General features: G+C 35.5%; 5 protein-coding genes and 1 long non-coding RNA gene across 10 annotated transcripts in view; 4 read left to right on the plus strand and 2 right to left on the minus strand.

Moving 5' to 3' along the window:
- Window positions 1-8,055: 8,055 nt before the first annotated feature.
- LOC133868634 (nucleobase-ascorbate transporter 2) lies at window positions 8,056-14,456 on the plus strand. Its single transcript, XM_062305562.1, has 13 exons — window positions 8,056-8,525; window positions 8,623-8,720; window positions 9,002-9,178; window positions 9,948-10,048; window positions 10,138-10,213; window positions 10,338-10,397; window positions 10,845-11,029; window positions 11,791-11,887; window positions 11,979-12,124; window positions 12,203-12,294; window positions 12,419-12,496; window positions 12,609-12,769; window positions 13,946-14,456. The coding sequence occupies exons 1-13, from the start codon at window positions 8,435-8,437 to the stop codon at window positions 14,156-14,158; spliced, it is 1,575 nt and encodes a 524-aa protein (XP_062161546.1). The 5' UTR covers window positions 8,056-8,434; the 3' UTR covers window positions 14,159-14,456.
- Window positions 14,457-15,124: 668 nt separating this feature from the next.
- LOC133868177 (O-fucosyltransferase 8) lies at window positions 15,125-22,010 on the minus strand. 2 transcript variants are annotated; one of them, XM_062305000.1, is made up of 10 exons: window positions 21,503-22,010; window positions 20,725-20,817; window positions 20,519-20,618; window positions 20,226-20,296; window positions 19,220-19,308; window positions 18,148-18,268; window positions 17,912-18,055; window positions 17,090-17,424; window positions 16,745-16,985; window positions 15,125-15,629 (listed from the first exon to the last, which is right to left on the minus strand). In XM_062305000.1, the coding sequence occupies exons 1-10, from the start codon at window positions 21,887-21,889 to the stop codon at window positions 15,321-15,323; spliced, it is 1,890 nt and encodes a 629-aa protein (XP_062160984.1). In that variant the 5' UTR covers window positions 21,890-22,010; the 3' UTR covers window positions 15,125-15,320. The 2 variants fall into 2 exon arrangements, with proteins under 2 accessions (XP_062160984.1, XP_062160983.1); XM_062304999.1 differs by having other exon boundaries at window positions 17,891-18,055.
- A 3,396-nt stretch (window positions 22,011-25,406) lies between these two features.
- Window positions 25,407-26,059, plus strand: LOC133868178 (uncharacterized). The gene is made up of 2 exons (XR_009900300.1): window positions 25,407-25,546; window positions 25,707-26,059. It is a non-coding gene; the product is annotated as an uncharacterized LOC133868178 (long non-coding RNA).
- LOC133868176 (probable LRR receptor-like serine/threonine-protein kinase At3g47570) lies at window positions 25,540-31,787 on the minus strand. The gene is made up of 3 exons (XM_062304998.1): window positions 30,371-31,787; window positions 26,116-28,116; window positions 25,540-25,967 (listed from the first exon to the last, which is right to left on the minus strand). The coding sequence occupies exons 1-3, from the start codon at window positions 31,290-31,292 to the stop codon at window positions 25,621-25,623; spliced, it is 3,270 nt and encodes a 1,089-aa protein (XP_062160982.1). The 5' UTR covers window positions 31,293-31,787; the 3' UTR covers window positions 25,540-25,620.
- A 27,155-nt stretch (window positions 31,788-58,942) lies between these two features.
- On the plus strand, window positions 58,943-63,710 carry LOC133868078 (shaggy-related protein kinase eta). 2 transcript variants are annotated; one of them, XR_009900283.1, is made up of 13 exons: window positions 58,943-59,158; window positions 60,186-60,275; window positions 60,443-60,502; window positions 60,590-60,862; window positions 60,937-61,011; window positions 61,106-61,162; window positions 61,389-61,529; window positions 61,636-61,686; window positions 61,764-61,859; window positions 62,116-62,199; window positions 62,444-62,545; window positions 62,958-63,014; window positions 63,097-63,710. XR_009900283.1 is itself a non-coding variant. In XM_062304890.1 (12 exons), exons 1-12 carry the CDS (start codon window positions 59,144-59,146, stop codon window positions 63,190-63,192), a joined length of 1,140 nt encoding a protein of 379 aa, XP_062160874.1. In that variant the 5' UTR covers window positions 58,945-59,143; the 3' UTR covers window positions 63,193-63,710. The 2 variants fall into 2 exon arrangements, 1 of the variants encoding a protein (XP_062160874.1); XM_062304890.1 differs by lacking the exon at window positions 62,958-63,014 and having other exon boundaries at window positions 58,945-59,158.
- A 4,525-nt stretch (window positions 63,711-68,235) lies between these two features.
- LOC133869830 (probable LRR receptor-like serine/threonine-protein kinase At5g45780) overlaps window positions 68,236-71,453 on the plus strand; it is a 6,987-nt gene continuing 3,769 nt past the window's right edge. Inside the window, exons 1-3 of one of the 3 annotated variants that reach the window (XM_062306912.1) lie at window positions 68,236-68,522; window positions 68,674-68,788; window positions 71,030-71,101. In XM_062306912.1, coding sequence (XP_062162896.1) covers window positions 68,402-68,522; window positions 68,674-68,788; window positions 71,030-71,101 — 308 coding nt within the window. In that variant the 5' untranslated portion in view covers window positions 68,236-68,401. Of the gene's footprint in view, window positions 68,523-68,655; window positions 68,789-71,029; window positions 71,102-71,453 lie in introns of all 3 variants that reach the window. The other 2 variants (XM_062306910.1, XM_062306911.1) reach the window with 2 other exon arrangements.

Raw genomic sequence — 71,453 nt, forward strand, 5'->3', positions numbered from 1 at the left:
TCTGGAAATACTTAGTGATAGAGTTATTTCCCTTCTTGACCGTGGCTAGTTGGAAGTAGATTTGCATAACACGAGCCCGGGCTTGAGAAGCAAACATAGTGACCAAAGTGGTCCACAAAGATGGTTCTAGCACATCCTATAGCATGAACAACATACGGTTTAGTGAGCGTGGAAATGAGGACGCTAAGGATCATTTGATCCCTTTGACAACACGCAAGGTACTCCAGATTGACCATGGTGGCAGGAGCATCAGCATCTATGCTAGTATTTGGAACAATTTGGGCACGAGGCTAAGATGAACCATCTAGGAACCTGAATGCATCTTGACCTCTGATGTAGGCAAGAATCTGCGCTCTCCAAGTCATAAAATTCCCTTTGGAGAGCTTTATAGTCAGGTTGTGGTTTATGTTAGGGACGGTAAATACAGCAGACGGGGAAGTGGTTGGGTGGAGTAGGGAAGCCATGGAAGCTACATAAGAGGTAGATTCAGAGTCAGATATAGATCAAGACGTTGATCTATATGCTGGATTTGATACCATAATAGAACACCTAGACAACCTTGCTGTACGGTATTTCAATCGTGCTCATCTAAGTGAGCTTGTATTGATATTTATAGCTTTTACATTGAAGTATATCTCTATCTTATACATTTTAATTTCTATCTTTATCTCTCTATCTCTGCATGCTGTTTACATTGAAGTCTAAGTCTAGTATAACTCTATCTTATCTCTCTATCACTAGAGTTCCGTATAGTATGATTATCCCTAGACTTACGTATAGGATGTGAGTCTTTAGGTGATAAGTCATGTCCGTTAATACTGTAAAACCATTGGTTACAATGACCTTTATCTTGGTCGAGGAGCCAAGATTCACCGAGATTCCTTTGGTTCAGGTTATGGCCCATTTTCAATTTTTATTTTATTTTTTTTTTTAATCTAAGAAACAAGGAAAAAAAGGGATTACAAGGGGATCTTTCCTACTATTGATTCTAATTGAAGAGATAAAAGGGGATGAACTAGGATTAATGCTTCCAAAAAATTTATTGGAAGCAGCCTACTTTCCAACCTAATGTACTCGGTGATTAGCACTCCTAGAGATTTTGATGGCAGCCCATTTTTGGAGAAGGTGGAGTTGCTGATGGATATCTTCTATGATAGGGGAAAAAGCTCAATCAGATAAGAGGTTTGCTTTGTTGATGGCTAGTGTGATGATGAGACAGACCGACACCTTTAAGAATGAGAGACTGCAGCCACTTGAAACTGCATTTTTAAATGCTAAAATGGCAACTTGTGCTTTTCCTGCATTAACATCCAAAAGAGGCAGCCGATCGACTAGTGACATCTGAGGTAATTTGGTTGTTAGAATCAATGAGGACAACTACAACTACCACAAAATTATGTCTAACAGCTACATCAAAATTTGATTTTAAGAAATCTCGGTGTGAGGGTCCAGACCTTATTGAAGATTGTATTCTTCCAAGCCAAAGAATGAGATCTGGCAGTTTGAGAAATCAATTTCATTGAAGAGCTTTGGCTTGATGGCATTATGAAAGAGCTGATTTCTTGAGGAATTTGGTCCATAGTAAAAGCAACCATAAGTTGGAATTCCATAGTCTCATTTCTAGAAATAACTAACCTTTGATTTGGCCATAAAATGACCTTAATCCATGTTTCAGTGGGTTAGCTACTCAAGGAAGAAGTATCCAAGGGACAATTTGAGCTTCTCCATATTTTAGCAAAATGACAATCTAATGGTCCGTTTGTTTCGGTGTAAAATGTTTTCTGAAAAATGCTTTCTGCATTTTTCGGTGTTTGGTGGGGGCGAAAATAATAGTCAACGGAAATTATTTTCAATTTGACCGTAAAATCGTCTTTAATTTTTAGAAAACGATTTACAGTTTTGAAAACCGTAAATTATTTTTTGGATTTAATTTCTTTATTTTTGCATGCATGTTTGTGAGAATCTGTCACCAGCCGAGCATTGGAGTTTGTTGGTACCCCAACTCTACCGCTGAAGATCCTCGAATTTTGGTATCCGATTGCCGGAATCTAGTGGCATTGGCTGGATTCTGGCGGACTAGATTCCAGCCAAACTGGTAGGAATCTGACTAGTACGGCTGGAATCTTGAAATTTCTATTGGATTCCGGCGAAATTGGTCAGAATCTGGCTAAACTAGCCTGATTTCGGCAATACTGGTCAGATTCCAGCGACGGCGGCCGGATTCCGGCAGCAATTACCGTATTCTGTTTTACGCTGTTGATATTTTTTTCGTACGAACCAAACGCAGGAAAATATTTTTAGGATTTTTATTATTATTTTTTCTGAAAAATGATTTGTTGAAAATATTTTACAACCAAAAACATTATACATCGAAACAAATGGAGCATAATAGGATGTTGGATTGTTTAAGGTGGTCCTTTACAGATGGGACAGTTCCACTCTTCCATATCCCTAAAATGGATGAAACTGTTAATGATAGCTCTAACAGGCAGAATATTCCATACAATTTTCAAGAGTAGATGTTTCAAACTGTGTTGGATTTTTAAGCCTCATAAGCGGTTCCAATCAACTAGACCAAGAGGATAGGTTTTTTCGGGTCGGTCTTAGATAACAAGATCATGTGTAGGGGAAATTTCACTCGTAAGTGGTTGCGCTAGTCACAATAACTTCTAATTCAGGGTATAAGCCACACACACATCATCTTTAGCCATAAGGTCTAGTTTGCCCATCAAATCATGAATTCTCAACACATGAACAAATTAAGAAAGCCATAGAAGTTAATTGTTGCTATCTAACCTCCTTCTGTTTTTTATTTTTTTAAAGCAAATTGGGAAACGGTTACTGGGCGTCAAAAAACTTTTAAAAAAAAAAAAAAGAAGAAGAAAATAAAAAAGTAAGTGAATTCCCCAACAATAGACCCAAAATAAGAATAAAATATAAAAAGTACAACCAAATAATAGAAAATGGGCCAAAGAAATAACTTGGTCATCTGTATCAAGAAGTGAGCCGCAAAATGCGATAACTAAAGCATTAGGGACACAGGAAAGAGCAAGAATCTTAAAGAGTTGTATGAGAGAGAAAGGGGTTTATACTTTCTCTTGGATTTGAGCTTGGTTATGGCTTGCCTGGACTTCCTCGTGTAGGAATCTAGTGGCTCCACGCACTAAAGTGGAAGGGTTTTGCTTGCGAAAAAGAGAGATGGGAGACGACCACATCGTCTCTACCGATGCGGATACCACAAAGCATGCCTTTTATTCTTCTCTACTAAAAGTAGGTGGGAAAGGACCTTAGAAATTAGAATCTCTGACGAAAAAGAAAGGAAGAAAGAGGACCGTCTTTGTTTTGTTTTTTTTTTTTTTTTTTTCACTATCTCTTCTGGGTTTAAAGTGGACGAAAAAGATATCTTTGATGAGAATTGAGAAAGAAATCCATGGTGGAGAATGGGGATGCATTCCTCAATACAATTTTCCAAGTTCTATTAAATGGAGATGCATTTTTCAATACAATTTTGTCCAAATTTTATTGAAAAACCATTCATTCCCTTTTGTTAAACGATTTTTTCATGTCGACTTTGAATTTGATTTCCATCAATTCTCTCTCTCTCTCTCTCTCTCTCTCTCTCTCTAAGTTAGAATATTTAATGGGTTATAATGAAATTATACTGAATAAGGGAGCGTTTGGTATTGCGATTTCTTTGACAAAATGTGTAATTTAAAATTGAATCACAGAAAATGGATCGTTTGAGATTGGGTGTTTAAAAAATTGCGATTTGAAATCATAGAAAATATGAGTTTTCAAATCGCAGGTAATGAGATGCTTTTACGAAAACACACAATTTTAAATGATAAACTGTAATTTTGCTAAATGCTTAAATGCGTTTATAAAAATCACGTTTTCAAATAACAAATTTTTAAACCGCTAACTCATTAAAATCGTGGGACTTAACTCTAATAGGGAGAAATTAAGACGGATGACATTCGAGTATGAATAATGAAATTATCTGAATATGCATGCCTTTTATAAAAGCCCAAATATTAGTGATGCTAGCTTTTTATAAAGGATGTTTTATAGAGGTTGGAAGGGTAGAAAAGAATGTGCAGGATATCCTCAAAGAAAGAGCTTCCTCAAACTTCTCCTAAACCACTAAATCACATGCACACATTTTTGTTTTATGGGTCATGAATCGGAATCCTACTCTCTTTTGCAGATTTTTTAGTTGAATCTTAGAACACCCACTATTTATTTACTAACAACTGTCCTTTAAAGGCAAACATCTTTTCTATTTTATTTCTTTCCATCATATTCTAGTAAAATGTTTTCTTTTCCCTCATTGTTGACATGGAATACCAATCAGTATCTTCAATTCTGGCAGAATCTACCTTATATAAGTTGTAATAAATTGTATATATTGCATGCAATACAAATAGTCTCCCGGAAAAAATAGGTGCAAAGCCCATTTATCCCGAACAGTCTTAAATTTATATTCTATTTGCCCGAAGCAACTTAGCGTACTCTATAATTAGAGTATGTTTGAGATTGCATTAAAAAGTTTAAAATACCTGAAGAGTTATGCCAAACAAAAATCTTGTATGTTTGGGTAAAAAAATTTCAAAAGTACTTCTTTAACTTTTTTTTTTTTCCTCTAAAAATGGTTAAAAAGTACTTTTTGAAAAATTTTAAAAATAAAACTCTTTCTAAAAAGTTATTTTTAACTTTAAAAACTCTATGTCCTAACCTAATCCCAAACATGCTTTTTTTTTTTTTTTTTTTTTCTATGCGTAGAATTGCCCACATTGAATGTAATAACATGCTACTTTCTAAAATAAGTAGTAAAACATTTTTTGTTTGCCAGAACTAGTACAAAATGATTAGAGGAGTATTGATGTATATAAGGAATTTCTCAAAGGTCGGCTAATCAATAGGATTGGTAATTTTTGACACGACATGTAAGTTCGGCACAAATTTAAAGAATTAGGATTGAAAAGTCTGACCCGTTTATTTAAATTGGTCGGGTTAAGGTTTACTTATATAATCTTATTATACATATACTTCGACACTATCCGAACCCGACACGCAACAAAATGGTAAAAAAAATTTAATATGACCCGCGAACCGGCTACAAATTTAACACAAAATTAATAAATTTATCTCATTTAATTAAATTGAACGAATATGGGCGGCAGTGCAGGGATACAAAAAGCCAAAGTGTCACCCCTGCTAAATTACTAATCAGTTGGGTGTGGGCAGGTGGACAGAGCGGTAAATGTGATGAATTACTGAACATGGGTGGCAGTGCAGGGATAAAGGGTAAATTTGTGCTATATTCATATCATATGTACAGAGGAGCTCCGATTTCGATGCTGCTTGCAGCTTGCTTGTCTCGGCATCAAAATAGAGACGTTAGAGATTCGTACACTGTTCAGTCACACGTTGGGGCCTAGTCACCCCTTCCTTTATTTAAGCACAAAATTAACTGCATGAGAGGTACAGTACAGATGCACCAGTGATTATTTTTTATTTAAAAATAAATAAAATAACAAAAAAAAAAGAAAATAAGATATTGTTTTCAGAGCTGTCTATTTGGTGGTGCTTTCGACTTTTAAGATTTTCTTTTGACTTATATATTAAAGTTACCTTTTTCATTTGGGTTAGCAAATATTATATATCCCCAAAGATAATGTTATTTTTTATAGTCATTTATCCCATTTATTTTATATTAAATGGGCATATCGTGTTTTAAATAGTTAAAATGATGAAAAACCACTTAAAATAGTGAAGAATAACATTACTCTTCCATACCCTCTATTAGCCTCCCTTTAAGATGACATTGGATGTGAATAATCAATCTATTCGGTGCCGTTGTTTCAAAAATAATGGATTTATTTTTTAAAATAAATAATCAATTTATTTTATTTTTTAAAATGTCAGTTGCTTTCTTTTATGAGTTTCGGATTTCCTTATTATTCCAACAAAAATATTATTTTAATGTAGGTTAGAGAGTTCTAAAACAAAAATGTGAATAGGGGTTAAAAAAGTTGGTAAAAGAAATAGCATTATCATTATAAACAAGATTAGCTCTTGGAATTAATAAGAGGGGTAGAGAACAACACCATTTCATTTTGTACTTAAAAAAGAAGAAGAAAATAAAAACGAAAGGAGAAAATAGAACCCTAGTTTCTCAGTGAGAAACAAGAGCAGAGCATCCACTCTTTTTGTACGATAGGAGTAATATTTTCAGGATGGAATCAGGATGTTTATTGAGGAATCAAGTATAATTTTAAATAAAATATAAAAAAAAAATATTTTCTTTTAACAAAAATATGCTTTATGTAAATTATAAAATGTAACAAAAACATGCTTTAATATATGAGATAATTAAAGAGATAGATTATAAAAAAGAAAAGAAAAAAGAGAAGATGATTATTATTTCAAATATGTATAATTGTACAAAAAATTCTTCAAAAATTTAATGACATCTATGCTAAGAAATAGGTTGCATCCACAAAATTACTTTTAATAATAAAAAAAAATTATAAAATATATTTCAAACCTTAAACTACTTTGAAAAGAAACCTGAAGAAGGTAGTGAATCAAATAAAAGTACTAAAAGGAAGATGAAACTAACCATGATTTTGCTCAAAAAAAAAAAAAACTATGATTTCATTGTTTATGAGAAAAATGGAAAATATTACAAAAAAAAATACTAATAATAAAAGTGATCATGATTACATGATTTTTGAGCAAATATTAGTCTCGATTTTGCTAGAGACAGCAGTATCCACCATAAATAATTTCATTGAATTTAAATGAAATGAAAACTGTATAGTTTTATGGAGAATAATAAAATATGGAGAAAAAGTGGAAGCAATAAAATAAAAGACAAGAAATTTTGGGTAGTTCGGTATTAGACATTTACCTCAATCATTATGAATTGCCTCGAGGCTTAATTACATTGTGCTCAATCTTTTTGATTAACTTTATTGATGTTTATAATACAAATGTCCATTTTTATAAGAAAGGTGAGAAAAAACAAGTATAATAATTTAGTATCAATCTAATATGAAAAATAACATTTATTTTTGCATGTTAGTAGAAAACTACCAACAATATATATAATAAAAGCCTCCTAATCTTTATTTTCAATGACAATCTAGGAAACAAAATCTAAGAAGAGTTGACATCACACACCAAAATTTTTATTTTAGTAATTAAGTAGCTTCCACCATTCTATAGCTTTCACCAACCTATCAAAAGTCATATTCTAACTTGAGGTAACGATCAAAATTTTGGCTCCATCATGAAAAGGGCATGGACCATGTTATAATCATGCACCAAGTTGAGATGAACATGCAATGGTGATGGCCTCTTTGTTTTGATTATTTATTACATCTATTTTATATTGATTAAAATGATGTGTTTTAAGTAGTTTTTCTTGTTAGCTACTTTAAAAAAAAAAAAAAAAAAAAAAATTACATAAAACACTTCACGTTAACTAATTGTGAGTAGTGATATTATTGCATCAACCAAATCAAATCTTAACAACACACATCACACACCAAACACACTGCAAAGAAAAGAAAACATAATACTAATAAAAAAAAAGTCTGATTTTTTCTTTCGTTTTTAAGTGTTTTTCGACTATATCAGCAATTTTGATTCCTTCGTTATGCTCGTGATATTTGATCAGTGAAATACTCAAATTTTTTGTTAAAATAAAAAATGGTACATACATAAAGTGGCTGAAGAGTTAAAAAAATATTAATCTCTTTTCTTCTTTTTTGTTTCTCTACTTTTAAGGTACAAATTTAATATTTGTAAAGATTGAAGCACCAAACTCGCCCCTTTTATTTATTGTGTTTCCCCTGCTTTTGTAGGATGACAAATTTTACAAGCCAAGTATTAAAGAGGTTCAGTTGTAAAATTTAATGGGAAACAGTGAGACAACCAACGGTAACATTCAGTTTGGAAGTTCCTTAAGGGGTAGTTTAGGAAAATAAGAAAAGTTAACGGAACTTTTATATAATCGAAAAAGCAGAGCAAGAGAGATAGAGATGAAACTACAGAGAGTGTGTGAGAGCTAACTAGTGGGAGGCAAGTGCCATTTTTTCTCACCGGCTTCTTCTCACTCTATTTGTAGTCTATGTCTATCTCTCTTCGACTGTGAACTCCTCTTTCTCTCTAAACTTTTTTCTTCAGTCTCTTACTTTTGCTTCCATCAGCCATTAGCTTTCTCTCTTTCTGCTTTACACCACCAGTGGGCAGCGACTCTTTCCCTCTTTTCGCATTGAATTCGCTAAGTTCCTTAAAACTCCCAGAGGATCTCTCTCTCTCTCTCTCTCTCTCTCTCTCTCTGTGTCTATCCATTTTTTGATTCCTTTTGTGGATACCCATTTGGATTTGGAGGCAAAATAAGAGCTACAAGTGGGTGTCAGCCATGGCAGCTCCAAAACCAGAGGAGATAAGCCACCCACCAATGGACCAACTTCAAGGCCTAGAGTACTGTATTGATTCAAACCCATCATGGGGTATGGCCGATTTTATTCTTTTTCTCAACTCCCCACGTTCTCCATTCCATTGATTTATTCATCTTCTGATCCTTCTCGTTTTTGCGTGTGAAAGCAGGGGAGGCAATAGCTCTGGGGTTCCAGCACTACATTTTGGCCTTAGGAACTGCAGTTATGATTCCATCATTCCTTGTTCCTTTGATGGGTGGCGATGATGTGAGCCAATGCGATATTCAGTCATCTATGCTTTAGATTATTTCCCGTTATCATTGATTGTGATATCTCATAGCTATTTCCTATAATTGGAAATTAGAGAATCAACCGTTCTATGTTTTTTTTTCTTCACTTTGTGCAGGAATATGATCTTTTTTAATAAAAATATTCATGATCAGCTACAATAACTCACACGTTGTTTGTTCTTTTTCTTTGAACTTTTGGCTTTTCCACATGAGTTTGTATAATTGATATGGCTTTTTGTCCATTTCACCATTCATCAGGATGATAAAGTGAGGGTGGTACAGACTCTGCTTTTTGTTGAAGGAATTAATACACTTCTGCAAACACTATTTGGGACCCGATTGCCAACCGTGATTGGAGGGTCCTATGCCTTCATGGTTCCCATAATCTCCATAATTCACGATTCCTCCTTGACGCGCATCGAGGATCCTCATATGGTTAGTCCAATTCTCTGCAACATATTTCAGTCTTTACTTGTTTATTTTTCTTAAAGTTGGACTTCACCGTCTCCCAAAAAGACCTTCTTTCGGTGGACAATTTATATGTCTGCCCCACCCACTTGCCCAATTGACTTTATCGTATCAAACGTCGTCAAGAGAAGCACATATGATTAAGGAGCTTAAAAAACTATTCAAATGTGAGTCACATCAATGAATAAAAATCCTATAAAGTTAGGGGGTGATAATTCGTATTTATGTTTCGGATTTGGACTTCAAAAATTCTTTAATTTTGTGTTGGGTTCGTGTCGAATTTTTGGACACTTATGTCGCATGTTGAGTTCGAATCATTTCGAAGCATGGGTAAAAAAAAAGACTATATATATCAACTATAACTTGAATCATTTAATTAAACGGTCATAATTTCTTAATTTCGTGTCGGATTCGCACGCTGTGAAAAAATTTGAAAGCCCTACACAAAGCACACAGGAGTGCATTTGTTTCCCCCATTTTGTTTGCCCTAGTGTTATGAATTATTAGTTTGACAATTAATGTTAACCCCGTCTTCGTATCTTGGCTATGATACCTTGTTAAGTCATGTATTATACCAAAAGCTTAAATTAATAAAAAAATAATAAATTTCGTTATTACTTTAACCACCCTTGTTAGCGGAGTGTTGTGATAACTAATAATAATTTTGAAGACCGTGGGAGTGACTTACTTGTGGTTTCCATACAGCAAAAACTAATGGTCTTGGATTTATTTCTAGAGATTTCTCAACACCATGAGAGCAGTACAAGGTGCACTTATAGTAGCATCAAGCATACAAATTATTTTGGGATTTAGTCAAATGTGGGCCATCTGTTCCAGGTACTTTTTTTCATCTCTAATTGATTTTTTCACTCTAAAGTCAAAGCAATAATTCCTATTAAATGGCTACATTGTTTTTTATATTTCAGGTTCTTCAGCCCTCTTGGAATGGCTCCGGTAATTGCGCTAGTGGGTTTTGGCCTCTTTGATAGAGGATTCCCTGTGGTATGTACAAAAAATATTACTGCCATTGTTTTTAATCCTTAATTTAATACCTTCCAAATGAAAATATATACCTCCTGTGATGTTACTCATACTGTTTAACATTGATTCACTGGACTTCTATAAGGTTGGACGGTGCGTGGAAATTGGCATTCCCATGCTTATCCTGTTTATAGCCTTCTCCCAGGTACTACTGCTATTTTTTCTTTTAACCAGTCCCGTATTGAAAAGATGACGAGTAGTCCACGTAGAGTTTTTGGTTTATAAATGTAGTCCTGGGTGCTAAGTCTCATATTGCTTAGTTACTAGATGAAATTGACTAATCATTTTGAAATGATAGCGTAGTCATGGCTAACGTTTTTTCTTGTCACTCTCAATGTTAAGAAAGATTCTCAAGGACGTGATTTTAATTGTACAATCGTTGAAACAAAGAACACATTAATTATCTAAAAGGTAATGGTTCAGATGGATAATTTAAATAGGGGAAAGTCTGGCTATTTGCAAAATGATATATGTCCTTGGGATTTCTCTAACAGACCACTGTTTCAAAATGTGTTTTGTGTAGCAAAAAGCAGATGCTTGTTATAGAAAAGCAGTCTAAATGTGTGTTTTTTGTTCTGTTTTTGGTATGCAGTACTTAAAAAGTTTTCAGCTCAGGAAACTGCCAGTCCTGGAGCGGTTTGCTCTCCTCATATCAGTTACTGTGATATGGGCATATGCACACCTCTTGACAGCCAGTGGTGCATACAGACATCGACCAAATTTAACCCAAGAAAACTGCCGAACTGACCGAGCCAATCTGATTTCTTCTGCTCCATGGTTGGTAGCTAAAGCAGCCCTTTATCAGTTTAATCTTCATAAAATCTATGTGACAAACTAAAACACTCATTGATAGATGACTAAACTTAGTTCCCCATGCTGAAGATCAGGATAGTTTCTGAATGACCATAGGACTTAAATCAAGCCAATGTATGCCTTCTGAACTGCAATGCTATGAGGAGAGATAGTCTGCTTCTTCCGAGGTTAATGTTAGGAACTAGAATCTTCCATCAAAATAGTAAAAAGAAAAAAATATATATGAAGAACAAAAGGTTCAATATAGTAGTATGTCCTCTTTGTTGGAAACTGCTCAAGCAGAATGTAGAAATATATGATGGGAAAATAATATGAAAGAGAGAGCACAAGCAGAGAGAAGTTGATGAAGCGTTAGGGGGCTACATCTTGTATTAAAGTATATGTTTAAACTGTAATATAATGATTTCTGTTTATAAAGAGGCTAGAGTAGTGAACAAGTAAAACCTAGACTAAATAAGGAAGGGAATAAACCCTAAAATGAAACATAATATAAAATATTCTAACACAGAGGAAAATAGCCGCCACCCAAATGCAGCTGGAAGCTAGAAAAGTTTGGTTGCACCCCCCTCTCCTCCATCTAGATGTATATACGGCACTAAAATGTGATACTATTAGGATAACCATTTGATTTGGAATATTCACAAATATCTCTCTCCTCCCAGACATGGTCGAAAGATTGTGAAAAGATTGGCTCATTTTTTTACCATGAAATTGATTGTTTTCAGGATAAAAATCCCATACCCTCTTCAATGGGGTGCTCCTACCTTTGACGCTGGTCATGCTTTTGGAATGATGGCTGCCGTTCTAGTTTCATTGATTGAGGTATTACTTGGATAAAAAACTTAGAGAGTAAGTAAAAACCCAATGAGATATTTTCATCAGTAAAATTAAAAGCTATTGTTTGCTTTTACAGTCAACTGGAGCTTACAAGGCTGCATCACGTCTAGCAAGTGCCACACCACCTCCAGCGCATGTTCTTAGCCGTGGTATTGGCTGGCAAGGAATTGGGATCCTGCTGAGTGGACTCTTTGGAACATTGACTGGCTCAACAGTCTCTATGTAAATGTTATTTCTTCTTGCTCTTAACTTCCTCACTCATACACTACAAAGAGACTAATCATCTATGAAAAAACACAGCGAAAATGTCGGGCTTCTTGGAAGTACTCGTGTTGGAAGCCGCAGGGTTATCCAAATCTCAGCTGGTTTTATGATATTCTTCTCCATGTTAGGTGAGTGACAAATTATTACCTATATTGTTTGAATTTAATCATTTAATTTATATTCTAACGTATATATTTCTCTGCATAATTTCACTTCGTGAGACTCACAGTATACCACGTTAAACTTCCGCAGGAAAATTTGGAGCTTTGTTTGCATCAATACCCTTCACTGTATTTGCTGCTGTATATTGTGTATTGTTTGGTCTTGTCGGTGGGTATCATTCATGATTCATCATTTCATTTTCTAATGGCATTGAATAGTTCCTCTTCTCTTTCCCTGAAGTGAAGTCTGTACATGAGTATTAATGTGTTTTTGTTTTCAGCTTCGGTGGGGCTGTCATTTTTGCAGTTCACGAACATGAACTCAATGAGGAACCTGTTCATCACTGGCGTTGCCTTCTTCTTGGGTTTGTCTGTTCCCGAGTATTTCAGGGAATACACAGCCAAGGCTCTTCATGGTCCTGCTCATACCAGTGCTGTATGGGTGAGTTTTTTTGGTCTTTTCATCTGTACTCCATCTTATTTCCGACACAGAAAGAGAAATAACAACCTGCATATATTGGCAACCTTATTGGACCCCGTAATTTGACGTTGAAACGCTACCCCACGAGCAATCGGTCTATCTGAAAATAGACAGACAGGTCCCCTCCTTAAAGTTGCTGACAATTCACGTGGGATACGAGTCTTCAGCAATTTGGATAATAGATTCACCTGTTTTGTTCTCTAAAACGATTTTGGATTCTAGATAAGGATAGATGACAATTACCTCCCTGAACGGCTAACAATTTAGGCACTTAATGTGAGATATGAGAGAGTGACTCACTTGTTCAAGTAGGTGGCCGGACAGCTCAAAATTTATGGAGAAATGATTCATTTTCTTCTCTTGTCCTTCTCTCATCCTCTCACTTTTAAAAATTATCATGGGATCTGTAGAGTCCCCTCATATGAATCCCACGTATCCAATATCAATGAAACATTGAGGCGGGGTGGGTTGGTTGGGGAGAGTAGATAGCCTACATCGTAAATTAGCCCAATAAAGGTGGTGATATTGGTCATGTTGGTTTCATGTAGCTACTCTCCTCTCGCCTTCCAGCAGAAGCTTTTTGAGCTAAAGCTTGCTTAAGGTTAAGGGATAAAAACCTCCTCTACTTATGTTGTGGAGGTGGTCGTGGTGCCGCCCCCTATCACAGATCCAATAGTAACTTTCAAAAGTGAAAGGATGAGAGGAGGATGTATAGCACATCTCTCACATTACCGGTCAATTTGAGTAAGAAATTGACAAATAATTGTTGTAGATCTCGATCTTTGAATCGTATATGAGCTCTTTCACATCATACTGTACAAATAGGTGGCCGCTTTTAGGTTGGAATTTTTTTTAAATAATAAATACTAAAATGGAATATAGCCTTTTTTTTTTTTTTTTTTTTTTACTAGGCAAGTTTAGAAAGAGAAGGGAAAGGGGAAAAGATCAACTACAACAAAAAATGGGTAGTCAACCCAAAGAAACCACAACAAAAAAAACCATAACAGTGCAATAGAAATTTCCTAAAAACTAGTGGGGCATTGGACCAAGGCTTGAGTGTTTGTATGCACACATGCACGTGTTTTGATCCGACCAGAACCATTGACATGAACTTTGTTGTTGTCTCTTGATGTGCAGTTCAATGATTTCCTGAACACTATCTTCTTCTCATCCCCGACTGTTGCATTGATTGTTGCAATCTTTCTGGACAACACACTCGACTACAAGGATAGTGCCAGAGACAGGGGAATGCCATGGTGGGTTAAGTTTCGGGCATTTAAGGGGGACAGCCGAAATGAGGAGTTCTACACCCTCCCTTTCAATCTCAACCGTTTCTTCCCCCCATCTTGAACAAGTTTACTGCCATTGAGAAGAGAAAGATGTTAGAGGAAAAGCATCATTTCCAGAAAGGGTTCGTTCCAGTGAAGAAAGAGTGAAACCGAAGGTCCATTGATTAATGCAGAGCAATGACACCTTTGCTTTCCCTCCTCCACTCTTTTTTCATTGCTATATATATATATATATATATATATATATATAGCGTTTTTTGACTTGGATTATTTTGGTATAGTATAAAACTAGTTGATATGTATTCCCTTTAAGTTTGATTCAATGTGAAAGTCACCGAATTTTCGGTGTAATTTTGAGAGATTTTGAGTCTGTATTTATGTCTGGCAGAAATGACGGTTTCAGCTCAATCTAATTAATTGGCATGCATTATTATCTCCCAAATGCTGCTTCAAAATATGTGTAATCTAAGCGTTTAAAAGAAAGCTTCTTAACCAACCAAATTCTGATAAGAAGGGGGAAAATGGAAAGAGTTCAGACCGAGAGGTTACGTGTCAAGAGACTCAATCGCACCGAGTTGAATATTCCGAGATGCACAAAATCAATCTTAAAGAACAACACTCTTTCATGATTCTATAGTATTGTGAGATATTTCTTTACTTTAATTTTAATTTCTTGCATTCTATTTATCTTACTATTTTTAATAAGATTGAATTATTATCAAATAAATTTATCTTATTGTTAATTTTCGGATTAATATTATATAGTATCAACAAGATAGTCCTTTTGCACGGCACCATCATAATAATTTTAAAGAGTAATGCTACATATCATCCCTTTTGTCTCCCTAAAATTGATGTGGCTCTTAAAATCACCATTGAATTTATGATAGATCATTATAGGATTTTGATCCAATGGTGATTTTAAGAGCCACATCAATTTTGGGAGGACAAAAGGAGGATAAAAGGATGATATGTAGCATTACTCAATTTTAAAACATAATTTTTCTACGATCCAATTTATACGAAATTTATATCCAATTATTTTTATCATAAAATGAACAATTTGTATCATAACCTTATCTACAATCTTCAACAATTCAATCTCAAGTCTATACATAACAAATGAAAAGAATATAGGGGAAAAGAGAAGAATTTACAACAAAAAATTAGTGTCAAAAAGGCAAGAGAGCCTCCCTCAAAAGAGTTGTGAGCATGAGGACATGCTATCGGGGTTTGCACATACACTCCGGGCACCTTGGCAGTCGATAAATGCTTCGACCAAAGCCCCTCACGCGCACTCTTTGACCTTCCTCGACCATCTTTTTCACTCTGTCTTCAAAACTGTTCCATCCAATGCTGCTATTCTCGGACAAAATTGCTGCCAGCCTCTTCTTGTTGGGCCGCAAGGTAGGTGCATGGCCACCGCCATAGTAAGTTCGGAATCCAGACACAAGGGATGAAAGTTGGCTTCCGGAGTCAGTCATGGCAAAGACATCGGCAGTTGCACATGCAATGAAGTCCAATGCAGCTAGCTGCATCCACACCAACTCTTTATTTTGACTAGTTACAATTAAAAAGAGTTGAGGATTAAAGAGCCACAGGATGCCACATGATATTCCTATTCCAATCACCTTCACTAATCCTATCAGGTGAAGAGCCACAACCGCTAATCAAACCTGCATTTTGACGGTGAGTAATGCTATTTCGTAGACTGCATAAGATTACCATACAACTTGATGATGTGGCAGTGAAAATTAGTCATTTGGATCAACACTTTGATAAAAAAAAAAAAAAAAAAAAAAAATTATTTTCACTGTCACGTTATCCCAGTTGAGTGGCAATAGTATAACAGTTTACTAAATAGCATTACTCTTTGATAGATGCTCTTGAAAATTGGCCCTAAATTGTTTTCTAACATCTTATGCAATTGTCTTTGGAATTAGAAGTACAGAATCTCAAGTGAGGAAATTCACTGCAAATCGCTTCCATTGCATATACCATAGGTACCCATCTTATGGGTAGCATTTGTTTGATTTATGACATATAACTAAAGGGGGTGCACTGTGATTACTAATAACTCATAGGAGATCACTCAAGTACATGGTGTTCTTTAGAGAAGACTAATTCTTTACCTGACATTAGAACTAACCTAACTTGAATCATCAAAATACTGTTCCTTTGGAACTACAACTGAGCACTTTCAAGTATTAGCACCAGAAAGGATCAACAAAGGACGAGGGCATGCTTGTTGAACATCAATAATTTTTGTAGAATAGAAGTACTCTAGTTTGCAACAGTAATTATTTAGTCAATAAGATGAAAATGTACCAAAATTTTAGAACTCTGAAATTCAGCTATCACTCTTTTAGTAGATGTAAAAATGAGAAGGAACATAAAATACTGTAAAATGCTTAAGACATCCTCTTTAATTATGCAGTTGTCCTTTTATTGATTTTCTCTAATTGCCCCGTTGGAGCCCAAATGAACCTAGAAACTGATTTAAAATTATACCCACACCATGAGTTCATAATCAAATGAATGTTGGCAAGAGAACAGTCAGATACAGAGAGATCTAAAATAAAGTTTGATACATTGTAAGATATGTTTATAAGTAAAAAAAAAAATGACAGAGCTACTACTCATTTACCTGAGAGGAGAAATTTCTAAAAGGTGCAAGTTCATCCGGAGTGAGGAGGGTTTCCTTTGTGACCAAATTGGGATAGAGGCTGGTGAGTGAATCCATCCGGGATTTTCCTCCATAAATTTGAGAACCAGCCAAATAAAAGTAAGTTCCACGCTTAAAACCAAGTCCAGCTAGAACAAGTGCCGCTTCTTCTGGTGTCAATGGACATCTTCCCAACTTTCTTAACGCTCCTGGAGAAATAGGGCTGCAAACATCAATATAGCAACAGAGATAGATCAGTCAACTAAAAGATGTTCATAAAAACAGTACTAGAGAAAAGCATAGCTTGAAAAACCTCAAGAGCCATACCTTGAGTTCTTTAATCGCTCAATAAGCAGAGGAAAATGGATTTCTCTATAGGCTTGAAGTTCCTTTCTCTCATTTTCTCCACCTCCAAATTCACACAGGGAGTAGGCCACCATATCTACTTCAAATCTCAAATGTAAAGCAAGGTATTTGGTTGGGCCTTTAGCAGCATCATGCTTGTTCGAGGGATTGTCAAGCATGAAGTTTCCAAGCAATTGTTTGTCCAACATACTTCGTGCAGCGCCATATTTTCTTATCCTTCTAACCAATAATGAACCAACTTGTTGGATTTTTGGCACAAACTTCAAAGCGTGGAAGTTACATTTGCATCTTAATCTCTGCCACAAAGTGAAGTAGTTTTAACTGAATTGTAAAGGCATTGCGAGAATGCATGAGAGTTATCTGACCTTGCCATATACTAGATAACTATGCAGGACTAGTATAAGCTATTAAATGTAGTCAGGGTGAATTAGGAATGGAGTGGTGAATAAAAGTGAGGCAGACTGAGATGAAAGCTGCTTCTGAACTATTGTATGATTAATATATGCATAGACAAAATTTTGGACGACATCAGAACATTTAGGGTACTAAGCAACTAAGAACAAAGTTCACCTAGGGAGCATAAAAGAGTTGACATGGCATAAAAGAGTTCGCATGATATAGCTTTCAATCAACACCCAATCAAGTGCTCAACAGGATATTACTGTATTCAATAAGAACACATGTAGGATGTGTATTTGTTAGCTAGTAAAAATAGCAGGTTTAGCTTTCATTGCACTAACATCTACTCTGAAATATTCAAACCTTTAGGGGAAGTTTTATAACCTGAAGCTTGGAAGGCAATGGATCAAAGCCTAGTCGATTTCCAAATCCAAGGAAGTGGACAACTCCATTTCGTAATAGGAGGGGAAGTATATGTCTGATGTAATCAATAGGCTTTGCCTCCTTCACAAGATCTGCGTCAGTAATCTGAGAAGCAAGGTTAAAGCTTTAAGATGCCCTCAAAAAATGAGTGATACTTATTCTTATAGTATGTTATCCAAATTAATAAGACAACATACCAGACTACCTATTGCTTCAATGTCAAGTGATCTCAGATGAGGAGGGAGTTCATTGACAATGTTGATTTCACCCTTCAAGATATTCATAAAATACTCCTCTTGGTAAATATCACCAAACTGGCTGCATGTTTGTCAAACTAAATGTGTCAACAACAATTGAGGCACTTGCACCAAAATTTAAAATTTACAAATAACCACTAATTGGATTATGTATTTAATTGAATCAGGGATGTCATGAAAGACCCATCAACTGATCAACCAGAAGTTCTAGGAATGCGTATACAGTTCATTATAGTTAGAATATGTTGTTCTTTGGTTTATGTCATTCAGATACTCAGAAGCTATTGTTCATTTAAGCTAAATGCTATCCATATAATTCATATTATTTATAGACAAGAAAAAGATATAAATATGTAATTTGATTTCTCCTTATGTCACATCATCAACTCCATCCTCAGTTCACGAGGGTGGTAGTGACTTGCAAGCTTAAAATGCAACTTTTTTTGGGGGGCTTTTGAAGAGAAGAACACTATGGTTTTAACAAACAATATTTAGGTAAAAGGATAATGATAACTATAAGTAGTATGATATCAGTTGGTTCAAAAATCAAAATCACTAAATGGCTTGGTTTAACTAAACACTGAAGCACCATCCGCATCCCACTGTCCTGTAGTTATGATAACCAAAGCAAGACTATGGAAGTATTCAAGTAAAAGAGAACTGTTGTTTCACAGCATGGCAGTAACTGAAGCAAGCACTTGGCTCTAGAGCCACTCCTTTTAAAGTTAACAGGAATTAATTGAAGTAAGATGACATAATAAGATAACTAAGGTTGAACGGAGGATTTGTACTATAAAAAAATCAAAGTAAATTAGATAGCAGGAAAAAAACTCACACAGGAAGAGCAATTCATGAAGCAAACCATACAACTGAAAAAACTAGTTAAGTTGATTTTTTAGAATGCTAGACCAACATTGACCCACAAAGCTACAGCAACGCAATACTGATGGTGTACAAGTAACCAATCTGAAACAAACTATTTTCACAAGTAATCTCAGATATGATCTCAAACCTGGGATCATTCCAAACATTGCTATATAGAAATCTTGGAAGAACCAGAGTTGCATTAAGAAGAGATGCGACAGCAACAGCATTGCAAATCTGTACACATTAACAATAGCTGAGTCAGTTTGACTAGTGAAGGGTGACTGAAGAAAAGATCACAAGAAGCGACGACAAACTAAGCTCCACCAAAACACATCAGCAAAGAAACTAGCATTAATTGAAATAAATTTTTTTTTTTAAAAAAAAAAAACCACTTCAACTAAAAAGAAACACAAATCTGACATTGTCAAAGTGTTCTTCGCTTATTTTCAAGTAGATCTTATTACAATTCATATTTTGTATGGCAAACGAAGTACCCAATTAAACATACATAATTGAGACAGTAAGACATAGTCTATCAGAGCAAAAGCTTAAACACTTGGCCTCAACTTTATATTAAAGCACTACGTTTACATAATCATCCTAAAGGTTTTTCATGACTCAACTTCTGGGCATATTCTCCTCTACAATGGATGAAACCTATAGATCCGTGTTTCAGTATCAGGAACCCATTTCCTGAGAGAGCTCAGAGAGAACCCATATCAGTTGCTGGAAAAATTAGCATAGGTGATAATAGTAAGCACACAATAAGCTAAGACTAAAATAGTTCAACATAATTACTCCTTGCTCCATAAAGGACTCTTCAGCTTCAACTCTATGCACGTTTCTCCTTTAACAAGTATCGGATAATGACGATTGGGTAAGTCTTTTACCAAAGCTTTCCCCTCCTATTCAAAGCCCTCATTCTCAACAAGCATGTAGGATCGATGGCCATTGTATGGGGTAAGAGTCTTCGAAAAAGAGCTCTGTAATGTAACAAGGTTGGAGGTGTCCTAAGTATTTCTTTTTCCCACTAGGTGGAATAGCAAGGTTGTCCTAGGCTACTTTATTTTTCCAACTCCAAAAATTTATCCAGCAATCAGACTGTTGTTGTATAAGGATACTTATGAACTCAAGGCAGCTAAGGTACTTACAGCAACTCTTTGTTGATTGAGACCGCCATTTGCACTGATCAATATGTAGCCATTATTTTTGTCAAATTTCCCTGTCCAAAAACATGGCGAATTTCAGAGTAACATATGCAATCAAGAATTCAATTATAGTAACTAGCTATCATTTGACCTAATAAAAAGAAACTAGTCATCATCTGAAATTTATAGGACAATATGATTACCGGTAATGTAACATTTAAAAGATATTTTTACAAAATAAATTTATCAAGCATATTTCTAATCCATCAAATCAAAGTGGATGAAAGATCAAATACCTAGATTTGTTGGAACCTTTCTGTCTGCACATGGTTTCCATGCAGATGCCTGCCGATATGGTTCCTCCCAGAACCTTGACGAATCTGGCTTAAACTCTTTCTAAAGCATAGTTAAGATTTCAGATATTTGGATAAAATAAATCCAATCAACCTAATTTGACGAGCTAATCAGAAAATCTGTACCAAACATAAAGTTAGTGACTAACCTCTGCAAGAGCATTGGATGCCAAATTTAGAAGCCGGTCATACATCTGTACTGACGATTTTTCTTCATTGATGGAGGCACCTCTATCTTCCTCCTATGGAAAATAGATGCAGCAGATATTATGCAGAATGAAATAAGAATATTATCCTAATTTTAAGAATTGATTATTTACAACTTGCACATTTGGTAGAGAAAAATCTTGCCAAAGGACTAAAGAAACTTTACAGACAAAATGATTAACATAAAGCACACCCAAAATGCACAATGCCCACAACCACTAGCAGCTAAAATCCTAAGCCTGCAGAGTAAAAACGCAGATGCAGACATGCATACATCAGTTTTGACTCTTACACCCCATACCAACTCGGCAACAAAAGGGTAGGTGTTACATTAGTGGACTTCAGTTATAAACGCAATAAGAATCCATCAATAATGCACACAGATCACCTGCTACAGAATTTAAGTAGGAAAATGAGTTCTAAGATGATGCTAAATTGCATCTGAATGGAACATTCACCAACAGGAGAGTACATACTCAAAAGAATTAGACACTTGACTGAGTCACCCAAAATGGCTTCAGAATAACAATGAAAAAAAGTGAGATTCTTCAATAGGCACCAATTAGGATAAATTATGATGAGTGTCACCGAAACTCAGATAGAAACACTCTGGCCAATGCAACGCCCATTTCTTGAGTTCCAACTTAGTTATAGACCAGTACTAACATCAGTAGCTAGTTCAAGAATAGGACATCTAGTATTGCCTCAGGAAACATTTACCTGCCCACTTGATTCTATTTGGGTTGAAGGAGGCAGAAGGTTTCTCACATCAAAAATGGACACCATGAGAGAATCAATAAGGAGAATGAAACCCATCAACCCGAACATAAAAGCAATTGACCTCACGTACTTTCGAAGCCACAAATGCCTTTTCCCCACATAGACTCCCTTAAAAGCACTATATTTTGCAGAATCATTCTTCAACCCATGAAATAAGACAGTTTTGGGATTCCAGTGGTTATCACCCCATGACATTCTCCTTCCTAGAGAGGGATCACTACCTGGTAAAGTTTCTGGACATCTAAACTGATAGTCCTTCATCCCTAATGCTAAGTCAGCATTCTGAACTCCAGGACGCGGACGTCTTGGGGAACCTTGCTTCCCCATTAGAACATTATCTCTCGGTAAAGCTTCAAGTGTCCCAAATTTTAAGACAAAACCACAACCACCATCTCTTATTCCAACATGACAAAAGAAAATTTGGCCATTAGTTAAGCCTATAACAGATACGCACCTTTAAAACAAAGATTAGAAAGAAAACCTTTAAGCCAGCACCACCTTCTATTGCTATGAGTCCTTTCTCCCTCTATTTCTGAAACCGATCGCGACCCGCCAACCCATTGGACCCTATGAGGCAAATTCAGGGTTTGGTGGCACATATTGACATCAGGAAAACGAAAGAGAATTCATAAATTAAGAACACACAAGAATGAAATTCAAAGCGAAGCTAAGAAGTTGTTGATAGTATTATACATAAATAGATGAGTGAAAAACAAGCGAGAAGCGAAACGCCAACAATGCTTTTAGGAGCTAACCTTTTGAAACAAGGATCATACCTGGAACAGCTCCTGGTCACCAACCAGAACAAACGTCGGTTCTGGGTTTCCATTCGTTGAACAGGGGCATAGAAGAAGGAAATTCAAGAAAATGCCATGAGAGTTTTGTGCAAAAATATGAGAGTTTTATGATTTGGTATTGGCGGGTCCTTCGAACCAACCGTATAACGTACATATGCAGTAAATATTTTAAAAATTAAAAGGGTGCTTTTGAGATTAAGTTTGATAAATAAAAAGTGTGATTTTAAATTAAATTACAAAAAAATAAATTGTTTGAAAATTTTATTTTTAAATAATTACGATTTAAAAATGTAAAAAATGTACTTTTTCAAATTGTAGTTAAGGGGTGTTTTTTTGAAAACCCATAATTTTAAAGGTTAACATGAAATTTTAAAGGTCAAATTATGATTTTGTCAAACGCTTACTGCGTTTTTAAAAATTACTTTTTCAAATCGCACGTTTTAAAATATTATTTTAAAATTATATTTTTTGAAATTGCAAATCCAAACAGTCTAAGGTCAGGGTTCATCATTTTGAAAAGTGCGACTAAAAACCAACAATTTTACATTGTGTGATTTCAGTTTCAACAAAAAAAAAAATGGTGTGATTTCAAGCGTAAATTTTTAAAATACAGTTAAATATTTAGTAAAATCATGATTTGATCTTTAAAATAATACATTTTAAAAAATACATCATTGCCTGGATTTGAAAATATAGTTTGTTTTACATTTTTAAACTGCAATTATGGATTTGAAACTTGATTGCATATAAATAAATAAGAAATGATTAAGGAATTTACGATTTCAAAAAGTATGATTTTAAAATGTGTAGTTAAGCGTTTAGTAAAATTGCATGTTAACCTTTAAAATTCTGTGTTTTCAAAAAAACACATCATTGCCTGTTATTTGAAAAAGTAGTTTTCTTCATTTTTAAATCGCAATTTTTTAAAAACGCAATTGCCAAATGTTCATTTTCTGGGATTTTGTTTAAGATCGTACTTTTTATCTACGAAATTGCAATTTCAAATGCACCCTTACCCCTCAACTAATTTTAACCTCAACTAAGGGTGCGTTTGGGATTGCGATTTCGTAGAGAAAAAATGCGATTTTAAACCAAATCGCAGAAAATGAACCGTTTGAAAACTGCGTTTTTAAAAAATTGCGATTTGAAAACTCAGAAAAGTGCTTATTCAAATCGCAGGCAATATAGTGCTTTTTTGAAAACACAGTATTTTAAAAGGTTAATCTGCGATTTTAACGGTCAAACTGCGATTATGCCAAATGCATAACTGCGTTTTTAAAAATCACTTTTTTAAATCGCACTTTTTAAAATCGCAAACTCAAACAGACCCTAAATTCAAATTCAAACAGTTATAATTAAAAAATTGCCAAGGGATGTTAAATGAAGTTTTTAAACTTTTGAAGGGAGATTGTAAAAAAATGACTCAGGGTCAAGTGAAGTTTTCTTAATTTTATTTGGAGATTTTAAATGCACATAGGGATATTTAAAATAAAACTAAAATAATAGGGTTAAGAGAACAATCAACACGCTCAACTTCGTACCAAACGATTGTTAACATGCCAAAATTAAAGAAATCCTTTTTTAGGTTAGCATAGTTAAAGTCAAGGTGTACAAGCGATTATAACCGGTAGTTATTGGTTAAAACCGCTAACTGTCTAAGTGGTTATTACATTTTACCAACTACAACCGCAAACAGCCTAGGCGGAGGCGGTTATTTTTATAACCGTTGGTTAGTGGTTGTTGACTAAATAACCGGTGGTTATATAACTGCTTTTAATTTGGGCTTTCGACCTATTTTGGACCCGATTTTTGGGTCGGTTTTTGTCACTTTTGGGCTAATTTTAAATCCAAAATCTAAAACAAATCCAAATCGAAAAATTCAAATACAAATACAAATCCAAAACCTAAATATTACAACCAAAACATAACAAATCTAAATAACCAAATACAATTAAATCTAAAACCCAAACATTACAAAAATGCTTCGATTTCAAAGAAAACACTTTTCTTTTCCTTTTCCAAATAAATCGAAATGAAGCGTTCGAGAGAAAGCTAATTCTTCGAGAAAGATCCACCAAAGAACTTGAGCACACAAAAAGAAAAGTCATATTTTCCTGAAATGCCTTGACGTTCTTCCTTGAGTCTTAGTCTGAGAGATCACCAAGAAAACTCCATCTCTTGAGAAGCAAAACCAAAACCTAGAAGATTCGCTAGAATTTGAAATTCAGTTCATATTTTTAACCCTAATTGCTATCGGAGCTAGTGAGAGAGCGAGAGCGAGAGAGAGAGAGAGAGAGAGAGAGAGAGAGAGAATGGGAAAAACGAATTGAAAGAGAGAGGACAAAAGTGAGACCTAGCCAACCTTTTGCAGTTTGAAGCGCTCGCTGACCTGAGGGTGAAACGTGAAAGCTTGAAAGGTGAGAGGTTAGAGGTGAACGAAAATGAAGAAAAAAGTTTGGGTTAAGAAGCGCAGGGAGAGAGGGACTCTGGGGTTAAGCGGTGCAGTGAGGGAACGAAAATGAAGAAAGAAGTGAGGGCTGGGAAAGGAGGGAACGTGTGCGGCCAAGGTGAGGGGTGAGGCTGAGCGATAGCGAGAGGAGACGAGAGGTGAGGAAATGAAACCTAAACCAAAAAGATAGTTATATATATTGTCAAAAACCGCTTATATATATATATATAAGCAGTTAGCGGTTATTAACTGCCTTTTCCAAATCCTATAACCGCTATTAAAAGCGGTTAGTGCTTATAAGCGGTTAACAGTTATAAACGGTTAACGGTTTTAAAGTGGTTATAATCATTTCGTTTGTACATCCCTAGTTAAAGAGTTGGGCAAATTAATAGAAATTGGATAATGTGTTTGGCAGATCAATGATGTGTTTATTTTTAGTATTTGATTTACACAAACAATTTCTAATTTGATGTAAAAAAACAAACTTACCAAACTCGACCTTAGCCGATTCCCTTTGGTTTAGCTAGGGTTTGCGAAGATGCCTCCCACCATAGCCCACAGTACTCGATTGATTCAAGCCAAGAGAGAAATCTGAGAAGCTCTCGGGATTGACCATTGATACTCGGCCATGGCTGCCAGCGACCGCTGTACTCGGTCAAATCAACGCCCTCTCCACCATGGCCCAGCCCTCCACCCGGCTTGTACACCTTTCTCCATCACCATCGCTGTAAAAGCTAGGTGAGCCTTCAATATCTATCAACAGTTTGAAAGGCACAAACATGAAAGAGCTGAACAAACTTCACGCTCTCACGTTAAACTCCTTTAACATCTTGTAGAAACTTCAATTTGATCTTGTTGAGTGTGACTGAAACATTTTTCATATCAATCCTCTGCCCAGGGGACTCTGCACAACACTGCAAAGCTAATCGCATGATGGATGATATGAAGTCCATAGCAGCATGTCCTTCGATTCTTTGCAAATTGGCATCAACGAGTTCAATTACTGAAAGAGGTAACAAATCCTCTACCCAACGCTTGAAGCTCATTTCTCCAGCAAACATGTCATCTGTCGGCTTCTTTCTTGTGAAAGTTTCCATCAGTAAAATACCGTAACTATACACATCACTTCTTGTAGAAACAATTCCTTCCAATCCATACTCTACGTGTGCATTACAATTTGTTATAAGAATATGCGTTTATATTCGACAATAGTGAAAAAGAACAACCAAAGAAAAAAATTGTTAAGATCAACATTCTACAAAAAGACCACAATTTGTGTCTAGGTACAATAAAAACTAAAAGCTCACCTGGTGCCATGTATCCAATGGTAGCGAGAGTCATAGTTTGCTTCATGGAGTCTCCATCACCTAAGAGTTTGGCTGTGCCAAAATCAGTGACATGTGCAACCATATCTTCATCCAACAAGATATTGCTAGGCTTCAAATCACAATGAACAACAGGTGTTGAATAACCATAATGAAGGTATTCTAATGCTGACGCTACATCGATCATTATATTTAGCCTTTGTAAGATACTCAAATAGTGCTTGTGAGAATACAACCACTTCTCTAGGTTTCCATTAGGTATGTATTCCAATACAAGGGCTTTGAAGTTGATGCTACTACAAACACTAATGAATTTGATTAGATTTCGATGACGAATATTGCATAGTACTTGACACTCTGCATCAAAACTCTTGAATGCCCCTTCTACTTGCAAGTTTAAAACTTTTATTGCAACATTTGTCCCATCTGATAATGTTCCTTTGTATACTGACCCAAAACTCCCTTTACCAACTAAGTTGTTTGCATTGAATCCTTCTGTTGCTTGTCGAAGTTCTTGGTGAGAAATTCTTCTCCATGTTGTTGCAAGTAACGACTCTTCCTCAACTGGAAATTCAACATTCCTTTTTTGGCATCTTATCCAAACTAATACGTAGGCCACCACAAGTATTGTTAACACAATTGCCAATAATACATACTTTAGTACATGCATTGTTGTAGCCTTTTTTGGTTGAGGACTACCTTCTTTACATGGGGGAACTTGCAGTCTGGGAGCACCACAAAGTGCCTCGTTTGACATAAATGATGCAGCCGAGAAGTTTACAAATGTTCCTCCTGAAGGAATTTCTCCTCGTAGTCTGTTAAAAGATACGTTGAAATATTTGAGATATTGGAGTCCTTCTAAGGCCTTTGGAATCTCTCCAAATAAATTATTACCGGAAAGATCCAAGAATTCCAAGCTTACTAATTCACCAAATGATTCAGGAATTGAGCCTTCGAATCGATTGTTTGCAAAGGAGAGGTAAACTAGATCTGTAAGGCCATTAAGCGATATTGGAATACCACCTGACAACTGATTTCTTGAGAAATCCAGTTTTATCAAGACCTTCATATTTCCAATATTCATTGATGTGAGAGAGCCACTTAGAGAATTTGACGACAGGTTGACCACCAAGAGGTATGTTAGACTCCACAAGCTCAAGGGAACAGTAGAAGTTAATTGGTTTAAGCCCATGTAGAGATATCTTAGAGAAGTTAGATTATCCATGCATGTAGGAATATGTCCAGAAAGCTCATTACCATCCAAATCTAATACAACCAAGCTCTCTAAATGACAAAGATCGGATGGGATGTGACCTTCTAGTCTATTACTTCGAAGGTACAAACCTTCGAGCATGTGCAACCTTCCCACTGTACTTGGAATTGGTCCAGCCAATTCATTTGTTTGTAGGTTCAAAGTTGTCAAGCTACTTAAATTGCCAATATCACTAGGAATGCTACCCTTAATATTGCAATTAAACATTGAAAACCTTCGAAGAGAAGTAGAGAGGTTTCCAACGGAACTAGGCATGATGCCATTCAGTGGATTGTCTGATAAAATTAATGCTTTGAGATATATGCAATTCGACAAAGAAGAGAAAAAGCTCAATTCTGGTGATCCAACGGTCAAATTATTTTGTCCTAGGTTGAGTCTCTCGAGAAGTCTTAAATTCCCAAGTGTTTTAGGAATTAAGCCTGAGAATGAGTTTTGAACCAATTCTATGTCAATGAGTTGTGAAGCATTGGAGATAGAGCTGGGAAGTGTTCCACTTAATTCATTTGCCCCGATATAAAGCTTTTGAAGATTTGGAAGGAAAAGGCCTATATTTGATGGAAGATGGCCTGAGAGGTTATTCAAAGTTATTGCAATGTCTTGCAATGTAGAGATATTGAAGATTTCAAATGGAATTGGGCCAGCAAAGTTGTTGTTCTCGATATTAAATAGCTCTAGGTTTTGTAAATTACCAATTTCACTTGGAATTTCACCTGCCACAATATGAACAATTATGTATTATTATTCAGAAAAATAATGTTCTTTAAATGAATTGTAAATACAAGTGAGCAGAGTGTAAAAAGTTAATACTTCAAAGAGCTAATTAGTTTGGTTTAATAAATAAGCCACTCGGAGCAATAATTTTTTTTTTCAGAACGGACAATATTTGTTATTTTGTGATTGCCATGAACCATAGAGATGGCATCAGTGGTGGCCACAGGCCAACTGTTGTTGGTGCTCTTGGTGCATTTTATCTTCGTCAATTTATGGTTGTAGGAGACAACCATGAGAGTTAAAGACACAAGTTCTTGAGGTCACTATAAACAATGATGGTGACATTTGTTGTCGTCTGAAGCAGATGGCTATAAGAAAGCCAATTAATTGAGTTAAGGATCCTTAATCACATATATTTAGATCCCTTTGTAGCTTTTAGATATGGGATCAGCATAGACGAATAGAGAACAATTCTTTGGAGTAATTCTTGTAAGCAAACACAAAATTCCTAGAAGGGATTATGACGGAAAAATGATAAACCTACACCTCTTTTAAAACTTGTTGACATGTGTCAACATGTGGTTGGAGGATGTTAAAAATTGTTTTAGGGTTTGATGTGGCTCCAATCATATGCTGAACATATTAGAAAGTTGTAAAAGAGTCGTAGGCATAATAGTATGAAATGCAATTTTCTGCTAACTAAAGTGATCATTAATGGTTCATGGTTGATAATTTCAATTTTTTAGTACGGACAAAAGACTGAATTAACTATACTGAGGAAGATTAATGTTAGATACTATATTTTTATCCTACAATTGTCCAATAAATCTGACACTACACTTCCGATTAACTATTTGATTAATCCTTGTTAAATAAAAAATAAAAGATTCAATGGTTGGGTAGAAGCATCAAGTCAATATTGTTGGATGAATATCAGATAAAATTATAGTATCTCGCATTTTTCATTGGGTAATGATAATATTGACCTTTTGAGTTCTTAAGAAAAAGAAAGAAAACAAAAAAGGCAATCACGTTGTCACATATGGTTTATCCTAAATAATAATCTTTTGAAAGGTAAATCGAATATTTTAGTTCATCATTTACTGACTTAACATTATTACTTTCAAAAAAGGAGAAACTACAAAAAAGTCTCTCAAACTACAAGCTATTTTTAAAGTAACTCCTTAAACTATCATCTGTACTAATATGACTCACAAACTACCAAACAGTGTTAAAAAGACTCATTTTGTCGAAATATTTTTAATACCCTTGCCTTGTGTCATATATTTAATTTAAAAATAATAAAAATTAAAACAATTTTAAAATTAAATTCTAAAAAAAAAAATTAAAAAAAAAGGGGTGGCTGAAGCATCCCCAAAAAACAAAATGGGGGTGACCCAAACCACCCTTAAAGGCCAAACCTTAAACTTTTTTTTGGCCTTATGAGGGTGGCCGAATCACTCTCATGGGCCACGAGGTTAGTTCGGCCACCCCAAAACCAGTTTGGGGTGGTTGAACCCACCCCATAGCCGAGCCACTCCCAAGGCTCTTGGGGTAGTTTCGGCCACCCCCATTTTGCTCTTTGGGGGGTGGCCAAACCACCCCCAAGGGCCATGGGAGTGGTTCGGCCACCCCACCCATTCATTTTTTTTTTTCCTTTTTTTTTTTTTTTTTTTTTTAATTGAATATACGACACATGACAAGGGTATTAAAAGAATATTTCGACAAAATAGGTCTTTTTGATAGTTTGGATAGTTATATTAGTACACTTAGTAGTTTAAGGGGTTACTTTTAAAAATGGCTTCTAATTTGAGGAGCTTTTTTTTTTTTTTTTTTTTTTTTTTTTTGTAGTTTTTCTAACAATATTAAAAAAAAAATTGATCAATCAAATTTCGAGCCTTAATTTGCCCTTCCACTGGTGCCATTGCATGTTTAAATTAATTATAGTTAGCAATTTGATGTACTATCAAAGAAAAATATCTTGCTTTTTTATTAAATAATATATTATCTACTACCGAAAAAAGAAAAAGAAAAAAGAAAGAAATATTGAAAGAAAGAAGGCGGCAGTAGACAAATTTTTATGCTCTGCAATTTTCTTGTTTTCCTAGACTCTCTTAAATCTTCTAGTTTTCTTGTATGGTGCAGACAAATTATTTCTGCATCCGATTGAATCATAAAGTGCAATAAGAAAGCAAAATGTTTTGCATCAAGCACAAAATTTCATATAATTGACTAAAACAAGATTAAACATACCTTGAAAGTTGTTGCCGGCGAGATCTAAATTTATAAGCATGGTTAAGTTTCCAATTTTTGGAGATACTCTTCCTGTAAAATTGTTAGCGTGCAATGACAAATTTTGCAGTTGTTTGCACTTGAACAGAGTAAATGGGAGTTTGCCATAAAACTTATTGTGAGACACATCAAGCCACTGTAAGTTGGGAAGATGATCAAACAAATCCATTGAGAATTCACCAGACAACATATTAGATTCGAGGTCCATGACTTGTAGTGAGGGCATGTTGAAAATAATGGAGGGCAACGGACCTGAAAGCATGTTCTCCATTAGAGAAATTCTTTGCAAGGACGATATGTTGAATAGGGAGGAAGATATGGAGCCCGAAAGCTGGTTATATCCAAGATGAATTATTTCCAACGAAGATGCATTAGATAGAGATGATGGGAAAGTACCATTGAAACTGTTATCATGTAGAAACAAATATTGAAGTTTGGATAACGACCCCATTGATGATGGGATTTCTCCACTCAAATCATTGAATCCAAAGTCTAAGAGTTCCAACCGGTAAAGTCTTGCCAGCTCGTTGGGCATAGAGCCATGAAAGCTGTTGTTTGTGACACTTAGTTTAACAAGAAATGAAAGATTTCCTATATGTGGAGGAATGGTGCCTACAAGGCCCATGTAAGAAAGGTTCAAAACTGTGATTCGATGATATTTAGAACTACAAGTGATACCGATCCAATTACATACAGAAATACTAGTAGACCAATTGCTTGTCAAAATATTATGAGGATCATAAGAAATACCACCCTTTAAGGCAAGAAGAGTGGATTGATCAGTGGTAATGTCGAGAGCCGTTGCATTAGCTAAACTTCCAATGTAATAATGTACCAGAAACACCGTCGCACGAAGGAGGAATAGGAAACAACTTCGATCCATGAATGACTGACGCGTGGTGGTTGAGGTGCTTGGGTTAGTGTGGCACTCAAGGATAGACAGGCGAAACTAACGAACAAGGAGATCGCAGTGTCTGTGAAGATTAAGAGAAGAAACAGATGGCCGTTTTGGGAAAAAGGAAGGTGAGTTGGTTTAGGCGTTGACTTCAATTTTTCTTGCAGAGAAAAGGACGAGAAAATCAAAATTCGGTGAAGAAGAATGACGTCTCATCATACCTGCCCCACTTGTCTTGTGGTTCTAGTTGTTTGCTCATATCGATTGATTGAAAATAAATAGTCCTACCTCCACGACTCCTTTAAGAAGTAGGCTCTAGACCATCCTGGGCCCTCTATATATTGAAAGAATAGGAAGAAGGCACCAAGTTAGACTGGGATCTCTGTGTTTTTCAAAGGATCTCAATCCTTGTTCTCCGGGTTTTCTGATAACAGAGGGTCTGGCTAGGATTTCACAAAGAGAGAGTGCTAGAGTGTGATTTTCCAACCAAAAAAAAAAATACACTTCGATTTGGAGGAGAAAGACTAAAATGAGGTGCTGCGGACTCCAAAAGAGAAGGCTTCGGCGTCTCAAATTTTGTTTCTTTTTCTTTTTCTCGATCATGGGCTTTCCCCACCGTGACTGATCTTCCGGTTCTTGTACACTTGATATGAGCCCGCCCAAACGCTTCAGATAGTTTATGATTTGGATTAAGCCTCCTAAACTATAGTCTTTTAAAATAAAAGCCATACATATTGAATTGCGATTTTGTAGACCAAAAATGTGATTTTAAATCAAATCGTAAAAAATAAATCGTTTTGAAGTTTTCAAAAAATTGTGATTTGAAAACGTAGAAAAATATGCTTTTTAAATCACATGCAAGTGGTGCTTTTTTGAAAACGCACAATTTGAAAGGCTAAACTATGATTTTAAATGTCATATTACGATTTTGCCAAACGTTTAACTATGCTTCTAAAAATCACGTTATTAAATCGCACTTTTGAAAATCGTAAACTCAAACGGACCCTTAGATACATCAAACTACAATTTTGTTGCAATTAAGTCACTATTCTATCATTCTTCCAAAAATACCCATGTTTTCTTTAAAAATAAAAAAATAAAATAAAATCAAAAATCAAAATTTTATGCAAACTTTTCTTTCTATATTAATCAAACCTTACTCTTGCCCAATAAATAAATCAAACCTTACTTCATATGCTATCCCCCGATGACACGTGTCACTCTTAATAAAAAAAAAAAATATAAATATATAAACTTATAAAAATAAAAAAGAAAAAAAAAATAAAAAAATAAAAAGAGAAAAAAAGAAAAAAGAAAAGAAAAGGTAAGAAAAGAAAAAAGAAAGATGAAGAAAAAGAAGAAGAAGAATGAAGAGAGGAGGTGGCCAACGAACCACCTCTGGAATAAGTTTGGGGTGGCTCGCAGGCCATCCCTACCTTTGGACCACCGTAGGTGGGGCCGGGGGTGGCTTGTGAGCCACCCTTTTCTTTCTTTTTCAAAAAAATTAATTTTTTTAATTTTTCAAGTTTTATTTTTTTATAAAAAAGAGTTATACGTATCATCATTTTATTGGTGATAACATAACACACTAATAGAACTCATCAAATGTTTTGACGAAATTTGATTGCAGAGACAAAATTGTTATTTTGGCCTCCCTCGAGAACCTCTGAATTATTTTTTATACTTCATGGAGCGATTTGTAATTTAGACTAACCACATAAACTGATTTTGCCTTTATTTAAAAAAAAAAAAAATTGTTTTTAGTTTTAATTTTTTATTTGGTTTTTGAATTTTGGTTTTTGATTTTTTTTTTTATTGGAACTGTTGTTGATACATTAATATTTTTTTAATCGTTTAATTTTAAGGGTATTGTGTGTAAATTTTGTTTACAAATTTAAGGTATTTGTGTCATGTCAAATATTTTAACGAGATTGATTAACAGAAATGGGGTTTGAGTAAATAAATGGTAGTTCGAGGTAGTCGGGTGGTGAGAATGTCAGTTCATGGAGCCATATTGATGGTGGGTAGTACTTCATGGAGAAAAATGTAATTACCCTTTATTAAAAAAAAAAAAAAAAAAAAAAGGAATATTTTTAGATGAATGAAAATATTATCTTTTGTGGGATAAAATAATGAAAAGATTGGTATTTGGTTGACTTGCTTGTTGGAGGGTTGCCTTATTTTAGTTTAGCATCTACTCTGCTTTGCCTCTATAGGATAAAATGGATGAAGGAAGTGCATAAAAATCAGAATGCCAATGATGCTGGAGAAAGTGTTACGTAGTTCTACATGTGGATATGGTTATCTCAATAATCGTATTCATATTTTACGGTTATTACTTTTAAGTAACCGCATCTGCATCCACATATATAAATAGTGATTAGTAATGGTTAGCTGTTTGCTTGTATAGTCCTAGTGTTATTGTCACGATAAATAGTTTAAATATACGGGATTGAGATTAAGTTTGTTTGATTGAGGGTGCTGAATTGACATTAGTTAGTGTAGTGGATGGCGGGTCAAGAATTAGAGAAATGATCCCTACATTCATTTCTCACAACAGCCCCACAACAAGCTGACGTGGCTGGTAGTATTTTATTATTTTTTTACAAAAAGAAAACAAAACAAAACAAAAAAAGTAATAAAATATTACCAGCCACATCAGCTTGTTGTGAGAAATGAGTGTAGGGATCATTTCTCCAAGAATTATGTGAGAGAACCAATGGGACAGAATAAGATCATCTCTATTTCATTTAATAAAATGAAAATTATATATTTTATAGTCAGGATTTAAAGTTAATGCATTTAATGGTGTATATAATTTCACATTATTTAAATTTTTAAAAGACGTAACAATATTAACTTTATATACATCGTTAGATGCATCAACTTTAAATTTTGATCTTTCATTTAAAATTAATAATATCAACTTTATTAAATAAAATAAAGAGAATTCTATTCCGAACGAATGACTATATTTGTAGGTCACCAGAGCAGCTATAATGACCTTGGTGCTTGAGAATTATTATAGAACATCTTTGTGTAGATAATTGTAGTGATCTTGATATTTGTAGTTCACTTTGCCCAATATTCATAAGTCATATTCTTTGGAGTGGGGATATTGTAACGACCCACCCCCAATGACACAATATTGTCCGCTTTTGGCTCCCCATACCAGACTTCTCAGGAGGTCACCCATCCTGAGATTGCTCTCGCAGAAGCACGCTTAACTGCGGAATTCTGATAGGTTCATGACCATCACGGCTTTAAAACGCGTTGTGTCATATAGGGTGCATTTATACATATAAGCACATCTTCATTCCCAGGCGATGTGGGACATCACAATCACCCTCCCTTGGGACCCAGCGTCCTCGCTGGCGACCCTCATGGGATCACCACATTCTTGGCATCCCAGCGAGTGCCCGCCGGCAACCCTCTTGGGCTTGTGCACGCTCCCACCATCTCAGGCTGGGCAATGGCTCTGATATCATTTGTAACGACCCACCCCCAATGACACAATATTGTCCGCTTTTGGCTCCCCATACCAGACTTCCCAGGAGGTCACCCATCCTGGGATTGCTCTCGCAGAAGCACGCTTAACTGCGGAGTTCTGATAGGTTCATGACCATTACGGCTTTAAAACGCGTTGTGTCATATAATGTGCATTTATACATATAAGCACATCCTCATTCCCAGGCGATGTGGGACATCACAGATATCCAACACCAGTTCGTTTGAAGTCATATTGTTTGGAACATCTTTGTGTAGAGTCATATTCTTTTATAATGGAGAATGAAAGGATCCCGCTGTTGGTGTTCTTGTTATGTTCTCTATTGTAAGGAAGCGAGATCTCTTTTCTTGGCATTGTTGTGTCCCGTTGAATAAGGGTTGTACATGCGGGTGAATATTAACCGTCTGCATCTGTTATTAGCAACTATCTATTATTTATTATCCGCACATGTGAATGCAATTAATAAAATTACTATTCACATATGCAAATGCGAATAGCAATTTTAGGGTATGTTTTACACATAATATATATTTTATATATATTAGATTTAATAAATTCACCAAAACAATTAGTTTGGTATAGGTTGTGTTTACATTAGTTTGGTTAACTAATGTAAAATGACATTGTTTTGGGTTAGGTATAGGTTGTGTTTACATTAGTTTGGTTAACTGTATTGCTTTCTCGTTGAACACTTGGGAAAAAATAAAAAGTAATGTGTAATCAATATATTTTCAAAAGATTAGGCTTAAAAAAAACTAATAAAACAAGTCCAAAACACTAAAAATCGGCTTAAATTATTTTCAAAATCATTTAAAATAAGCCCTAATAGAGACCCAAAAAAGGTCTAAAAGACTAAATATGCCCAAAATGTCCAATACCTAATATGCAAATAGCGGATAATAACTGCATTTAATAATCTGTAATAACCGTGTGGATGCAGTTAATAAAAATATGATGTGAACGCAGATGTCTAAAAGTAATATCTGTATTTTGCGAATGCGGCTACGTATATTGCAAATAACATCATCCACATGTACACCCATACCCTTAAATATTTAGAGCTTGGCCCACATAACTTGGCAGCTCAAAAAATTCCCAAATTATGTCCTATGATTGAAGATACTTATAAGACTGATTTGAGGGGCCTATGCTTTTTCTTGATGGTTGGAACAAGAAAAATGGTTGGAAACTATCCATATTTATAAATTAATATACAAATTGTCTACCTAAATTATACTAATCACTAAGATGCGGTACGCCCCGTCTTCCCTGTGTATGGATTAGCTTCGTCTTTAATATGATATACACAATCAATGGAGTAGTATAACCCATCTTCGGTTGATACAAACTGTCTACCTAAATTACACAAAACTAGGGTGTAGTACAATCCGTCTTCCCTAGGCATGACCTATCCAACCCTCTTGATTATATATCAATTAAAACCGTTGTATAATAATCATTCACATAATCATAGAAAATATGGAGGATTGAGTTCAATCAATATAAAAGACTTTCTAAGACAAGATAAGAAATTCATATGGTTCGTTTGGGTATTGAATTTTTAGAATCAGAATTGAATTATTATTTTATTTGCGAATTTCGAGGTAAAAAATATTATTTTTTAATGGTAGGAAATGATTGGAAGTTTGAAAAGTTGTGTATAATGATTGGTATTGTGAAAAGTTGTGTGGAATAATGATTTAAATAATAATTATTTATTATATATTGATTGTTTAATTAAAAAATAAATATATATTTTTTAAAAATACATAATTAAAATTAATTTTTTTAAAAAAAAGAAGAAGCAAGGGGTGGTTGCCAACCGGGGTGGCCGCACGGTCACCCCCAAGGGTCGAGGGTTGTCGCGCGACCACCCCCAAGGGTCGGGGGTTGCCGCGCGGCCACCTATTGGCAGCCACCCCTCTGCTTTTTTCTTCTTCTTTTTTTAATTTGTCATTATTTTATTAATTAAATGTGGAACCCACGCATTTTTTGGAGACAACTTGTTCTGTGCGTGGGTCCCTGTCATCAAATCACTAAATTAGAAGAATTTGGATGAGATGAAAAGAATATGGATTCTATTCTGAATCCAAACACACCAATGATTGAATATAAACATTAAGATCAATTCTCACAGTTATACAACGATCATGCATATAAAAAATCTCAAATTAAAATACTATTAAACCATTGTTACTTGGAAATATTAACACCCTTTTACAAATTCAGACGCTCATCGTGGTGCTAGGATGGCCTCCTGCCATGTTTTTCTCCTCTTCAACTTGTTAAGCCTCCAAAAAGAATTTTATGTCTAAAGTTAAGCACACATTTTCTTGACGCTTAAGAGTCTATTTATAGAGATTATGAGAGGCCTAGAAGTCCTAGGAATCCAATAAAAATCGAAACTTAGTCTCTTAATCAAAGTAGGAGATTGAAAATTTAATACAAGTAAAAGGATTCCAAATTCGTCCAAATTTGTGGTCTTTTATTGTGTGGCGATTTTTGCATAGTAAACGTCCGAATTAGAAAAAATATATTTCTGACATATTTGTTTCATTTTTTATTAGCTTTCCAACACCACAAATTTCATTGCAATCTAAGATCTAAGTGGAAAGTTATGATCAAAATATTGAGACATGTGCAGAATCCAAATTTGAATTCAATTCGATTTTAACTCTTATTAGAAAAATTACGATTTAATCATTTCCTTGATTTGAGTAAATTTAACCACATTTTCTAGGTCTTCTCAAAGTGTGCTTTAAGCTCAAAATCAATGGAATTAATTGCATTTTTATTTAAAACTTGAAAACAATAAAACAATACAAAATTAAAAAAATAACAATGCTAAGAATTAATATATGAAAGTTAAAGAGTTTGAATGTGCAACATTCGGTGCTTATCATGTATTCAATAAGAACACATATACATTTCAAAAAAAAAAAAATAAGAACACATGTAGGATGTGGAAATGTTATCGGGTAAAAATAGCAGGTTTATCTACTGTAAAATATTCAAACCTTTGTGGGAAGTTTTATTACAACCTGAAGCTTAGAAGGCAATGGATCAAAGCCTAGTCGATTTTCAAATCCAAGAAAGTGAACAACACCATTTCGTAATAGCTGGGGAAGCATATGTCTGATGCAATCAATAGGCTTTGCCTCCTTCACAAGATTCGCTTCAGTAATTAGAGAAGAAGCTTTGTAATCTGTTTGTTTCGGCGTAAAATGTTTTTAAAATATATTTTTAGTATTTTTTAGTGTTTGATGTGAGTCGGTCATGCGACCAAAAATAATCGTCAAACTGAAAATATTTTCGATTTAACCAAAAAAGCTTCATTAGTTTTAGAAAATGCTTTACATTTTTCAATTTTGTAAATCATTTTTCGAGTTTGAGTTTATCATTCTCAAACCGCCGGACCACCACCAAGCTAGCACCGAGCCACCCCTAGACCACCATCGAGCCAACTCGAACCACCATTGACCCACCCCCCGGACCACCACTGGGCTATCATCGGACCACCATCGAGCCATCTCCGAACCATCATTAAGCCATCATGAACTACTACTGAGCCACCATCGGACCACTACTAAGCCACCATTGGATCACCACCGAATCACCACCAGACTACCATTGAGCCACTCCCGAATCACTGCTAAACCACCACCGAGCCATCCTAAGACCACTACCGAGCTACTCCGAATCACCACCAAGCCACCTCAGGTCCACCATTGAGCCACCTCCGAATCATAACCAGCCAATACCGGACCACCACCAAGCCACAGTCGGCCACCACCAGACCATCATCGAACCACCGACAAGCATTCGCCAGACCACTGTTGGAACTTAAATTATTAGGTTTTTTTTTTTAATTATTTAATATTAATATTTTTATGTTGTGAATAAATTTAAGTTAGGTTATATTAATATGATTAAATGAAAATATTAAAAATATTTGTGATTTTCTATACACACCAAATGCCGGAAAATATTTTCAGCGGAAAACATTTTTCTTGATTTTCCTAATATTTTTTGACGAAAAACATTTTATGCCGAAATAAACGGAGCCAAAGATGCTCTCAAAAAAGAGTGGAACTTATTCTTATAGCATTTTATCCAAATTAAGAAGACAACATACCAAACTACATATTGCTTCAATGTCAAGTGATCTCACATGAGGATGGACTTCCTTTGACAATATTGATTTCACCCTTCAAGATATTCATAAAATACTCCTCTTGTTAAATACCACCAAACTAAACTGGAGGCATTTTGGTCAAACTAAATGTGTCATCAACAGTTGAGGTACTTACAACAAAATTAAAAAAATTTACAAATAATCACTAATTAATTGGATTATGTATTTTAATTGAATCAGGGATGTCATGAAAGACCTATCAACTGATCAACCAGAAGTTCTAGGAATGAGTATACAGTTCATTATAGTTAGAATATGTTGTTCTTTGGTTTATGTCGTTCAGATACTCCAGAAGCTTTTGTTCATTTAAGTTAAATGATATCCATATAATGCATATTATTTATAGACTAGAAAAATTCCTCATTTGGAGCTTGAAGCTGAGTGACTAGTGGCGGCTAAGCCCAATAGTTTTGTGTACATGACTGAGTCAAGTTCATGCAGGGCATGTAGGCCCAAGCACAAGACCAGTGCTCAAGAAGGTGAGGACTACCAAGCACAAGAGAGGTAAGCGCAACCGAACCTGGAGCGTAAGATCGGTTCAAATTTGAGGAGTATCATCAAATATTTGTTGGCAGTGGCGGAGGTAAAATTTTGGTCAAAGGGTCAAAATTTTAAAAAAAAAGACAAAAAAAATTGGATAAAAGTTTTAAAGAATATAACTTCTCTTTATTATTATTTTTTTTTTCAATTTTTAAACCCTACTATTACAAATGAGTCTCCTATTTGATTTCTAGTGTCTAGTCTAAAAAGATAATAATATAAGCAATACATAGCATCTTTTGAAATGTTGTATGCCAACCAATCAATGCATTCTTTGAACCATGCTAGATTAAAAGTTAAAACGACGCCATGTTTTTTCAAATTGTGTTTATGGAAAATCATGGCTAACTGGTTGACAATATTCTTTTTTGTAGATATGCTCTTCGAGTTCAGTCTCTATCATTAGGATGGTAATTTTTTTTTTTCTTAAGTAAGGATCTACTGGCAAATTTACTAAATTTACTTTGACATGAGCTCGTTTAAAATTTAATTGGAACTGAATGAAATTATTGTTGTTCTTCATAATCTCAGGTAACTACAATTATATATTTTATATTGTTAAAATATGTAACAAAAACAACATATATTCATAAACAATTAATTTAAAAGAGCAATCTAAATATAAGAGTTTAATCAATGTAAAAATTTGATTACATGCATCTCAAGCTCTAAAAAAGAAAGATAAGTAATTGATTTGAATTATTGAAGGCTTGAAGTAGGAAGAACAACTATAAGAAGAGATAGCAAGTGGCAAATTGTTGAATTGTTGAGAAGAATGACAATTGACAAAGCAATCAGTGATTTAAAACTAAAACTTAATAGTTAAATTAAACTCTTGTATTCTTGTAAGTCGTAACTATTAACTGGTTTGGGCGTTCAAAGTTTGTCAATTGGCCCTCTCAACAAACGGTGTGGTTTGTCAATTAGTTTGTTGTGAGCAAGTTTTTTTTTTTTTTTCCTAAGCATTGGTGTGTTATGCTTAAACGAAAGTTCAATAGAATTAGTTAAACCGAGCATTTTGGGTTATTTAAAAACGTTCGTTTAAGTAAACACAAAGCTTAAAATGGTGCGTTTTTCCAAAAGATAAAAAAAATCGTCTAACCTAATTCCAAAACACCTAAAAGTCTGAAACAGTGACAAAAACGTCGGTGTGAGTCATGCATCCCTATTCTCTTGAAAAATATTTACCCCCCGATGAATGGCTGAGGGTAGGCAAACAGGGCATCTGGGAAAATTCTACCGGGAGTAAGAGGAATTTTTGGAAAGTTGGAGGGGCGTTTGATCCCTCTCGATCATCCTCCATCCGCCCCTATTTGTTGGGAGTCAAGACATCAAAGTGGAGTATAAAGTCAGCCAAGGTATTTGAAATCGGTACATACAAGCTAGACTTGCGAGGTGGACGCACTCTATTATTCCATGTTGTGAGTTTTAAAGTACTTGTAAGCGCACGAATCGTTTACAATATAGTGTATGTGCAAGTGCGAAGTCGAATTCACAGAAAATTGCGTTGCAAAAATTAATCTCTATTTAAATTAATCATATTTTAACCTAGTTCCAAATTTATGGTTTTTTAACCAAGAAGACATAAACTAAATAAATCAAAAGATATGGTTTTAAGGTTCAAGAATCTACACCCACCAAATCATAGCAACATATTCTCATGTTCATTAACACACATTTAAAGTTCTCACCATACAAATCTTATGTTTGTTCTACTTTGCTTCAAAAATCGTTTAAATCATTCAATGAATCCGTTCTTTGCACAAATCACAAAAGATATCCGATTTTTCACCAAATCATCAAATGTACCTGTTTAACGAAACACAATGAATACCCAACGTTTTGATAAATAAAAACCAACCAAACAATTAAATGAGATAATCTCAAATCATCACATGTATCCGGAAATCACAATAGATACTCAAGAATCATCTCAATAATGGAATGGAAGTAAAACAATTAGAAATTAAAAGCCCATAAAATCAAATACCATAAACTAGCATGAAAACATTGTTGCTCTTCAATGGTGAAGCTTCATCCTCAACCTTAATTGAGATTTTAGCATCTCATGGAAAAAGAAAGCATAAAGAAACTACAAGAATGCATTAAAATCAAATAAATTTACAAAAGATTGGAGTTCTAGATCTAAATCAACCCAAAAACCCTAAAATACAGCGAGAGCAGCGCCTAGGGCTTTCTCCTAGTGTCCTCCCCGAAAGAAATGAGAAAGAGAGGTATTTATAGAGCTAGCTAGAGTTTCTGCAATTTCAGGTTAGCATAAGTGTGCTCGAGCGCACTCGGCCATTTGTCAGGGCCTCTGCGGCGCAGCACACGAGCGCTGTGCGCACTGTGTGCGGGGACTGCGCTCGAGCGGTTAGTCGCTCGATCGAAATCAAAGTCGCTCGAGCGACTTGTGCTGTCTAATTTTCATCCTCTCCCCACTTCTCTGCAATTACACATGAAAAGGTTTAACAAGTGCAAATTAAGGGGTCCAAATATACAATATTTGTGACTCATCAAATACCCTCAAACTTACATTTTGTTAGTCCCTTAGCAAAACAAAATGAAAAATAAAATCAAAGCATGAAACATAAATCCTCTTTCGTGGGAGAAATGATTACATTTAGGATATGTAACAAGCCTTTTAAACCTCTAGAACTCCCTAGTAGATGAGTGAAGTCCCATGAGGGTTTGCTAGAAATGATACCCACAAACATTAAAGTGTTATGTTGTCAATAAGAAGGAATTTTCACACAAACCATGATTCATACATCATGAGCATGCTTAAAAAGACAAACACCATCATCAACATCAACAGGGAGTCCAACATCAAATTACTCATAAATGGTCAATTAAGACATCATATGTTCTCAAAAGTGTAAAGTGAAATTAACATAATCATGAGGTTTCGTTTTAATCTCAAGATAAGTACTTCAAAAACCATTGGATTCCCTATCAAATGAAATAACCAAGGCAAGATATGCGAATTATGTGTCTTTTTCTTTTTCTTTTTCTTTTTTCGCCTTTTCTTCTTCTTCTTCTTTGTCTTTTTCTTTATTTATTTTAGGGGTAATTACCTTTTTCCCCCATGAACTACCAAAAAATGCGCAATGCCCCTATGAACTACCAACTCGACCAAAATAGAGCATTCAACTACCAAAGACAACCATTTTCCCCTCTTCTGTCAGTCAAAGGGGTTAAAACAAACGGTCAACGGGTCATGTGCCATTTTATATGGGGGCATGTTGGAAGATGATGGTAGTTCATGGGGGAAAAAGAGGAAGATGGTGGTAGTTCATAGGGGGAAAAGAGGAAGAAAATGAGGGTAAAACGGCGTGTGACTGACGGAAGGGGGGAAAATGGTTATCTTTGGTAGTTGAATGCTCTATTTTGGTCGAGTTGGTAGTTCATAGGGGCATCGCGCATTTTTTGGTAGTTCATGGGGGGAAAAGGTAATTACCCCTTTTTTTTTATGTAGCTTGTGTAATGCTCGGCTCCCTTAAGCTTTCTAATTGACCTATGTAACGACTAATGAGTGTTGGGCCAGTGACTCCCAAACCGGATGGTTTTAGGTAATGTGCAAATTTTACTCGCAAGCACACGAGTCGTATGTAGCATAGTGCATGCAAGTGCGAGATCGTATCCACAATGAAGTGTATGCAAACAAAAGAAAATCAATTTCTATTTAGATTAATTCTATTTTAACCTAAAGCCACGATTTGAATTTTTTTAAGAACAAAGAAATAAAAAATGAGTAAACAAATACAAAGAAGAAAAACACTAAGGTATTGGAATCCACCAAACCAAATCAAACACCATACTCTTGCATTCTATTCATAAATTCGATTCAAAGGAGCTCGATATTTAAGTTCTTAAACATCAAAGCGTGAAACCATTTGATGAATCCAACTCAAAAACAAATCACAACGATTATCCCTTAGAGTAGAAATCATCCATTGTATCTGTTTGTTAGACAAATCACAATGGATATCCCAATCTTAAAGAAATCAATCGATGTATCCATCGGTTGAAACACAACAAATATCCATTTAAAAAAAAAAATCTCAATCTAAAGAAATAAATCCATAAATTGAAATAGAACTTGAATATAAAATGATAAAAAAAAAAAAAAAAAAAAAAAAAATCGAATGTATGAACATCATGCCAAGAATGTAGGTGTTATCACTGATGAGGTTTCATCTTCAACCTTAGTTTGGAATTTTAGCCTCTCATGACTAAAAACACCAAACAATCTTAAAATGAAAACATAAAGAAATAAAGTAAAATGACGAAGAAAGAAAGAAGAATAGAGACTAAATAACTTCAAATAAATTAAAGGCACTACAAAAGAAGTTTAAACTTACAAAAGAAAGAACAAGACGAGAGTTAAAACAATGCTCTAAAAACAAAATGTGTATATACAATGATCGATGAAAAAGATGTGCCTATCATGGGGTTTTTATAGCAAAACATTATGTTAAATTCCATATTTTCAAAATGACACATCTACCCCTCAAAACCATAATAAGAGAAAAGAATACTAGGGTTTGGAGCCATATTTTTAAAATGGCATCTCTACCCCTCAAAACCCTAATAAAAGAAAAAAAAAATGTTAGAGTTTGGAGTATCTGCAGCCGCCAGGAGCAAGGAAATTCACGTTCTTATATTGCAGAGCACTTATAACATTGCAGAGCACCTATTTCACAATAATTTGTAGGATTTTGAATTATCTTTCCAACGTCACTGATTTTACCTTAATCCGATACTTGACCTGAAAGTTATGGTTGAAATACTATGACTTGTGCAGAACTTTAAATTTAATCCAATCCGATTTTGACTCTAATTAGAGAAATTCTGATTTAATCATTTCATTGATTTGATTAAACATAACCATATCATCTAAGTCTTCTCAAAATGTGCTTTATTTCAAACTTTGCATTTTTCACTTTAAAACTGCGTTTTTCTCTTAATAATCTGCAAAATATCAAAATATAAAAACTAACCAAAAACAATCAAAAAATAACAAAATTAAAGGTTTTACAAATGCAAATTAAGGGGTCCAAATATACAATATTTTGCACTCATCATTAGGGCACTAGATATAGAAATATCCCTAAGGGCTTAATTACTCAAGTAAAAAATGCTCCAAAGCCAAACTAGCTATACAATCAACCAACTTGAATCTTACACCTTTTAACGCGAACACTCAATGCTTAGTGAGACAAGAGGTTCGGTTACTCAGTGAAAAACTCAAGATAACATTATTATTATTATTATTATTATTATTATTACTATTTTAAATAGATATATCTTGCAAGCCAAGGTTATGTACCAATAAGTCATCCAACAATTCTCAAAATACACAATTAAGCACAAATTCATATCCCACAGATTATATGCTAATGTACTCATGATAATTCAACTCAAAACAAGTGAAATCTCACTAGCCCAAAAATAAGTCAAAAGATTTAGATTCCTAATGACATGATGATATGTTCAACACTTTAAGCAAGCCAATGAAAAACCACAGTTACGGTATAACTCAAACTTGTCAACAACATAACACAATTTTGATTTTGATTTTGATTTTTTTTTTTAGAACGAAAAGACAACTAAAAAGAAACAAACAAATAGACAGAGTGTTTTTCCGTATCCCCAAACTTGAATTACACATTGCCTTCAATGTGTAGTGTAGAAATACGTTACCAGATGGGAAGGAAAATCCGAGGTGTTAAAAAGGCTAGGGCGTCCCCTAAACTTAAACACCAAACACCTATCAACAAAACTAACAACAACATTTTCTCATAGAAACAAACATCAAAAGGTTAATTACTATCAAAAATAAAATGACAAGAAATAAAATGAAAAATAAAAAAAGCCAAATGTGAGGAAAGTAAAATGGAAAAGAAAGTTTACGGCGCCTTCCCCGATCATTTGGATGTCCAACCAATCCATCCACCATTTCTTCTCTAAAATTTGATACCCCTCTTGAAGAATGTGTCGCCGTCTTAGGTAGCCTACTTGCTTGCTTCAAAGGATCTTCTTAGGAAGATGGTTCCTAGATTTGTGACCCTGTGTGCATGGATCCTTGACTGTTTTGGCATAAGATGTCTTTTTGAGACATTGAAGAATTGAAGCTTGGGGCTCATGAAGTGTCTCAAGAGGGATTGTGCTAAAGGAATGAGCTTCAGTACTCACTTCCTTGTCATGGGACAATTTTGAAGTTGAAGGGGGCTCAATTTGCTCCAGGTACTCAACAGAATCCAAGTGCCCCTCTTTTTCTTCCTCCTCAGCTGCTGATGAAGATGTGTGAGGGAATAATATCTCAGCGATTTCCCCATTCTCAGGTCGTATCTCAGGAGTGGAATCCAATAATGCCTCATGCTCATATACCATGTCCAAATCAAATTCGAATTGAGCACAGCTTTCTCCAAAAGGATCTTCCAGACTTGGTTCATAAACGATCTCCTAAACAACTACCTCACTCCTAAGTGTGGCGGTGGCTTGGACATGCTCATGATGAAGATTGTTGGAGTCATCATCATCAATCATATAGTGCTTTTCAGACATCAACTGACCCTGAAGCTCTTCTTCCTCCATTCTGTTTAACTCAACAACCAGACGATTAAGCTGTCATTCTAACCTTTGAATCGCTGAAGTGTTGGCCATAGTGGCATCTTCGATCTCTTGAATGGCTGGGCTATCGACCATGGTGACATTCTTAAACTCTTGTATGGTTTGGCTATTTGAATGTATGAAAGCTTTGAATGTGTCTTCCAATGATTACTCTGGTTGTGGCACTTGAATGGTGGATTGGCCAATTTTCTTCATAAATTCCTTCAGCGTTTTTTCCAATGAAGATTGTTGAGGAACAGGATCATATGATGAAGGATCAAGGACTTGGTTTTCGAACTGCGAATATTCAGGATGGTGCAGTTCATGAAATTGGGGAGCACAATTTCCCATGGCTTGAGCTTGCCACGAGAAATCTGGATGTTGCTCTAGTCCGGGTTGTAAACATTGGAATCATAATCAAATCTCAGGTTGGAGAAATTGGTGTTCATTTGCTCACAAGAAAGGTTGCAAAATTGTCCACAGGATAGACAATTACTAGCATTATGATAAGGATCAGAGCAATATGAACATGGTCCATGTGAGTAGAAATTGTGAGGGTAGTTGGTTGGAGTGAGTGTCCTACCATTAGGCGAAACATGTTGTGCAGAAAAATTACTATAATCATCAAATGAAAAATCCATGCTTCACCTCACTATTTAGCATGCAAATATCCCACATAAAACATCAACCTTTTTTTTTTTTTTTTTTTTTTTTGAGTAAAAAACTAAAATAAACTAAAAGAAGAAAAACAAACAATAAAATAATGTAAAAAAAAAAAAAAAAAAAAAGACAAAAACAAAATATTAACAAAACAGACCAAAAAGAAACTACAATATAAATATAAATTTTAACTTATTTGCTTCAGACCTGTTGCTGCCACCAGAAGTCGCTCGAGCGAAGCAGGATGCGCTCGAGCATGCTGGCCGTGGCTAGTTTCGCTCGAGCGAATTGGGGTGCGCTCAAGCGACTTTACAGAGGCTTGAATTCTGCATAAACTGCATAACAAAACCGAAAAAAGACACAATTTTTTTTTTCTTTTCTTTTTTAGAACACAAAACAGAAACAAAACAACAAATATACGAAACAAAAATCTACTTAAACTAGTAGAAAAATAAAATCAATTCAAACAAAAATCAATTTCCACAAACAAAACAATTCCCCGGCAACGGCGCCAAAAACTTGTTGTGAGTTTTAAAGTATTCGTAAGTGCACGAATCATTTGCAATATAGTATGTGTGCAAGTGCAAGGTCGAATCCACAGGGAATTGAGCTGCGAAAATTACTCTCTATTTAAATTAATCATATTTTAACCTAGTTCCAAATTTAGGGCTTTTTAACAAAAGAAGATATAAACTAAATAAATCAAAAGATAGGGTTTTAAGGTTCAAGAATCCACATCTACCAAATCATAGCAACATATTCTCATGTTCATCAACACGCATTTGAAGTTCTCACCATACAAATTTTATATTTGTTCTACTTTGCTTCAAAAATCGTTTAAATCATTCAATGAATCCGCTCTTTGCACAAATCACAAAAGAAACCCGGTTTTTCACCAAATCATCAAATGTACCCGTTGAACGAAACACAATGAATACCCAACGTTTTGATAAATAAAAACTAACCAAACAATTAAATGAGACAATTTCAAATCATCACATGTATCCGGAAATCACAATAGATACCTAAGAATCATCTTAATAATGGAATGGAAGTAGAACAATTAGAATCAAAAGCCCATAAAATCAAATAGCATAAACTAGCATGAAAAAATTGTTGCTCTTCAATGGTGAGGCTTCATCATCAACCTTAGTTAAAATTTTAGCTTCTCATGGCAAAAGAAAGCATAAAGAAACTAAAAGAATGCATTAAAATCAAAGAAACTTACAAAAGATTGGAGTTCTAGGTCTAAATCAACCCAAAAACCCTAAAATACAGTGAGAGCGGCACCTAGGGTGCTCTCCTAGCGTCCTCCTCGAAAGAAATGAGAAAGAGGGGTATTTATAGAGCTAACTAGGGTCTCTGCAATTCCATGTCAGCATAATTGCTCTCGATCGCACTTTATGTGTGCTCGAGCGCACTCGGGCATTCGTCAAGGCCTCTGCGGTGTAGCGCACAGGTGCTGTGAGCGCTGTGTGCAGGGACTGCGCTCGAGCGCATCATGCTGCGCTCGAGCGGTTTGTCGCTCAATCGAAATCAAGGTCGCTCGAGCGACTTGTGCTGTCTGATTTTCGTCCTCTCCCCGCTTCTCTGCAATTACACATGAAAAACATCATTTTTCTCTCAATGGCCTGCAAAACACTAAAACGCCAAAACTAGCCAAAAAATCAAAAAATAACAAAACTAAGGGTTTAACGAGTGTAAATTAAAGGGTTCAAATATACAATATTTGTGACTCATCACTCCATGATGTGTTATACACTCTTGAGGTTCAGCAGAATTTGCTTTCTATAATTACTTTACTTAAACTTGGTTTTCGACTCGCATTGGAGAATCATAGTGTTTTTATTTATTTCGGAACTATTTATTATGTATTTTTTTTACCTTTTTTATTATTATTATTTTGGATATAAACTGTTTTAATTTTAATAATTCATTTGTTTTATAAACTTCATATCATAATGTAGATTCAATTAAATGGCATGATACGTTTGGCCATATTGGGCAAGATTGGATGAATAGGTTAGCCAGAGATAGCCTCATAGGCAATCTCGGTAAGGTCTCTATGCCCACATGTGAGCATATTTGATGGAAAAGCCAACAAGAAACCATTTGAAAAAGCCACTATATTATCTTTTCCATTGCAAGAAGTCTACTCGAATATTTTTTTTCCCAATGAACATGAGGGTAAGTCACAAGCGTGTCTACTTCATTACATTTATAAACAATTTTATGTGATACAGACATGTTTATTTAATCTCCCACAAGTCTGAGGCATTGGATTGTTTTAGACAATTAATACATGGGTTTGGTTGAGAATTAATTAGACAAGAGTGTTAAGGCTCTAAGATTTGATTGTGGGTGTGAATATCTATCTAAGCAATTTAAGAGGGTCTATGATGAAAATGGAATAAAGAGGTAGTTAACAATGCCCAGTACGTTGCAGCAAAATAGCATGTCGAAAAGGAGAAATCAAACGCTGTTAGAGATGGTTAGGTCAATGATGGTGCAACCAAGCCCTCCAATATCATTTTGAGGAAATGCAATTGTGAATGTTGTCTATATTTTTAACCTAGTTTCCTCCAAGTTAGTACCTTCTACACCTTATGAGTTATGGACTAGCGAGAAACCCAATTTGGTTACTTGTGGCCATGGGGCTCAATGGGTTTGTTCACGTCACTTCTCATAAGTATGGGGAGTTAGGCCCTAAAGGAAAGTGTCTTTATAAGACACTTAAAGCATTTCAATGGCTATGCTTTGATAGGTGAACAAACCGATGGAAGTGTGATTGAGATAAAGTCATGAGATGTGAATTTCCAAGCAGAGGTGAAGACTGTGGATCAAGAGGAAGACACTATAAGTAGCCTAGTTAAAAATGAGGAAGAAATTCCTTGTTGAGGGCCACTTTTTTGCAAATCATAAGAAGGTCGGCCAACATTAAACACCAAGTTGAGGGGGAGCCCAATCAGAAGAACACATTAAACTTGCCCTCACAAATCAATGAAAATGGCCCATAATGCATATCTTTCATCAAATACGGTCAAGATATGGATCGATACGTGTCACTGTTGTACAACCACAAAGCAATCGAACAACTACTGCCATGCTAAGCCACATTTAACTAGAACATAAGGGATCAATGATGCACCATCAAAGGGTCGCTGAAAGAACATGATGCCAACAAATTACGCAAACGTAAGCTTGCGGTCCAATCAATATGTAACTATTGAAAGCCCGTGATGTAGGTAATCTATTGTGATTGAGAAATCTACAAATTAGGCTCACAAGACACTATTGCCAATGCCTTATATTATATTGGGAAATCAACCAGTATAAGGTCTTGTACCTTAGATCAAATTAAATTGGACAATTGATAAGTATATGATGATGTACTCTTGAATACACTATCTTACGCAATTGGCTAGCGTGCAGTCATGTACCCCAGATTAATTTATATTGAACAATTGACTAACATATAGTCATATAGCTCATATTAGATTACATTTGGGAAATTGGCCAATAATCAGTCATGTACCCTAAACCGAATTACATAAGGTAATTGGTCAATAGATGGTCATAGACCCCATATCAAATTATATTGGACAATTAGCCAGTAATCGATCATGTACCCCAAATCGAATTACATAAGTTAATTGGCCAATACATGGTCATAGACCCATATCAAATTATATTAAGTAATTGGCCAGTAATCAGTCATGACTCATGTACCCCAAATTGGATTACATGGTGTAGTTGGCCAATACATGGCCATAGACCCCATATCAAATTATATTGGGCAATAGGTCAACACATGATTATGTACCTCTGACCAACAGTGTTGACCATGTATCTAGAACATGGCCATAAAGTCCCGCAAAAAATCATTTAATGACTAGTTGCTCAGTGCATGACAAAGAAGACCTTTAGTCTTTCAAAGACATCAATAAGTTCAGTGATCCAACCTTGGTGTTTAGGAAGAAGCTCAACAATAGGGGCTAATTCGATTAGCTCTTGGAAACTAGGGAGGCCCACTCCAACCCAACAATAGGGGCCAATCGGCTAGGTCTTGACAACCAAGAAGGCCCACTTTAGCCTAGCACAAAGCCCAATCCAATGCATAAAATGAAGGCCTAAATGGATGAAAACATAAGAAATGACGCATTAAATGCAAATTGAGGTATGAAAGCTAAAGGTTACAAAAGTCTCTCAACATTTAATATAGGCACATGATCACCCTCCCTAATGGACAAAAGACGCCCTAACGGGCAAAATGACATGGCAGAAACCTTGCATTCGAGTAAACATCGAAAAAGAGGAAAGCTCCACGTCTGTACAACAAATGATGATCGAAATCCACTACTATCGATGAAAAAACAACCATGAATCAAGCTCATGGGTTGTCTCATAGGGGAAGACTAGACATTCTGGTTTGGTAGATAAAGTTGTGATCGAACTTGATTATTGAAAAGCCCATAAAGAGCAAACATTGTGTGGCTTGGTATAATGATGGTTCTCACAGCAGGCCGGTGGCAGAGGTGGGCACGACAAGGTATCCAACTAATCCCCACGATAAAGTATAACTAATCCCCCCCCCCCCCCCCTCTCTCTACTCAGAAGTATTATCAACAATTAATGCCCATATTAAGTCTAGATCCCTACCGGCTATAATGCATAATTTAGGGAGAGAACTAAACCCTCAAGGATTACCATTTTTGGGCAACCCGCCATTTCCTCACCTACTCGTCACACAGGCCACTGCCCAATGATAATAGGTGATGTCACTAAGCCCCTTAGCACCGTTGCGAAGTGGGAGGATTACTTGACTATATAATGCAATATGATCCCAACAGAAAGGAGACTCTCAGACCCATAAGTTGCCATAATACTAAAATTACAACCCAAACACATACTCAGCAACTGCTCAAACTATTTAACCCCAAAAGAAATCCTCAAATAGTATCACCAAAAAATACCAAGATTGAAAAAGGGAGGATTAGTCATCCATTGTTGAACTTGGGAAGGGTTGGTCCTATTCTGTAATCATTGGGTCATATTCTATCTCCCTTACTCCCTTGTTTCCTCATTTACTATATATTTGATTTATATCGTTATCTTGGATATCACCTTATGAACTATTTGGATTGTTTCACTTATATTGTTATTATATTTTTGTACTGATAATATCCACCGATACACGATGGCACCGTAAAAAAATTCATTGCTGCTTCATATATTTTTTTCAATCATATTGCTTTTGTGCACTTGCCCAAGAGGGTCCCCTTCCCTTATGATGCGAGATCATGTGCATTTACTTATCTTTTTGCAAGCCTTAACACTCTAATAGTCGTTAATTCTTGAGATTGAGAGTATTGGGCTTAACTCTCATTCTTATCAAGAACCATGGCCCGAATCCAAAAAAGTGCCCCAACATTCATCAAGCTCCAAGGGATAGTAGGATCAACTTGCCACTTGGTGGGAGCTTACCACCAGAGAAGGATTATCATCAACCTCAATTGCGTAGAAGCAAACATGCAAATGTTCCATGTCATCGTTTTGAGATTGAAGAAGAAGCTTTCATGGTTTCTTCGCAAGATAATTATGAGCTTAAGATAGTTCAAGAGGTTTTCTCATCTTCTACTAAAAGTAAGTGGATTAAGGCAATGAATGTTGAGATGGAGTTGTTGAGGGCTAACCAGGTCTGGGATCTGGTGAACATAGCTCTAGGGTGAAAGATCTCTTGGAACAAATAGGTTCTTAAGATCAAATGTAAAGGATATTTTTCAATAGAAGGTACAAGGTGTGGCGAAAGGTTATACCCAACAAGATGATATAGACTATGAGGAAACCTTCTCATTGATAGTGAGGTTTGCCTCAATTCGCTTGATTGTGGGCTTGTTACGTATATGGATTCAAAATTGTACAAATGGATGTAAAGACAACCTTTCTCAATGAAAAATTATAGGGGTGGACAGATTGGCCGCGCACCACCTACCGACCGTCAATAAACCTTCACCGACTAGCAACCGACAATTGGCGATCGGTAGTGAAAAATAAAGAGACATAAAACTAACAGGTATGAAGTAGAAAAATTATCTACAAATATCGAGTCGGGTTGGTAAGCGGTATGAAATTTGGAATGTCAATTTTTGAATCGAACTTAACGAATATGCATGCACACTTCTATGCAAATTTTAATTTTTTTGACAAAAAAAAATGTTGGTAAAACTTCCTCGCATGGTGATTGATTGATTGAGCATTATGCATTTATCATATTCACATTCTTATTTATTATATAAACTTTAACGTTTTACAAGAAAACAAAATAAAGGCCAAGCCACGGTCACTTTAGGACCTTCTCTTCTCCTTTTGGTACATTTCTTCTTCTTCTTCTTCTTTTTTTCACTTTTTTCTTTTTGCTACCAACGCATGTTGGTACAAGAATTTCTTAATGATTTGAATGGATTGTACAATCAAGTAAGCCATCAACTAGTTGTGCTACCCAGTACCCACCCATACGAGTCACTATAATCTTACATCCAATTTCTGTAAAACGTGAAGGGTATGTGATGGAGAAAACAACCTTGCTTGTAACATACTCTCTCTCTCTCTCTCTCTCTCTCTCTCTCTCTCTCTCTCTATTTGGAGCTTATTTCTCTAGCCATTGACTTGTAACCGCCTATCGACCATCACTGCAACCGACTTGACGGTGATGGTCGGAATACCCTCTCTTGGTACAAAGTCAGTGAAAATAGCGACTTTACCAACCTAGGTGGAGCGGTGGGCAAAAAACACCCGTCCGTCACCGTTTTCACCGATACCCACCCCTATAAAATTAGACGAAAAGATCTATATTAATCAACCAGTTGGCCTCATGCCCAATGGACAAGAGCGCAAAGTGTGCAAGTTCAAACGGTCCATCTATGGCTTGAAGTAATTATCTAGACAATGGTATCTTAGATTCCATCGAGTCGTTGTTTGTAATGGGCTTATGATGATCGAAGAAGACCATTATGTCTCTGTCAAACGGTCCAACGTTAGTTTCATAATTTTTTCATTGAATATCAACGACATATTGTTGGCTAAATATAATAAGGATATGATTGTTGCCACCAAAAGGTGGTTATCCTCTAATTTTGAACTACATTCAGGGACTTAAGATCTTCAAATTTGTCTCAACATACCTATATTAAAAAGGTTCTTGAACATTTTTAGATGTAAGATTGTAAACTCATTGACATTCTTATCACTAAAGGAGAGAACTTGAGCCAAGAGATCTATCCTAAGACTCAAGATGAGATTGAAAAGATGGCTTGTGTTCTTTATAGCGCAGTAGGCAGCCTGATGTATGCTATGATGTGTACTCGATCAAACATATGTTATGCAGGTGGCTAGTCAATAGATTCCAGTCTAACCCCAGACTAGCCCATTGGAGAGAGTCAAGAAGATATTGAGATACCTCAAAAGAATCGCAGACTATGTACTTTATTATTAGGGTTCAAATTTGCAACTTGTTGGGTACAATGATGTCGACTAGGGTAGTGAACTAAATGAGCGCAAATCAACATCTAAATACGTTTTCTTGTTTAATAATGGTGCCATTACATGGAGTACCAAGAAATAACCATGTATAGCTTTATCAACCATGGAGGCGACGTATGTAGCTCATTTAGCAGTGGTTTAAAAAGTTGTTTGCTTGAGGTTCCTTCAACATCTTGAGATTGTCGTGGATGCTCTAGATCCTATAACAATTCATTATGATAGTACGACAGCTCTTGCCTATGCTAAGGACCCTAAGTATCATGGTAAAACCAAACATATTGACATACGTTATAAATATATCAAAGACATGGTTACGCAAAAGGATGTGGTCATGAAGCACATTTCTATGAGTCACATGATTGCAAATCCCTAACAAAGCCTATTGTAACACTCTGGTCCCATATTGGGAAGATGAGTAGCCCACATAGAATGGGTGATTTATAAAGATAGCAATGAGTGATAAGTTCCACATTGCTTAGTTATTAGGTGAAACTGGGCTTTATAAAGAATTTTAGGGAAACTACAAATTGACTAGTCCTTTTGGAGTGATAGTGTAGATATGGCTAGCGCTTTTCCTTGGGTCGTTACAAATGGTGTTAGAGCCATCTAATAACGCCAGGCCATGTGGTACTAGAGCGTTGCATGATGTGGCTTTGACGAGGACGTCTGGAGTTTAAGAGGAGGAGTTTGTAACACCCCGGTCCCATATTGGGAAGATGAGTAGCCCACATAGAGTGAGTGGTTTATAAAGAAAGTCATGAGTACTAAATTCTAAATTGCCTAGTTATTAGGTGAAACTAGGCTTCATAAGGAATTTTAGGGAAGCTCCAAATTGACTAGTCCTTTTGAAATGATAGCGTAGATGTGGCTAGCGTTTTTCCTTGGCTCGTTACACCTATAGCGATAGATACTTTTCAAGCTCATGTTAGGAGTTTAGAAATGCGTAAAATGTAATTTTTCTTATTTGATCAATTGACCATGTATTGTACTTTTTTTTTGGATATTTTATTTATTAATGCATATGATGTTTTTCATTTTTACATGCATTTACCATGTGATTGGTTCCATGGTATGAAATGTGTGTCGACAAGCTTAGATCGGCTCACTCACATGAGCGATCGCCTCTGGTGCTTAGGTAGTGAATGGAGATAAGGTTGGTTGACTCAAATAGATGTCGACTTAGTTAGAGTTAAGACGATATCTATGATATTGTTAAGAGCATGCGTGGATAGCCCACAATCCATGTAGGCTGTGGTTAGCCAGATACTAGATCTTTATTTGGCGCCCTGGGTGTTGAGCAGTTAAAGGACTCGGGTTAGACACTTGGATAGCGTCTAGATTAAGATCTGTATGATGTATTGAGCTTCAGCATACATTCTTTTGGAAAGATAAGTCCATTGTAGCATGTATTTCATAATGAATGCATTTATTCGACCGACTGTGGAGGTGAGTGAATAGATCTCTGCTTCCTCACTATGTGAGTCCCATGAGTCATTTTATAACTTGATTTTATGCCCTTGTTAAACTTTGACTATGTCATAATGCAAAGGTCTTGATGTTTGCTATTCTAGCGTGTTGCCTATGACTATGATTGATGCAATCTAAAGGGGCACAGTTGAGAAAAAAATAGGTCCAAAATTGAGTAACATGATGGCGAAGGAAATACCATTTTTTAACAAATCCCTACGTGCATTCATTGTCGATAGGTTATTGAACTACATGGTGATAGTGATGAATCGTGAATAAATCATGGTCATTATGGATAGATCAAGCATTGTTCTAAGTATTTGAATTCAAGAATTATTAGATGTGTTCGAATAAATCTAGGTCATTATAAGACGCTTTAGGGATGCTGCTATGTTGGTCTTTTTGGTAAAGATTAGGTATAGTGCTCTCATACTTTTATGCAGGTGTACTCGGTGGTCAGCCTATTTTTCATTATGGACATGACAATAAATATACTGAGAGATGCATGATCAGGTCATGCCCATTGTATAGGAGTGGAAGATATTAAATGGAGGGGCGCCCGCAATGCATGCACTCCTCCCACATGTTTTTAAACTGAGGCATTCTTACATTTGACTTTAGCCAGCAAGAAGAAATAGGCGTCGGAAGAATCATGCGGGAAAACTCCAAAATAATCCGATTGCAGTGCAAGTGAGGTATTTGTTTTTACTCCGCTATGCATTTTAATTTTTCTAACACATAATAGTGCCTTCTTACATGCATGAGAGATTTATGGTCCGTTGGGCTTTACGATTTTAAAAAGTACAATTTAAATATAGCAATTTTAAAATGTGATTTTTTTTTTTTAAATGCATTTAAGCATTTGGCAATATCACAGTGTGACCTTTAAAATACCAATTTAGCCTTTAAAATTATGCGTTTTAAAAAAGCATCCACTTACTTGCGATTTAAAAAAACAGATTTTCTACTTTTTCAAATCACAATTTTTTAAAAATGAAATTTCAAACGATTCATTTTTTGCGGTTTAGTTTAAAATCGTATTTTCTTTATCTAAAAAATCGTAATGCTAAACGTACTCTTAATTAATTGAATGAATAGCCCCCAAGAGATAGTTCAATCGGTTGGGGACCACGCCTCATGAAGCGGAGGTCACTAGTTCGAATCCCCTTCTCCTCTTGTGTGAACATATAAAAAATAATAATAATAATAATAAAATAATTGAAGGAATAACAATTTCATAAAATGATTTAAAAATGCTCGACATCAATGATTTGGGGCTCCAACGTTTTTCAAGTTTGTTTAGGAATATAAAATCCCCAAAACATTATCCTTACTCTTTACCCACTAGTTTTATTTATTAATATTTTCTGGCTGTACAACAAGCAAAATCTAAAGTTGAGGTGACTAATTTTTGCTTTTATCATGTTGAAAAGGTGGAATGTGAATAAGAAAATACAGAAAGCTTGTTTATGTTGTGGTCAACATCTTCTTTGTAGACTGAGATCGGACAAAGTTACTTTCAAAAAGGAAGACCTTTGTGACTCACTCTTTTCCATATGTTTTCAATAATTATTTTATTTTATTTATTTTTTATTCCCAATTATGTCTTCATAACTAGGTTAACATACGCATTATCCCTTGATTCCCTTCCCCACTTTTCATCCAATAAGTAGAGTCCAATACCACGCGCTTGACCCAATGCCTTTTGAAAATTATTTGGGGTATTAAATTTTTTTTATTAAGAAATAAATATTAAGATGATGTAGAACTTATTTATTGAAAATGATTAAAATAATTAATAAAAAAAAATGCTACGGGTACTAATGAGTAAGTTTCACATCATCTTTAAATCCATATTTTGGTAAAAGATTTAGTACATCCAACATTTCTCATATATTTTTTCCTCAAGCAAAACTCTATGGCTTATGCATCTCCTATTTTGAGTAATTGATGGTTTCTTTTCATAAAATATAATTTATATACTACTCATCCCATACTCCTCCATAAACTCAAAATTCATAATCCCAATTACTACGAAAATACCATTTAGTGGACCCGTGCCTATTTTTTATTTTATAAGTACAACATTCATTTAGACTGGAGAAGGGTTAGGCTGGCTCTCCAATAACAAATCCAAACGACAGTAACAACACCAAATCTGGAAACAACAAACATAAAATTGGTGTTTTCTTAATCACAAAGGAATAAAAAATGTCTTGATTCTTTATACCTTGAGCAAAAATCAAAGAATATGCCGCACAAGGCCGTAAATGCTTCAAATCAAAGAAGGATAGGTCATCCATTTGAGTAAATTAAGATTCCTCTTATAAATGAAATTCAATGAGATCAATGGAGGCCATCTCTTCATCCAATTGAGTAAATTAATTTTAGGTTAAAAAACTTTCCTTTTAATTTTATTTTAACTTTCAATTGCATTGATTACCATATAAAAGAATTAGATATAAATTCCCTCAAATTCATTTTATAATTTTGTCACGTGTTCTTTAGCACGTAAGACGCACATTTTTTTTTTTAATAATTTTATTAAAAAGTCACGTGTTTATCATATGTTAATTAAAAAAAAAAAAAAAAACATATGTTTTTTACATGTTAAGAAACACATGGCAAAATTATAGGCTCTAACTTCCGGTCCAAAAGAGACGGGCAAAAAGAAGAAAAGTATGTTAGAGCTGAATATGAGAAAATGGTTATAAGCGAGACTCACAAAAGTGACAAAAATACCCCGTTTAGTCGATTGTTGACTGAAACCTTAATAATAATAATAATAATAAATTTAAAAATGAGTTCTTAGGGTAAAAAGTCAACATATTGATTTTATTTCAGTTTTGTTTCAATATGAACACAATATTCCTTAAATTGGCAAAATTATGGAAATTACGAATATTACTATACGTAATATATAAGAAGAAACCCTTTTTTGGTAAATCAAATAATATTAAATGACAACTTTTTTCCCTGGGGCAAATAATTTTCTCCGCGTTCTATTTTTACTTCTTTACACGGAAAAAGTTTCGAAATTCAAAGTCCAATCATGTGGCCGTCGGCAAAGAGTCCAAAATTCAAAGTCCAATCTCGTAAATTCAACAAAGAGTGGGGGCCTTTCCCCCAACACCAAAGAGAGAGAGAGAGAGAGGACGGAAAGTTTAGAGAGCGAAAGTGGAGAAAAAAGCAGGTGGGAATCACATGGGCTGCTTGTTGTCTCTCGCTGCCTCCGCACCATGATCTTCTTCCTCATCAGCATCATCGTCGTCACCCACTGATTCTACCACAAGATCCCCAATCCACCGCCCCATCATGGCTGACGATAAGGTACTCACCACCTTTCACATTCTCTGTTTTTTTTTTTTTTTTTTTTTCGTTTGGTTGCTGAGAAAAAAAAAAAGAGAAGGAAAATCCGGTTGGTTGTTGGTAGCAGCGTTCGAGTGGGAAATGTGGGATCCGGGTTCTGGGTTTTCTTTTTTCCTTTGTTTTGTTGTGTTTTTCTTTTGATTGCTACTGGTCTTGATCGGTGAGTTGTAGGGAGATTCTTGGGAGAGATCTTTGCTTGCTTCGATTTTTTTGTTGATCTGAGATCGAAGCTGGGGTTTCGGATGACCAGATCTTTTCTCTTTTGCTTCTAGTTTCTGAGAAGGGTCTGGTTCTAGGCTTTGTACGGCTCTCTGATCTCTACCGTTTAGAATTTTTTGGCTTTTACTTAATTATCCTGTTTTCAACTTATCCAAAAAAAAATTATCCTGTTTTCAGAGCTTAATCGTGCCGATTTAGGTGAATTTTTCATTAGATCACAGTTGTTAGCGCTTGTATTGGTTTTGTTTGGATAAACATTGGGTTCTATGAACAATCGGGGTTTGATTGAGAGGTTCAATTACGGTTTTCCGTCAGATCAAGCTTGCTTCCTTCATGCCTCGGTTTCTTACTAGATTTTCGAGCATTTTTGCTTAGTTTACTTAGTGGGTTGCCATTTCTTTTTGGTGAGATTGTTGAGATTAGTGGGTTCGATCTCCTTCTATTATTATGCAAAATCTTGTGTTTTGAATCATTTTGGCTTCTCTGCCTGTTTCCTGAGCTTTTTTTTTTTTTTTTTCCCCTTACCTTCTCTTCTCATAGTATTTTTGGGGACTTCCATTTCTAATAGTCTAAGCTAGTTATATGCTCTGAAAAAATCGTATTCATGTGATTTCCTTTGGCCGGTGTTGGCCATGGTACCTGCTAATTTGTGAATTCAGCTATACAAAATTTCCCAGTGCTTGCTGGAAAGTAAATCGAAATATTGTTTACACCCGTTTGAAAGTTTTGTTCCTTTAATCCCTAAGACTTGATGTGATATACTTCGCAGGAAATTTCTGGGCCTGTTGTTGATGGAAATGATCCAACGGGTCACATCATTTCCACTACCATTGGTGGCAAAAATGGAGAACCTAAGCAGGTAAGCATTCTAGGGAGTACCTATGTGTTGCTCTCCTTTTCATTTCCGTTTTAAAATTTGTGCATTTAATGAATTTTGAACAATTTTGGAGATTTAGACAGCTTTATATTTGACCAGATTCGTCTACATGTGAAATTAATCCCTTTTTGCTGTAATTGTCCTTGCAGACCATCAGTTACATGGCAGAGCGTGTTGTGGGGACTGGATCATTTGGTATTGTTTTCCAGGTATGCCAATGTAATATTTGCAGTTCTACCCATCTTGATGCCTTTTTATCTATCATGTCATTATCCTGATATTTTTCTTTTTCTTAGGCAAAATGCTTAGAAACTGGTGAGACCGTAGCTATAAAGAAGGTTTTGCAGGACAGAAGATATAAGAATCGTGAACTGCAGTTAATGCGTGTGATGGATCATCCAAATGTGATCTCTTTGAAGCACTGTTTCTTTTCCACGACTAGTAAGAATGAACTTTTTCTCAACCTGGTTATGGAATATGTACCTGAGACCATGTATCGGGTCTTGAGGCATTACAGCAATGCAAATCAGAGAATGCCACTAATCTATGTGAAGCTCTACATGTACCAGGTATACACGATACTTTCTTATGTTGTTGGCTAATCACATATTCTTTCTGATATTAACTGGGAAATGTCTTCCAGATCTTCAGGGGGCTGGCTTACATACATACTGTTCCTGGAGTTTGCCATAGGGATTTGAAGCCTCAAAATCTTTTGGTATGCTCTTCTCTGGTTGTAAACTGGAAATAAAAGTTTGATGTTAAGAAGAATGTTGTGACCATTTTTACTAACTATTCTCGACTCTCTACAGGTTGATCCTCTCACTCACCAGGTTAAGCTTTGTGATTTCGGAAGTGCAAAAGTACTGGTATGTTGACCTCTTATTCTTTAATTGGTTCTTAAGTTTCCTCTGGTTCAAGTGGATTTGCGTCTTTAAGCTTTCTGCTTTGCTAACTTCCAGTTGTTTTTATTTGGAAGACACATGTATTTGTGACTGTTTATGATTCTATGTGAGCGAATATGATGCTTTTCTTTCTTCTTCTGTTTTCTAATATATATTCTCTGCCATTCACCATAAATTTAATTTCGATCAGGTCAAAGGTGAAGCTAACATATCATACATATGCTCACGATTCTATCGGGCTCCCGAACTTATATTTGGTGCCACAGAATATACAACCTCAATTGATATCTGGTCAGCTGGTTGTGTCCTTGCAGAGCTTCTTCTAGGGCAGGTTAGCATTTTTAACAAATTTGACTTTCCAGCAGTCTCTGCAAGGTAAGTTTTTCTCTTCTGTGGGTATGTTTTATCTGACCTATTTATTTTTATAATTTTTGCAGCCACTGTTTCCTGGAGAAAATGCGGTGGACCAGCTAGTAGAAATTATCAAGGTTCGATTTGTTCATGGATACTTGAATGCATGTGATTCTTGTGACTATGTGTCAATGTCCTATGTTTTATCATACAGGTTCTTGGTACACCAACTCGTGAAGAAATTCGTTGTATGAATCCAAATTATACCGATTTTAGGTTTCCGCAGATAAAAGCACATCCTTGGCACAAGGTCTACACTTTATTTCCTTTTAAATTAATTGAATTTTTTGCAAAATTAAGTTCGTATGGAGAGGCATCATATGTCATTTGCATGTTAGAATTTTTTAGCAAATATATGTTCATTCTTGTGTGTTATGTGCCCTTGTGCTGTTTTTTCATCAAAGATTTAATGATGCAAACATTAACTTGATTATTCTAATACCATTGTTGTTCCTCTAACAAACTTGGGGGTGTATTCTATCTCACTTTTAAGTTTCTTGATTTAGGTTTTCCACAAAAGGATGCCTCCAGAAGCAATTGATCTGGCTTCAAGACTGCTGCAATACTCACCTAGTCTTCGCTGTACAGCGGTGAGTTCATGTCTGCTATTATTTTTATATGGATATATAACTACATCTAGCTTTTGGTGTAGCCAATACTCATGAGATGTTAGTCTTGGTCAATGCCAATGGATTATTTGGTGTCAAGAGTTTTACTTCTGTGTTTTTTATGTAAATGTATTGATATGTTTATATGGGTGTTTTCTTTTATATAGATGATTGTGTGCGTCTGATTGTTCTCCTTTTTGACTGGGAGTTTCTTTTGTTATCACAGCTAGAAGCGTGTGCTCACCCTTTCTTCGATGAACTCCGAGAACCCAATGCTCGCCTACCAAATGGTCGCCCATTGCCACTCCTTTTTAACTTTAAACAGGAAGTACGTCTTCTAACATTACTTATTTGTACTGTATATGCATAGCCATTAGTGATTGGAATCAAAATTATACTCCAGTGTGCATTTTTTAATTGCCAAATACTGAGATTCCAATGGTTAATGTATGTTTACTTTTGTGTGTCAAAATATAGGAGAAATCCATTCCTTTTAGATGTCTGTTAATGCATGGATATGGCACTATTTTTTAGGTTATTAGCCACTCATGATTTCTGTAGTGCTAGCCATCCTTGTTCACTCTGTGTGGGGAATGAGAGGGCTGGGGATGTTTCTAGAGGAGTTGTTGGTAGTTATTATCAACTGTCCCAGTTGCCAGCAATAGTCTGTCTTATTGTTCATGATCCTTTATTCCTCTTAAGAAGATTTATGACGTTTGTCTTAATTTTCCTACATGTAGACATAATTTATAAACGGCAGCCAAAAAGGCTTAAATGTGCCTTTGTTGGGTGATTAGGTGAATGTTCTGCAACTACTCAGTTTGACATGTCCTACTTGTAACCAATTGTTTACTTGAGATTTTTCTATGGTGGTTACAGATGTCAGGGGCTTCACCAGAGCTTGTTAATAGGTTGATACCAGAGCATGTGAAACGCCAAATGGGTCTAAATTTCATGCATCCAGCAGGCACATAAGTGTGGAAAGTTATGTGGGGAATGTTTGTCTTCCAGTTGATGTGTGACACAAGGAGGTACTATCTTTGTGTTAGAATTCCGATGCGTTGCGACCTGATGGGTATCACTTCTTGCTGTTGCTCCACCCCGATGCATAGACTCAAGTGGCTGGATAGCTGCGGTTACTTGATGAGTTCTTTAATACGGTTTCCTCCCTGTCCCTCCTGAAACTTTCTCTTTACAAACCTCCTTTCTTAAGACACCTTTTTGTTTTTGTACATGTTTGATAGTTAAGATAGCTGGAGATGTACTGATCAGAAAGCTGCTAGCAGAGGAAAAGCTAGGGGAAAGTGTATTTATAGCTAGGAAGAAAGCCCCTAATAGAATGGCTGAACAAAAGGGGGTGATCTTGTTGCTTGTTGGTATGGTTTACGTGCATGTTGTTTTCCTTTACTTCTTTGGTGATTGACTTGTATTTGCAGACAAATTTGTTACCAACTGTTTGTGCGATTAAATGCTATTGTTCTGTGTTAGTACCACTACGGATTTAGCCTACAGCACTTTTTTTTTTTTAGTTTTTTCAACGGTTTAGATCTAAACGTTATCTGTGCCCCTTTCCCTTTCCCAACCACCAAGCAACCAAAAACATTAGGGCCTCCTGAGCTTGCTATCACACCCCCACTTTCTCCATCATACTTAGCTAAATCCAAGAACAGTTGAACGTTTTTTTCATATATTTTTCTTCCTTCAGGAGAGCATCCCATGTGTATTGGCATTGTACCAAGGATGGCCCCTTCTTCCTTGGAATTATTCCTTCCAAACATGGTCGGCAGGGCCAACTTTTCTCATCACCGACTCTGTTATTTGCTCAGATATAATGTAAATGTTAAAGACAGTTGCTCTTTCTTTCTTTCTTTTTTTTTCTTTTTTTTTGCATGGTAAATACTCGCTGCATTACTGTCACCTACCCATTTGAGAATTGGACCATTGAAACTATTTATTTATTTTTTCTATGAATAAGAAATTTATTAAGAATCAAACTCAAAGAATACAGCAAATTGGGTCTCGATTTAGTCCACCACAAATTACAGAAACCCCAACAAAACAAGAGACTATCTACTACTAAAAATAATTTCAGACATATCCCAAGGCCCCCCATCAAGCATCTATTTAAGAAAGGAAGCTAGAAACAGAGCAAAAAGTTGTAACTATTTCCCCTACATCTCTTTTGAAAATTGGCATCTGTAGGAACTCGACCATAATCTCCTCTAGAAGTTCCTCATAAACGGATTGAGATTCCTGCAATTTCATGGAATGGTAGAGGTTTGCAATTTCTAAGATTTATACTTTTCATTCAAAATAAATAGGCTGGATTGAGCTACTGAAGCCTTAAAGGATAAAGTAATTAAAGTAGGGGCCAAACCATACCCGAGGGTTTAAGAGGTAGCCAACCGCCTCCTTACTCTTAAGAGGTGGTCGACCACCCTCTCAAAGGGTAAAATAGTGATCTGCCACTCCTTAAGGGTTTAGTTAAATTGTTTTTTTTTTTTTTCCTAAGGTTTACTTGAAATGAACGGTGGATCTTTGAAATTGCATGCCGTACCATTTACACATATAGCACTTCTATTAAGTAACACATTTTGTTGGTTCTATTAACTTATGGCATTAGGAAAAGTCATTGTCATAATGTCGAGAAATAATTTGTGGGGGACGGTTTCTCATCTCTTGTGTATCAAGGCTCCATAATGTCATATATGGCGACACTTCTATTAAGTAATACATTCACTATATAAGCAAGCACTATCTGTTCCTCATTGAGTTTTCGGTGAAAAATATTTATTGGACTTGTATCAAAATTTTGAAAAAAGATAAAACTTTTAGGTTTTTTTAGTCATTTTAGAACTTCTTTTTGCCATTTTAATAATGGTGATCCTCTAAAAAAATTTATTTCAACCTGATCCCCAACAACCAAAATCAATCAAACCCTGTAGAAGTAAGCACTAAAATACCATCAAATTTTAAGATCATTGGCCTTGAAAAATGACTGTATTGTTACTATTGTAGATGTCATGCCACCTGAATATCAACCTTAGACAGTCTTCATATTTGAATAATCGATTAATCTATATTGTTTGTAGCTCGATGCACCGACATTTGAAACATAGCTTATCACTTCCTAGATATACTATTGCCCTAGCTCTATTGACCTATCTTCTCCAGAGGCCTCTGCCAATTTGTCGTACTCAAGTTATATCTTCAACTTGGTTTTCTTTTCTTTTTTTCTTTTTTTTAAGGATTAAATATTTTTTTTTAAAAATAAATATATAAATACATGAAAGAAGAACTACAACCAAGAACAATAAAGAAAAGTTGGACAACCTAACATCAAGCTCAAAAACAAATAGAGTAAACAAAAATTAAAAGGAAATGCATAGAATGAAAGACGTGGCCCAATTCTTGACACGAACACCAAAAAAAGTAATTGTCATTTAAGGCGGTTAAACAAGGTTCGTGTAGGGTCATGTAGGGACGAAGGGATAGGGGCCAGTATAGGCCATGGCCCCTCCTCAATTCTTAAAGAAAAAAAAATTATGGTAAAAAAGAAAAAAAAATATAAGGTTTTTTTGCCTATTGTCCCTAGCAACAATTTCTTTTTGGCCCTTTCTTCTATCATCTTTTCAATTGTTTCATCTCATCTTGGACGATAACCTTGTAGTCAAAACTTTTTCCTTCCAATATTTCATAGGTAGGAAGGAGCATGTCAGAGAATGATAACAATGAAAAGAGTTTTACAAAGTAAATGAAAGAGGTTTAGTAAAGCAGTGCATTGGAAAAAGACGGGTGTGGACTCAAAGAGTTGCACGCTTGCCAAAGCTCAGTTTTCTAAGGATGCGTGGCAAATGTAGCATAAAATGAGGATTAATTGCAATACATCTAGATGACATAAGAAAAGTCTAGAAGATATGTGTTTCATTTGTTTTATATTGTGTTGCGTTTAGCTGAATGTGTTTTGTGTATAATATGATGTGTTTTGTATTACAGTAAGTGTGCTACTTTGTTAGTGAGAGTGGGTTGTTTTAACAAAATGACTAAAAGAATGTTAGCTTCAAGAACTATGTCATCCAGGTAAAGCCTTGCGAGGAGCACGCAATTTCATCCAACTGAAATTTCTCAATTTCAGTACATAAACTAAGAACTTTTTTTATGATTTTCTTATTTCTTTTTTCTTTTCTGAATATTTGGACAGTTGTTTTCTTTACTTCTTTTCCAAAAAACTTTCTTCTTGATTTTGCTTACTGATTTTTAATTTCAAGAAAATAATAAAAATATAAAAATTGGATTATGTTTAATTTACCTAAAATTGGAATTTTTTTTTTTTTTTTTGTTTTTTAATATAGAGTAATATATACTTCATAGATGACCATTTAGACAATAGGACATGGACTTATATATATATATATATATATATATATATATATATATATATATATTTGGGCCCCTTCCATTAAAATGTCTGACTCCATCCTTGGGGCATGATCCTCGAAATACCCTGTAACCCTACCCAAACATGTTAGGAAAACACTAGAAATAGAAAAAGCATAAAACCCAATATACAACGAATATGGCGAGGTGGAGGCGAGTGAAGAGGCAATAGGGGCGTGGGAGGCAACAACTAGGAGCGGAGAGGCCAATGATGACAATAATAAAGTGTGTTGGGAGGAGGAACTGACTGAGGACGACAAATCTAACTCAAAAATGGGTGGTCGGACCATCACTTCTTTTCTTTTTCTTTTTTATTTTACTTTTTATTTTATTGTTTTTAGTTTAATACTTTTAGTCTAAAAAAAAAGGTCATTATATTATTCGTGCCGACATGTTTTTGCTTACCCAAGGAAATTTTAGTCACTTTTTAGATCGTAGGGATCTATTTGCAACTTTTGCTTTGTTTTGTTTTGATGTAAAATGTTTTCCTTAAAAAAAATGTTTTCAGGAAAATATTTTTTGTCGAAAACATTTTCCAGTGTTTAGTGTAGCGTAGAAGAAAAATTCACAAATATTTTTTATATTTTCATTCAATCATATTAACCTAAAAAAATTAATTTTTATTCACAACATAAAATTTATTAATATAAAATAATTTAAAAAATAACCTAAAAATTTGAGTCCGGCAATGACTCGGCGGTGGTTCGGCGGTTGCCAAACGATGGCCCAATGGTGGCCAGGTGGAGGCTCGGCTGTGTTCGAACAGTGGCCCGATGGAGGTCCATCATGGAAGAACGAGAAGCTCAACCTCGAAAAATGATTTACGATTTTAAAAAAGAAAAAATATTTTACCCGAAATTAAAAAAACTTCTTTCGGTCAAACCGAATATATTTTCAATTGACAATTATTTTTTATTGTACAAAACTTCATAAAATACAGAAATTATTTTTTAAAAATTATTTTAAGCCGAATCAAATAGAATAGTTGTCACAATATTATTGGTGCCGATACAACACAATAACGAATTCCGTCAAATTTTCAAAAGAAAAAAACGTTTAGAAACCTATTTTTTTCTTTTGCTTACCCGAAAGAATTTTTTGTCATTTTTTAAATCCCAAGGATCTATTTGCAACTCAGTAAAACTACAGTACATTTTTCCGAAAAACAAAAAATTAAAAGCAAGGATCAAAGCAAAACGACGTCGTTCTTTGAAGAGTGTTCTTGCAACTCAAAAGTCCAAAACACCGGCAACATAAATCTTCGCGCCAATAGTGGGCCCTCCCAGACGTAGACCCCAACTCCAATCGAAGCCAAGACCACCTACACCCGGACACACCGTACTCATATCCTTACCGTCAATCACCCAGTCCAGTCAAATCATAAACATCTAACGGTTCCAACTATCCCACAACCATCCGAATTAAAAAACAGCCATATAACCCACCTCACAGAATCCCCAGTCTATCAAACCGAAAAACCAGCCGACAGCCCCTGTCAACTTCCCAAATCTCGAGCTGCTCCCAAGTAACCAACCCCCATTTCATTTTCTACTAAAAAATAATAAATCTCTCCGTTTTCTTTTAATATTTGTTTTTCGAAGAAAAAATAACTATTTTTAGCCTTCCGAGGCGAGAAAGATTCAATGGAGTGTGGACTTTGGGTTCAATCTCTGAGAGTAGAACACTGACACTGTCATTCATTCAGTAAAGGTTTCCAAAACTTGTCTTGTTCTTGCAGTTTCGGTCCATGGAACGTGTAATTGTAAAGTCGGGTTTTGGGCTGTTCTTCTTTTGCTTCTTCTTTTGGATGCCAACGGTTGCTGATGCATCTGACAGTCTTCTTTCTCCCAAGGGTGTTAACTATGAGGGTATGTGCCACGTGGGCCTTCAAGAAACAAAACCCACATCTTGCTTTTTCTTCTTCTTTTGCTATTTGCTCTGTTTTTTTTTCTTCGTATATATTTTCCTTTGTACTGGATCTGTCATTTTTGGATGAAGCAGTGGCTGCTCTGATGGCAGTGAAGAACAAGATGAATGACGAGTTGCATGTGATGGATGGGTGGGATATTAATTCCGTCGATCCATGCACGTGGAACATGATCGCTTGCTCTGCCGAAAGTTTCGTTGTTTCCCTGTGAGTGTCTCCCATTTAATTTTGTCATCACATTATTACTCCTGTTTGGTCACTGACAAAATTTTAGATTAAGAAAATTTGTTGATGAGTGTTGAAATAGTAATTAAACGATTAAATTAACTATTTTCCATCGGCTTAACTTTAGTTTTGGGATGAGTGGAAATTTAAGGTAGAATTAGAGCAGAGGATACGAAGAAACTTAAATATAAAAGTGGAAGTAAGAGAGAAAACGGAGACAAAGATTCACGGATGGTTATGTGTTAGACACTTACATCCTCCGCTAGGAAAGAGCTCAAAAGACTATATCTTACTCTTATTCTTTGTTGAAATTTACAATACAAAACACCCGATAAGTATGATAACCAAATCATTTCGATTTAATTACCATCAAACCTTATTATAATCAATCCTATAAGGTTTTAATAAAACTCTTTGTTACTTATCAAAAAAAGAAAAGAAAAGGTAATTATCCTATAAGGAAGATATATCTATTGTGAAACCATATCTTATATTCTAACATAAAGGTCATAAGTTTGAGCCATTACATTGTATTCTCATTTCATTTAAACATTCCTAAGAGGAGTTTGAGTTCATAAGTGAAGGATAGCAGTCATAAGTTAGAGCCAGGTTGTTCTCCGTTCTCTCTTTTCTAGAGAGAGAAGCTCTTAACTTTCTAGAGAGAGAGAGCTACTGTTAGAGTCGTGTTCGTCGGGGGAGGGAGGCTTTTCGCCTCCTTCCTCCCGGTCTTTTGTCCTCCAAGCTCTTGCTTTGGAGGTTTTTGTCCCTCCCTGACTTCACCAGTGGAGTTGATTTTTCTCCCTACCATTAGGGTAGGGAGTTTAGTTCCCCCGAACTTGGTTTCGGTGGTGTTGTTGTTCTTCCGACTCTTCGGGGTTGGGAAGTTTTTTTTTCTGCTTTCTTATGGTTTTTCTTTTCTGTTTTCCGGCATGAAACTTCCTGTGTGTTGTTGGTTTGGTTCCGGTTGTTTTCTTGAGTCCTCGGTGGTTTTCGTTTTCTCTGGCTGTGTTTTTTCTGTTTTATTTTGAGTGCCAGATCTGTGCGTTTCCACCGGTGTTATCCTGTCACGCGCTCCGCAGCCGCTTCCGTCGTTGTCCTCCGGTCCGATTGTCACAAATGGAGGTCGCGTCGTTATTCCCTGACCGGCGCGTGGCCTGCACGCACTGGGAACTTGGTTCCTGGTTTGGCGCGTGAGGGCTGTGCTTCGCTCCTCCGACCTTCCTTGTGGCTGTTTGGTGGTGGTCCGTGGTGGTTGGGTGTTGTTGGAGTCTCGGGATATGGCGCGTGTGTCGCACGCGCCGACTCAGGCAGTGACTGGCCCTTTTTGGCGATGGCAGTGGAGTTTTTTGTTTTGGATTGTATATTCTTTGTCTTTTCACAGTGTATCTTTGCACTGGGCTAATATTGTATGGGCTTTTAGGTGGCTTTATGCTAGACCAGGCCTCTTATCTTTAGTTGGGTTGTGCTTCATTGTATTGTGAGGTCCAATTTGTATGTTCATATAATATTAGACTGTTGTAATTGATAGCTGCTTTAAGTCGGGGTTTCCCCTGACTTTGTGGGTAGAGATTCTTTATCTCTACTCACTGTCATGGCCTTCGGCCTGTGTTTCCGCCTTTAGGGCGGTGTTAACACTTTCTGTTGTATTTATGTAGACCTTTTGGTCTCTTGTAATCTTGTGTAATCCCTTTTGGGACTTTTATCAAGCAATGAAGGTGAAGTTTACTGTTCAAAAAAAAAAAAAAAAGTTAGAGCCATTACATTGTATTCTCATTTCATTTAAATATTCTTAAGAGGAGTTTGAGTTCATAAGTGAAGGAGAGCAGTCATAAGTTCGAGCCATTACAGTTTATTTTTATTTCAATTAAAGGAGAGTGTTAAAATATTAACTAAATGATTAAATTTATCTTTTTTAATCTCTTAATTTACGCCTAAAATTGGGTTAAGCGGTAATTTACCAAGGGCATGAATCTTATACTTGCGGTGACATTTGAGAATTGAAGAATCAAAAAAATTATGTCTACTTTCTTTTTTCTTTGGCTTTTCTGGTAAATAAAGATAGATATATATGGAAGAAAACAAAAGAAGTGCTTATTACTTTTGTCTTTGTTTTTATGAGATTTTAATTTTTGTTCATTTTAATATTGAGTTGTTATTGATTGGGATGGCTGGTGAAATCTGAAATGTGCATCTAATGTTACTTGTTCCCATTGATGTTGGTAGTGAAATGGCCAGTATGGGCTTATCAGGAACGCTTTCGCCAAGTATTGGGAATTTGAGTCACCTTCAGACAATGTGAGACTTCTCTCGGCATTTTTGCTTGACTTCATCCCAACTTCAATTGTCTATTTCTGTTGCCTATTTGGTTTTAGTTCACTAAACAATTAATTTTTGCTTGTATTGTCAGCTTAATATTTTTCCATGTGGCTAATTTGGGAGCTTCAATAATTGGTTTCAATATTAATCATAAACTTCTAGAAAATTCTGTTTTTGTTTTTTTTTTTTTTTCCTTTTACATTTGTGAGTTAAATATATAGAAGATAATATCTAGCAATGCATGATTCATGACAATGTTGGATCATATTTTAGATTGTGAATTTTGATGCAGTTATATACGTGATGGGATACTTTATAGTGTGTTAGGATA

This window comes from Alnus glutinosa, chromosome 5 (genome assembly GCF_958979055.1).
Source record: "Alnus glutinosa chromosome 5, dhAlnGlut1.1, whole genome shotgun sequence".
Taxonomy (NCBI): Eukaryota; Viridiplantae; Streptophyta; class Magnoliopsida; order Fagales; family Betulaceae; genus Alnus; species Alnus glutinosa.

Coding starts and splice junctions, on each gene's coding strand:
- LOC133868634 (XM_062305562.1), top strand. CDS start 8,435: ATGGCAGCTCCAAAACCAGAGGAGATAAGCCACCCACCAATGGACCAA. Junction 8,721..9,001: donor CTTTGATGGGTGGCGATGAT/GTGAGCCAATGC, acceptor ACCATTCATCAG/GATGATAAAGTGAGGGTGGT. Junction 11,030..11,790: donor CTGATTTCTTCTGCTCCATG/GTTGGTAGCTAA, acceptor GATTGTTTTCAG/GATAAAAATCCCATACCCTC.
- LOC133868177 (XM_062304999.1), bottom strand. CDS start 21,889: ATGGGGAAGCAAGGTTCCCCAAGACGTCCGCGTCCTGGAGTTCAGAAT. Junction 19,309..20,225: donor TCAATCAACAAAGAGTTGCT/GTAAGTACCTTA, acceptor TAATGTGTACAG/ATTTGCAATGCTGTTGCTGT. Junction 15,630..16,744: donor TTAGAAATTTCTCCTCTCAG/GTAAATGAGTAG, acceptor GTGTGGATGCAG/CTAGCTGCATTGGACTTCAT.
- LOC133868176 (XM_062304998.1), bottom strand. CDS start 31,292: ATGGATCGAAGTTGTTTCCTATTCCTCCTTCGTGCGACGGTGTTTCTG. Junction 28,117..30,370: donor CGCCGGCAACAACTTTCAAG/GTATGTTTAATC, acceptor ATATTGTGGCAG/GTGAAATTCCAAGTGAAATT. Junction 25,968..26,115: donor CATTGGATACATGGCACCAG/GTGAGCTTTTAG, acceptor ATGCACACGTAG/AGTATGGATTGGAAGGAATT.
- LOC133868078 (XM_062304890.1), top strand. Junction 61,163..61,388: donor TCGGAAGTGCAAAAGTACTG/GTATGTTGACCT, acceptor AATTTCGATCAG/GTCAAAGGTGAAGCTAACAT. Junction 61,860..62,115: donor AAGCACATCCTTGGCACAAG/GTCTACACTTTA, acceptor TTCTTGATTTAG/GTTTTCCACAAAAGGATGCC.